This window comes from Homarus americanus, unplaced genomic scaffold (assembly GCF_018991925.1).
Source record: "Homarus americanus isolate GMGI-L3 unplaced genomic scaffold, GMGI_Hamer_2.0 scaffold26351, whole genome shotgun sequence".
NCBI lineage: Eukaryota > Metazoa > Arthropoda > Malacostraca > Decapoda > Nephropidae > Homarus > Homarus americanus.
Window position 1 is genome coordinate 6,905,379 of NW_024724368.1, and position 72,089 is coordinate 6,977,467.

General features: G+C 40.9%; 3 protein-coding genes across 3 annotated transcripts; all 3 read left to right on the forward strand.

The window, feature by feature from the left end:
- Window positions 1-15,336: 15,336 nt before the first annotated feature.
- Window positions 15,337-27,424, forward strand: LOC121864285 (the record flags this gene model as incomplete). The annotated part of the gene is made up of 7 exons (XM_042363372.1): window positions 15,337-16,404; window positions 16,628-16,687; window positions 17,506-17,560; window positions 17,720-17,753; window positions 18,454-18,580; window positions 18,769-18,969; window positions 22,178-27,424. Coding segments are annotated over 7 exons (2,775 nt in total), but the record flags the coding sequence as incomplete, so codon positions are not given.
- Window positions 27,425-28,145: 721 nt separating this feature from the next.
- On the forward strand, window positions 28,146-31,105 carry LOC121864286. Its single transcript, XM_042363373.1, has 2 exons — window positions 28,146-28,149; window positions 29,774-31,105. The coding sequence occupies exons 1-2, from the start codon at window positions 28,146-28,148 to the stop codon at window positions 30,811-30,813; spliced, it is 1,044 nt and encodes a 347-aa protein (XP_042219307.1). The 3' UTR covers window positions 30,814-31,105.
- A 33,147-nt stretch (window positions 31,106-64,252) lies between these two features.
- On the forward strand, window positions 64,253-67,598 carry LOC121864238 (ATP-dependent RNA helicase A-like). Its single transcript, XM_042363290.1, has 2 exons — window positions 64,253-64,288; window positions 66,162-67,598. The coding sequence occupies exons 1-2, from the start codon at window positions 64,277-64,279 to the stop codon at window positions 66,954-66,956; spliced, it is 807 nt and encodes a 268-aa protein (XP_042219224.1). The 5' UTR covers window positions 64,253-64,276; the 3' UTR covers window positions 66,957-67,598.
- The last annotated feature ends 4,491 nt before the right edge of the window (window positions 67,599-72,089 follow it).

The window sequence follows — 72,089 nt, forward strand, 5'->3', positions numbered from 1 at the left end:
AACATTACCCCGAAAGTTGCTGTATCCTCCTGACACAAAACTGCAGGTGTTTACAAGACCTACGACGGAGGGGGAGCCAGCGCGACCAGTGACCAGGGACGCGGGGCGAGTTGACGTAGTAGCTTGGGAACTGACCCAGCGAACCCCGACAGCTGGTGAAGGAGTCAAGTAGTCGAACTCAAAGCAATGGAACAACCAGAACTTCGAGGGAGGGGAACCAGGCAACGTTAGGACCAGAATTTTGGTACCTGTATAGTATGTGAGTTATTCTAGGTAGGGTTTGGTGAATTTGGGACACGCCATATGTAAACAGAAGATAATGCCAGAGGTCTATACACAATGATGCTGGTAAGGTCTATAGAAGGTAATGTTATGGGAGGCGATGAAGGTTTAGTGTTACTTATATAAAACTCAACCGGGGGAATCATTAGTTTTGATTTCAATGCATGTGTGTGTGTGTGTGTGTGTGTGTGTGTGTGTGTGTGTGTGTGTGTGTTATGACATGCTAGATGAGCGCAGGACTATATCTCGTAATTGTCAATAAATACCCTAAAATAGTTGTTGTCCCAAAAAAATGATAACTTAAGATTTACCTTAACAGTTTCCTTCCAACTTTGAAAAAATTAAAAATAAATGTAAGCAGAAAAACAGCTAAATTAGTATATAAATAGACTATGAAGAAAACAAAAGAACGATCAGTTTACAGAAATTTAACTACAGGTAAATTTAGTACAGTAAAATCTAAACTCAGTTAGAGTACCTGATTTCATTTCCTCCGTTCATGTGAAACCTACTTTGCAGAAATAGAAAAAAAATAAATGAAATCACTCAGGTTACACTACAGGAGTCAATACAAAAACACAAGCGAGAAATATACACGAGAGATGTATTGGGTGACGTTGCCTCTGTATGACTAATTATCAAGTAGAATGACAGGTTAATGAGAGGTAAAATCGGGGTCATGTTGAAGTGGCGCAAGCAAAGATACATGTGTGTGTGTGTGTGTGTGTGTGTGTGTGTGTGTGTGTGTGTGTATAAAATAAAATAGACGTTTATTATGTACTTATAAACTTTAAAACTAAGTAACCATACCAACTTAGAATCGTTAAACTTAGAAACATACAAAGATTCTGGTGTATTGCTGACGTATATATATCAGCACACACACACACACACACACACACACACACACACACACACACACACACACACACACTATATATAACCCGTTCAGGATAGTATGGCTGAACATTTACCATAGTAATGTATACAGTTATTGATACGGAATAATTAACACAAATATATACAATAGTGTGACTGCTATCATCCCCAGTCATTAGCTGCTGTCATTCTGTTGTTAGTGCCCCCCCCCCCCTTCCCACCTCCAGGTAGCGTTAAGGTGTTCAATCAGCAGGTGAAATAAGCTAAGGCTATTCTTCAGGTGATCCGTTCATAATTTCCATAGATTCTCAGGTATATGAGATGTTGAGCTAACTTTCTTTAGTCAGAGGGGTTCGGGTAACACTTTCTTCTTTACGCTTTGAAAAACATAACACGAAAACTTATCGACTATAAGTGAGCCTGTCGATAAGTTGGTCAAAAGTCACTTGTCAGTCTGGTGGATTGAGCTAAGTCATCCGGGCTATGTTTGGCCTCTAGGGAACACTTTCGGAGGTAGCGCCAGTTGGTTCTAGGAGTTATGTTCTACTTATCCGGCCAAATGACCTTTAAGGCAGCACTATTCACATGTTATGATCTTTAAATTTTTCCTTAAGATCTCATCAGACGCAAATGACAAATCCTTCAACTATGTCTCAAGTCTCAAAGAAATGCTCTCTCTCCAATGTGAAAAACAAAACACGTCAGGAAAGTGAGTCATGATGTAAATCAGGGTCAATGCTTTTGTGGTCTATAAAAACGTTTGATGAAATAGGTGGTATCATTTTAAAGTAAGACAAATGACACAATACCACCTAACCTGAGAGGTTCCACTTTTTTTTTTTTACGCCTTTGAAAATCAACGAGTCACTGTATTCTGAACTTTTACTCAAATCTGCCCTCAAATCTGGGTGGGCAAGATTGACTATACACACCTATGGAAGAGGATAAATATCAACGAACTAATAACATGTCCACCAAACCACCAATGAAAACACTCTTAAAAGCATAACGTGACATATAATCATTTTACTCGGCTGGAGGAGTCACTCAGCGTCAATACAACATTATAATGCCTAATGGTGTCCTGAGGAGTGAGAGCGACGGCACATAACCTTACCAGTCCTGTTGTAACATTACGATTAAAACTTACAGCATCCTGATTACCGCATCTGACCCTTGGTGGACAATGGTTGTTATCCGAGTTTTTAGATAATGTGCGGGTGAGTGTCATGTATGTTTGTTTGTTAGGGTGTGTGTGTGCGTGCGCGCTGTTTCATATGTAGTCAACTAAAGCTGTTTTATGAATGCCAAGTTCTTCTCTACGCTTTACAATTTTTTTTACTCACATATTTGAACTAGTTTTTTCTCCATCTTGTCGAGTAAAACCCCAAAAAAGTTGTAGGTCGACGGACGGGTTTATCATTTGTGTGATGTGGTGTTACCAGCCTTCCGACCTTCTATCACTGCGTCTGACTCAAAGTACAGGAGTCCAAGTACAATCACTTTCAAAGTTGTTGTTGTTGTTGAGATTGTCGGACCGTAGTCCGACACGGGCCTTTGCCTGTAGGCGGCCCGTTTGGTGGTTCCGGCTGGAGCTCCTGGAGCAGCCAGACTGGATTTGGGATTGGAGGTTGTCCTACCTGCAGATATGAAAGGATACTGCAGGTTGCAAGTGTGAGCATCCTACTTCCTTTATCAGCAACTTTTTGTCGTCACTCACACTCACCCTACACGCTGATTGGGTTATTTACCTCCTCGAATGACCTGTTTATATACCAGGTACAATACGCTGTGATGACATAACTAATTATTATTTCAGGTTGTATATGTATGTGTGTGTGTGTGTGTGTGTGTGTGTGTTCAAAGAAAATATCAAATTAATACGTGTTGACCTGTGACATGCCAGTATTAAGTATCACCGGGTAAATAATACATAATGATATAAAATACGTTTCATCAGTATATCGTGTATGGTAAATAATAACAATAATAAGAACAAATTACACGAGCGCCTTGGTGTCGGCCGAACTGTATCCCTAGCTGGGTGTAATACTGCAAGGTAATATACTCCAAGTGCTATCCATCACACAGGCCCTCTAATTACAAACTACTGTCGCTTTATCCTGAGATCACAGAGTTATATGTTTATTCTAATTGTCTATACTATCAAGGGTGACAGTGTATGTGGTCTGGGTCAGCGTGATTCTAGGGTTCAACTTTGCTAACCCGAGATTGGTAATGGTCTATTATATACTTCAAGGTTTGGCCAAGGTGGTGTTTTATATGTGTCTTCGTGGATCAATTTTGGAAAAGAAATGTTAGCACTGCAGAATGACCAATATTATCATCTTCCATGATATATCCCATTTATACAATTCACTTCTGCCTAATAATGTTTCTTTGTTCTTATCTGAGGTCACATCATGTTGCCGTAAAAGGGAGGCGACAAATCATTTTCAACCACACACACACAAAAAATAATGATCACTAATAGTCCACTTGGAATACTACTACAGCACCATAATAAACATTAGAATCATGAAAGGAGGTAAATGCCAAGTTAACCAACACACAAACTAATACCTACTGAATTCTGGTTTCATCGACTCCTGGTAAATGATGTAAACACGCATAATCAACAACAGAATTTATTAGACTTTATATAAACATTTGTAAACTCGAGAGTATGAGGGAAGACCGTTTATATTGTTCATGCTCTAAGTTATGGTAATAATGTTGGTGAAATCCCTGTTGGTCTTTACCGGGAAACACAACACAAGTGACGTCATCTGATACATAGAGTTGTTTCCTCACTAAAATTCTGACCAGGGAGGAAAGCATCTGGAAACTCTGACAAGCTTTGGAATTATGTATGATTAAATTTATAGACACAGTAACAGGGTATTACGACCATAATTAACGAATCTTCTGAAAATAAGAGAAAATATATAACGCTTTAGCCACCAATTAACCAGATGAGGACTGATACTCGCCTTGTATTCTCTGTAAAGGTGGCTGGATATTTCACACAAGAAAATTCAGTTACCGGGAACACCTTTAAGCCGTCTCGCTACCTAGAACGTACGGGTGAGAGATGAAAACCATTTACTCAAATTACTTCATGAACATTTGTCACCTCAATAGCAAGGAAAAATTGTGAGACAAAACAGAATGTGAAGGATGTATAGTGACAAGTACGAGCATTCGAGGTCCGATATTTCACTTTCAGAACAGCAAGTCTAGTTGACCTGGCGATTACCTGGAAGATTGATCGTAATTAATATGGGTCTAAGTATTTATATTTAACCTCCAGGCAATCATTTTGTTTGATTCAGATCTTGTTGACATTCAATAGTAAGAACACTGTATATAAACTGAATACATCATACACCCTATATATACAGAGTCACGCTTTAGGTTAGGTAGATATGTTATTCTAGTACATTATAGGTCAGCTTCCTCTTACTGCTCAACAGGTAACTGAGCTGAGATGCTAATGAGGTATATACTGTATATAATGTAAGCAACAGGAAGCGCTAATAAACTTACAGACAAATCAAGTCCCATCTTATGAGTTTCGAGAGGCCGGCAGAGTTGATGAATACTATACACCTTACCATATATAGGTGGTCGAGTGTTGTGCACCTACTCACCTACCGAATTAGTGCATTTAAAAATATTTCACTCCTCCTCCGAAAAATATATACTACACACACTTCTCAAACTCAGGAGATTCCTACTCTTACACCTGTGAAGATTATTAATTTTAGTAGTGGTTTTACGATATTTCATTACCTGGTGGCCACAAACTACGGAATATAAACGACAAAAAAAGCACGAACTTTTTATAAACTCAAAAACACAGTCAACCTTTTCTTGCAATAGTCTGCAAGTTTTACCTCAGACTTTCGAATCATCCTGACGACTACGATCTTGAATACTATAACCTGGTGACGTCAATTCTAGTAGTGATACACCTATGAGCTTCCAAGCTTCCAGTTTTGTCAACATGACCTAGGAAGGGCCAGCGGCCTATTGTGTAACAAGACGTAGAGGTCACGGTATAGTTCAGTTTCCAGGGGCAACTGAAATCAACCGGAGCGTGTGAGTTTGACCGGGGTGGAGCGTAAAAGGGGGCGGTGAACTAACCAACCTGCCCTTGCCGAGGAGCCAGGTATATAAGGCGTCAGGTCAGCTGGACTAACATCATAATCCACCATGAAGCTGGTGAGTCGTGCCTCCTTCAGTGTTCTCAGTACGAATCACCTGGTTTACTCGCCACACAACTTGGACTAAATACGACAGTTTTTAAGTTTTCTATGTTTAATTTAATTCTTAATTTATTTATCAAATAGCTTCTCTAGTATCACATTAGTACATAGAAAACATTTAAGGGTGTGGGTATTATTTTTACTATTTTGTTTTTACTTTGTACTGTGGTGTGGTGGTATTGGTCACCTGAGCTGTGATTACTATATCTGTACCAGTGTCTTATATTTGTATTCAGAAAATTATGTTCTCCGTGTACCGAGTTGTTATTTTCTTCACGAAACTAACTCTAATCTGGAAACTTTAGCCGTGTGCATATATTAAGGAGCAACGTTACTACAAGGTGTAGTATTTTAAGTTCCATTTTTGGTCAATGTTCTGCTTTGGCAACTTGTTTTTTCTCTCTGGGAGGGGGGACTCAATATGTGATAACCGAAACATACAATTTATTAACCTTTTTATAGTTGCTATTTAACCATGGTGTTGACTCCGCTACCTGCTCTGCTACCATGAAGAAACATAACAAGGCAATACCTGGACCCATCGCTGTTGTCACCCAGGAAAACGACTAAATGTTCGCGCTTTACGCCCCCGCCCGCGCTTTACGCCCCCGCCCACAAACCCCAGCTGCGATCGCGTATCAATCGTATCATCCGTGACATTATTATTATTATTAAATTTTTTTTTTTTGGGGGGGGGGGTAATTCACTGCTGTTACCGAGAGGTGAACCGAAATGCATGGAATAGTAAAAGACGCTATTTGGAATCGCCTTAGTTCTAAGGTTTCGTCACCTTCTGCCCTTGCAAAAGTTCAACCAATTAACACCGTTTCTGACTGACTGCCTGTCTGTCTCTCCGATAAGCGAACCAAGATATTTTCCCGGCTCGTGTGGTTAACGCAGCCAATTACTAAACCTTGATTACCTGCGCCACATGCACCCTGAGGCCTTATACCGAAGTTACGGATCTCGGTATCAGGGCTGAGGCGTATGGGTGGTGTCGGTGCAGTTGAGAACATTGATTCCCACGGGAAGGTGTCAAGTGTTTTGGTGGTGCTGCACCAGCTATATAATTGATGTTCTGTGTTGATGCTTTGGGTTGATTAGAATCCGAACAAGATACAATTTTGGTGTTAGGTTGGGTTGGTTTGATAACGTTTTCCAAGAAATATATATTGTACGATAGCATTTTTAATTCTGCAACTCTTATTGTCTGTGATTAGCTTATCTCTCTCGTAACCTAATTCATTTGTAGAGATGAATAAGCAGAAATTAGGGCAATTTCAGTCCATCAATAAGTGTCTGCGAGAAACTTGACAACACATGGCATTAGGACCTCCCCCGATATACGATATTACGTTATTATGGGTCGTATCTCCCTTACCTCTCTCATCTGCCACAAAAAATATTATAATCACAATAGGTAAAAAGTGAACGCCAAACAATAGCGCCTTTAAACTTGCCAATGCTTTTGTTTGCATCAGTGCAAGACATCACTCTCCCTCCACGTCTTAAAGTCAGTGTTTGTAGGAGTTAAAACTTACATTGACAGCTTATTTTTTTCCCCTAATTTTACCTAGAGGAATACTGTACCGTTATTTCACCTTTGGCATTGCTAATCCACAACGGTCAGTAAATTATAAAGGAGAATCTCTAAAACAACAAGATTTAATATAATCTGTTTGTGTGTGTTTATGTCCCAGTGTACATACAACTTGTACATACTTAAAAACGTAAACAAATGCTGTGTATAATTATGAATAACAACCAAGATAGAGTGTATTTGTCATTTGGGAATTCATAATAACGTGTAAATTAATGTAAATCTAATACATTGTAAATACTAAATCATTATCGTCGGTATGTCTAAGGGTTTCCTGTTTATATTCCAGGAAACTATGCATTACAATCCACTAAAATATTCACAGAACGCACCCATTGCCTACTTGATCATCTCAGTGTGTATTAGTGTACATGATATTCTTACTTCCAATACCTGTGCCGGTGTACTGCAAATATGTGGTTTTGTAATATTTGATCAGTAAATCGAGAAAAAACCCAGCTTTAACTATTGATGGACTATTATGCAATTACTAGCCTTGTTACGTGTTTAAGGTCTTTAGTAGTTGAAATGCAGCAATAACATCAGAACATCAACGCTGATGTTTGATACACATGTAAGAACAAATTAAAGGTATATAAGGTAGATGTAGATTTACTGATAAAACTACTCTACAACTTCATTTCAATTCTCACTTTCGTATCTTCTCAGTTTATGATTTCTGAATATCGAAATTACTTGTCCCCTCACTTGTCCTGACTGTTCCGCTCAACCTAACCAAACCCGACTGTGTGCCGAGTGACCTGTATCGTAGGTGTCTCTCTGTATGTGGCGCTGCTGGGTTAACTGGAGTTTGTTTTGCTGTTTGACTCCGCTACATCTTATCGTGTAATAATGTGTAAAATTTGGTGTCACATTAGAACGTTTCATCTGATTTCGTAGGCATGTCCTAGTGTATTTCCTGGTGAGTGTCCTAGTGCATGTCCCGGTGAATGTCCCGGTGAGTGTTCTAGTGTATTATCCTAGTGAATGTCCTAATTCATGTCCGGGGGAATGTCCTAGTGCATGTCCCGGTGAATTTCCTAGTCCATGTCCCGGTGAGTGTCCTAGTGCATGTCCTGGTGAATGTCCTAGTGCATATCCTGGTGAATGCCCTAATGCATGTCCCAGTGAATGTCCTAGTGTACGCCCCGGTGAATGTCCTAGTGAATATTCCGGTGAATGTCCTAATGCATGATCCCGGATTAATGTCCCGGTGCATGTCCCAGTGAATGTTCTAATTCATGTCCCAGTAAATGTTCTAATGCCTATTTTAGTGCATGTCACGGTGAATGTCCTAATTCAGTGAATTTCCTAGTGCATGTCCCTGTTAACTACCTTATGCAAGACCTAAGGAATGTCCCAGAGAATGTCCTGGTGCCTGTCCCAGTGAATGTCCCTGTTAATGTCCTAGTACAAGTCCTAAGTAATGCCCCAGTACACATCCCGGTGAATGCCCTAGTGCATGTCCCGACGAATGTCGTAGTGCATGCCCTAGTGCACGGCCAAGCCTCTCAGATTACGGCCAAGCCTTTCAGTGGTACAGACAAACCTCTCAGTGGTACGGTCAAGCCTCTCGGTGCACGGCCAAGCCTCTCGGTGCACGGCCAAGCATTAAGTGCACGGCCAAGCCTAACATTCGATATAACGTGTACTCTTATTTATCTTTGTGCACCTGCCACCTTCACACAGGAATCATTAGGTGTGTCAATGCATTTCTCGTATATTTATGACACTTGGGGTTGTACGACAAGCCAGGTGTCGTTAACGGTAAACTGGATATTATTTTGTCATAGAGTTGAACTGAGGATACTATGATGACAGCTCACTCACTCTACAGCAGTGCCATGCAAACCTTTTTTTTGTGTCGTTTACCCCTAGTGCGTTCCTTTTCTTTGATTTGAGTAAAACTAAAGCTGAGAAGCCTAGCTCACACATGGTTGTCGCCTGCTCGGCCAGCTCCTTGTATTCTGGAATATCCAGCAGTGTAACCCAGAAATACATGGTGTGTGTTAATGTCTTGAAGGCTGCTTTTTGAGCGTAATCCGTCCGGAGCTCCAATAGAGCTTCAGAATGATTAACGTCATCAGCAGCAAATAATAGATTAAGAACCCACATGTTGGGGTTCAGGTGTTCGCTCTCACTCTGGGAAATACACGTTGAGGTTTTCCTAATCAAGGTATGGTGATTAACAACCAGGCGGGACATTCCCCTCTCCAATGTCTCCTCTTCTGCTGTCTGCACCTCGTGTTCCCAGCCGCTTTCTCTCGTGAAGTTATCAAAAGTCAGGAAATCAGACAAATTGTTCTTTTTTACGGTGGCTCTCCACTTTTGCACCTTCAGTTTGAATCCATTTATTTTTTCTCATTGCTGTGAAAATATCCCGACCTTTGCCTTGGAGATTGATGTTGAGTTTGTTCAAATGATAAAAAACTGAGGCCATGTATGACAACGTTACCAGCCAAAAGTTATCCTGACATTTAACTGAGATGGGGTTTGCTTCATCTGTGAAGAAAACACACTTCTGTTCTCTCAGTGTGCAAGCACTCTGCTCAGAACCTTCCCACAGTATAACTAGCCACCGCGCCTCGGCAGGAAAGAGCAGTTTGGTGAAGTTGGCTTCCATATCTTTGCACAACTCGCCGAACATTCTGTGCTTTTTTGCATTGGTCCAGACACAATTTATTATTTTGACGATGTCATCGAGGAGCTCAAAATCATTCTTCTTACTGGCTGTTCCAGTCTCTTTCAGTCTTAGCAACAAGGGCCTCTCGGTGAATCACACAGTGATTTGAAACAGGTGATACGGCTTTGATATTCGTCGTAACACCACTGATTGCTCCAACAATTGCCCTCGCATCATCTGAAGTGACTGATTTTCATTTCGACCATTCAATGCCCTCTTCAATCATAAAATAATTAGGTTTCTGGAAAATTTTCTTCACAGTTGTTTCAACCCTCAGTTGGAGGCAGCACAAATAATGTTCAACTGTGGTCTTAGACTATAAATCTGGAAAGCAACAGTACACAATCAACTGCGCTTCCCCTCCCACATCTGTTTCGTCCAGCTTCATAAGAACATAAGAAAATAAGGAGTCTGCAATAGGCCGGTTGGCCTGTGCATGGCAGCTCCTGTCGAGAGTTACTACCACTCTCTATCATCCATGAATCTATCTAGCCTCCCTTTGAAACTTTCCAGAGTTCCCGCACTTACTACAAAGTTGCTAAGCTTGTTCCACTCGTCCACCATCCTATTTGTGAACCAGTTTCTTCCTATATCCCTCCTAAACCTAAACTTACACAAGCCGTGAGAAATAGAGTGAAACGTTACCTTACTTTGAAATTTAAAACTGAATTCACCTCCCAGCACTCTTTTCTCATTGGTTGGAGTTTCAAATATTACGGGTGACGTCATGTTTCCATAGAAACAATGCAGGCGACACACACACATTCACACGTGTCGCCATCATTTCAAATCTCTTCCACCCCTTCATCCACCCCAAGCAAAATCTCTTCCACCCCTTCATCCACCCCAAGCAAAATCTCTTCCACCCAGGTTGAATTGCACTGCCTTACAGTATATACTGACCAGGTTGCATGGTTCAGTACAATTTCATGTTGAAATACCCCGAAGCGTTTGTTAAAATATCCTAGTGAATATTCACGTTATTGCCCTAATGCAAGTTTATGTTAAGATGTCCCAGTGTATGTTATTGTTAATATCCAGTGAATGTTATTGTTAATGTCCCCGTGTATGATGTTATTAATGTCCCCGTGCATGTTATTATTAATGTCCCAGTGTATGTTATTGTTAATATCCAGTGAATGTTATTGTTAATGTCCCAGTGTATGATGTTATTAATGTCCCCGTGCATGTTAATGTTAATGTCCCCGTGCATGTTATTATTAATGTCCCCGTGTATGATGTTATTAATGTCCCAGTGTATGTTATTATTAATGTCCCCGTGCATGTTAATGTTAATGTCCCCGTGCATGTTATTATTAATGTCCCCGTGTATGATGTTATTAATGTCCCAGTGTTATTAATGTCCCCGTGCATGTTATTATTAATGTCCCAGTGTATGTTATTGTTAATATCCAGTGAATGTTATTGTTAATGTCCCAGTGTATGATGTTATTAATGTTGCATGTTAATGTCCCCGTGCATGTTATTATTAATGTCCCCGTGTATGATGTTATTAATGTCCCAGTGTATGTTATTATTAATGTCCCCGTGCATGTTAATGTTAATGTCCCCGTGCATGTTATTATTAATGTCCCCGTGTATGATGTTATTAATGTCCCAGTGCATGTTATTATTAATGTCCCCGTGCATGTTAATGTTAATGTCCCAGTGCATGTTATTATTAATGTCCCAGTGTATGTTATTATTAATGTCCCAGTGCATGTTATTGTTAATGTCCCCGTGCATGTTATTATTAATGTCCCAGTGCATGTTATTGTTAATGTCCCAGTGTATGATAGTGTCCCAGTGTATATTATTACTGTTAATATCCCAGTGAATGTTTGGTTAAATATCCCTATGCATGTATGTTAAAATGTCCTAGCACAGGTTTATGCTAATGTCACAATGTATGTTATTGTTATTATCCTATTGCATATTAATGTTGATTTGTTCTAGTGCATGTTAATGTTAATTTACCGATACATGTTTGTGAAAATGTTTAAATACATAAATGCTATTATTGATATCTCACAATGCATGTTTGCAGAATTCCCAGTTGATTGTTTGAGTGTGTCCCAGTGCATTCTTAAGTTCTTGTTCATAGTCTTGTATACCGATGAATGTGTATATGTACAGTACACCCACCAACAAAAGTCCCGTCGGTCCTCTCCCCTATCCAAGAACCCCGAGAATTAGAATAATGAACCCAAAGCAATACACATTGATGTATTGTTCAGTCCATAAATGTTTCGGATTCACGAGTCTGAATCTCGGGGTTCGTGGAGCAGCAGAAAAGGCGACAGTGCTCTTGTTCGAGACTGTATACCAATATCAAATAATTTGTTAATAATGATATCCTACCATATGCCCCTAAGGTAAACACTCTGGCCATCTGTTTCAATGTCAACTAAATCATATGTCCAAGTGTTTTACAGGGTTTTTTCTACATGTGGGAAAAAGATTGCAAGAGTAAAAACTAATATTAAAAATGCACAATCACGAACAGAAGTCCCTTTACATGCTTGAGATTCCAAAGTGCTGGGTCGAGTATCAGAACTGCTGCTCTACCACAGTTTAGGTTTGGTACAGTTTCGAACAGGAGTGTAAAGGGATTTCCATTCATGAATGCACGTCGTAATTTTACTAAAGAAAAAAAAATACGTCTAACATAAATCAAGATATAATAAATATACAAGTGTAGCCCCACATGTAGTTTGGTAAATTATTTAACGGAAGATCACCACGAATAAAACAGTTACGGACGAGTCTTTGATTTTGGATACTCAATTCTGTTTAGTTTTAGGTTTTGATGCAAATATAATATCGTCAACACAGGAAGGTGATTTAAGTAGGTACTGTTGACACCCAAATCTACATTCTTTCAACTGAATGGTTTAAACGCGTCTTTCAACCTCACGGTTAAAAGCTTTTGATAGCGGTGTCACCTAGGAACATAACTCCCTAAGATTCGAGTTTTTTTTCATCGCTGTCTCTATTAAAACACATTAATAAAAGACCAGTTCTCTCATACGTCTAAATTCTAAAGTAATGTTAATTAATTTCCTTAAGTCCAAGATCTCCCAAGGCATTTATAACTACCACAGTACTTACTGCATGGATCAAAGCCATTTTTATACACGATGAACGCTTAATATTATGTGTGTGTGTGGACTGTAACAATGATGGGCTGAAGAATATACCTAACTCGAACCTCTTGGGCATGATGACCTAACTATTGAGTACGAGCAAGTAATCCTTTGAATATGATGACTTAATTCCTTGATTACGATGTCTTTTTCCTCTGAACAAGATGACCTGAACTCATGACTAAGATGACAGGTACTCGAGGGGTTAAGTTAACTTCCTCATAAGGTGAAGAGTTCACCAGAGAGTGTACAGGAATTGCCTGTCGTCACTGAGCCAGGGTACGTATTAATCGTCTATTGAGAATTAACACACTGTACACTGTTAGATTTTTCCCCTAACTTAAGTGTAGTATAACCTAAGGGTCTTCAGTCTAAGTGTACAGTTGTCTGATGTCTCAAGTGGTGGTGGTGAAAATCTTCCCTTTAAACACTGTCTTTAACCCCGATCGTGATTTCACCGTTACTATAAACCTGTAACTGGGAAGAAGGATGTTAACGGTGACGAGACTCGGTAACACGGTGAACCTGGCGTCACTCTTAATGATGTGAACCTGACAAAGAAAGAGAAAATTGTGAATCTGAGAAGGCTTTGGTTTTGTTGAGCCCGATATTTTAATATTCAGGCTTTATAAAGTAGAGAAGGCACAGGAATTCGTGGCTGGCTGTAGGGCACACACACACACGCACGCACACACACACACACACACACACACACACACACACACACACACACACACACACACACGAATAAACTGATAAGAAAAACTGTACCTCTTTACCTCAAGTCTTCCTCTGCTATTAATTTATTAATATTATTTTTCTTTCTTTTTTTCTTTACACACTGCCAAGCTTCCTTTACAACTCAAATCTTACAAGGCTGCCGCTGGTAAGAACTAAGTTAAACTGTCGTCAGTTACAGTCAATTGTCCACCATAGTATAATGAACAGTTCCGTAATTTAAAAATTTTGAAGCGATGAGTAAAAGTATTTTCATTATGATTCAACCACAAAGGTTATTTGCACTGATTACTCATTGTTGGATAGAGTTAGCCCAACACTGTGAGCAGTGTAGTGAGAAGACCTACTGGAGTGTTATAGGTGGACGCCAGGTATATTAACGAGCGACTCAGTAGAGGTTTTCCATGTGTTACTGTATCTTTAGGGTCTCCTGAAGCTAGTTAACACCAGGTTATAACCCATATATATATATATATATATATATATATATATATATATAAACACAGTTCGTTCTGCAAACTGGTGTTCACGTGATTGTGTTAAGTGTACTGTACAGACGCTGGTCACCGGTGGAGGTGCCACATAAAGTGACCACCCAGCTTTGAGAGATCTTAACTTTTTATCAACTAAAAAAACAAGAACGATCGGGTACCACAACAAACAAATGTACACGAAAACACACTTACCTACACAAACATACACACGCAACTATAAAAAAATATATAATGATTTGTCTATAGGAAGGTCCCGCCAATTTAGGGCTACAAAGATCTAGTTACAGATATACAGTTGTTAATGTATTTATATGTTCACGGCTAAAGAGCATGGATGTTTATGTAACCGGGGCCGGCTATGTAGACTACCTCGTTATTCAACCAGTGACGGCTGAAAAAGAATTGCAACTTACCTAACACTGGGGCATCATGGACTACTCCTGTTGTATCACATTAATTAGTAATAATGCTGATGATAAGGAGCACAGATGGGGCTCTTCCTTTTCATCCTTTGTTAAACACCAAGACACTTCTTAAACCATGAGTACTGATGGATGATTTCTATCTTCTTTATCGACAACTATTGTCTTGATTACGATGATAGGATGACACATATTTGATTTATTTCTTATTGGATGATGTTCCCTAACGAAGTAACCTAAACGGAAGCTAGATTTGGTTTAGCTCACCATGGAGTTCACGAGTCAACCCTGGGCGTCATTCAGCGACGTGGGTTTGGCCAACACAACACTGGTCAAGATAGGATAGGTACGTCTCCCGCTGTTGGTTGGATTATGCGAGTCAGGTTTTACGACAAATCAGTGGGATATAATTATACTACTAATACTGGCCCTAACCGGATACACAGTAAATCACATATGACTTTGATAGGATTCGAACCCTTGACCAATGGACTCCCAACCCAGTGCAATAACTATTCCACCATCGTCCCCACAACTTTTTTGAAGTAGTCATATGTGGTGGTTAAGGTAGGAAAATATTAAGCCTCGTGGTAAAGATTTCATCAGGGTCTACATGAGAACATAAGTCTAGTCTAAACAATCAGCAGTGAAGTATAATGCACCGTAATGGGAGTACAGTATACCCCATCACAAACACGGAAGAGAGGCAAGTTGTATAGCTGATACAGTAGGACTCGTAAAATTATACTCGAGGCTCTGTGAGAACCTCCCATTTCTTTTAAGCTTTCCAAGGTGGTTGCAAGAAATGCATTTAATTTAATACATCCATTAACTTTTCCTTTACCCTACAGGTTCTGTTCTTCGCCTTTGCTGTGGGCGTGACTGTCGCCTTTAGGCGCTTCAACGTACCCATTCCCTATGGTGCAAGATATAATGGTGGTGGTGTTGGTGTTGTCGGCGGCGGCGGCGGTGGTGGTGGTGATAGCGGCTACGGCGGAGTAGGTGGGGGATTCGGCGGAATTGGTGGGGGATTCGGCAGAGGTGGTGGTGGATTCAGCGGCGGATTCGGCGGAGATGGTGGTGGCTTCGGCGGAGGTCGTGGCGGCGGCATCGGAGGTGATGACAACGGCGTCTGTACGGGCGGTACCGTACTGAAGATTGACGGAACTTGCGAGCATCCTATACACACTCAACGTGTGTTCATATTTGCCGCGCCTGAACAACCACAACAGTTCGTCCCTCCCCCAATCCTACCCCCGCCCCGAATGGACACAAATGTACTTATCCTCCGCGCTCCTGAACCGGTTCAACAGCCTGATCCCATCATCCTATCACCCCCAAGACAGGAGAGCGTGGTGTACGTCTTGAATAAACAGGAGGAGCAGAAACAAAAAGTTATCGAGGTCCCTGAACAAGAACCTCACGAGCCCCAAGTATTTTTCATTAACTACGGTGAAGGCGACAATACGATTCTGCATGGGGGTATCAGCCTTAACTCTGTTGTCGAATCCTCAGTATACTCTCATGACGAGCTCATTGATGGCGATTTAGGTGGAAATTTTATTTTAGGCGGAAACGGTGATTTTAGTAGAACGCAGGGTGGCTTTGGTGGCCACATCAGTTCTGACCGTGCCGGCCTTCGCAATGGATTTGCCAGGTTTGGTAGCGCTGGTGGCGGTGATTTAGGTTCCTTTCGTACTGTTGATAACGGTGGCGGTTTTGCATTCGGAAAAAGACTTGTTCGTGAAGCTCCGATCGCGAGTGCCCTACATGATGGTGTTGACAGAGATATCTTCTTGAACAGTAGGGTTGGTGACGGAGGAGGAGGCCTGGGACCACAAATTGAAGTTGGCGGAAGTTTCGCTCCGGCTAACGCCATCTCTCCACCAATATAGGATTCACTCTAAAAGCTAAATCATCCCCGTCATGACAAATCTGACGGCCCAAATGTTTTGAGGATGTTATATAAATAATGTTAGTAGATCTATTTTTGTACAATAGAAATAGCTTAAACGGCCTCTTCTAGTCAGGCAGATTTGTTAAATATTTATCAATTGCAAATACATCTTATATCAGAATCAAAATTTCAGTAACCCCCCTTTAATGTGTCAGGTTGAACAGGTAATCAAGAAAGAATCGCACAGCAAATGTAGAAATTTCTTCGACTTCAAGGCAAAAATATCACAATTATATATTAAAACGAATGACTGAACAGCTGATTTAAAATTTTAGTTTTTCCTGCCGATATGAAAGCTCGTTAGCTTCCGTCTTCTTATTGTCTTTTGATATTTTCATTTGCATATTTTCCTGCGACTTGAACACTTTACCTTCACCCATGCCTCCTACATGTAACCACGAGAAGTAATTCGTCAATTTAATCACGAAAACTTAACCATTTCAAATTAGTTTCACATGTTAGAGGGTCACATCAAGGGGATGAGTGTTGACAAGATATTGTTTTCTAGAATGTGTGTGTGTGTGTGTGTGTGTGTGTGTGTGTGTGTGTGTGTGTGTGTGTGTGTGTGTGTCTCCTACATACAGCCACAAATTCCTGTGCCTTCTCAGACTTACAATTTTCTCTTTTTTTTGTCAGGTTCACCGTGTTTCCGAGTCTCGTTACCGTTAACATCCTTCTTCCCAGTTACAGGTTTATAGTAACGGTGAAATCACGATCGGGGTTAAAAACAGTGTTTAAAGGGAAGATTTTCACCACCGCCACTTGAGACATCAGACAACTGTACAACTAGACTGAAGACCCTTAGGTTATCCTACACTTAAGTTAGGGGAAAAATCTAATAGTGTACATGTGTGTTAATTCTCAAGAGACGATTAATAAGTACCCACGCTCAGTGATTCAAATCTTACAAGGCTGCCGCTGGTAATAGGCAAGTTAAGCTGTCGCCAGTTAGTCAATTGTCCACCATAGTATAATGAACAGTTCAGCATTTTTAACAATTTTGAAGTGATAATTAAAGATATTCTTGTATCAGGCTTCCACCACCTGCGTTAGCCAACGCTGTGAGTGGTATATATGGCTGTCCCAAGGTTAGTCAAACATCACTGACAACCCCATAAACTAATTTTGGGGCACCCTGTACACTTCCTTCTGCTAATTTTACAACCTTATACTTATTTTTATTTTATTTTTTAGAGAATATTCAACCAAAAAGATATGTTTAAAAATGTTTCCAAATCTGCCAACAGAAGAAATATTTGAAATCAAAGGGCCATTCTTGGGGTAACGGCTATGAGCGGGTGGTGTGATCGTTGCCTCATAAACCTTACCTAACACTGGGGCATCATGGACTACTCCTGTTGTATCACATTAATTAGTAATAATGTTGAAGATAAGGAGCACAGATGGGGCTCTTCCTTTTCACCCTTTGTTAAACACCAAGACACTTCTTAAACCATGAGTACTGGAGGATGATTTCTATCTTCTTTATTGACACCACTTATCGTATTACGATGTTAGGATGACTTATATTTGAGTTATTTCTTGTTGGATGAGGTTCCCTAACGATGTAACCTAAACGGAAGCTAGATTTGGTTTTGCTCAGCATGGAATTCACGTGTCTACCCTGGGCGTCATTCAGTGACGTGGGTTTGGCCAACACAACACTGGTCGACACAGGATAGGTACGTCTCCCGCTGTTAGTTGGATTATGCGAGTCAGGTTTTTACGACAAATCAGTGGAATATAATTATACTACTAATACTGGCCCTAACCGGATATACAGTAAATCACATATGACCTTGATTGGGATTCGAACCCTTGGCCAATGGACTCCCAACCCAGTACGACAATTGTTCTGCCAACGTCCACACAATTTTAAGAAGTACAGTCACTTTAAGGTAAGAAACTTAAACGTTTCAAGCGCGTTGTATGAGATACATTTCGAATTAATAAATCCATTAATATTTCCCTTGTCCTTCAGGTTCTGTTCTTCGCCTTTGCGGTTGGCTTCACCTTCGCCTCAAGGGGATACAACGTACCCATTCCCTATGGTGGCGGTGGCCATGGTGGGCGTGGCGGTGGCCATGGTGGGCGTGGCGGTGGCCATGGTGGGCGTGGCGGTGGTGGCAGTGGCCGTGGTCGTGGTGGTGGTGGTGGTGGTTACAGCGGCGGCGGCAGTGGCGGCAGCCACAGCGTCTGCACGGGCGGTACCGTGCTGAAGGTTGACGGGACCTGCGTACATCCTGTACGTACTCAACGTGTGTTCGTATTTGCCGCGCCTGAACAACCACAACAGTTCGCCCCGCCCCCAATCATCCCTCAACCCAGAGTGGACACAAATATACTTATCCTCCGCGCCCCTGAACCGGTTGAGCAGCCTGATCCCATCATCTTAACACCACCAAGGATGGAGAACATCGTTTACGTCTTGAATAAACAGGAGAAGCACAGACAAGAAATCATCGAACTCCCTCAACAAGAACACCAAGAACCTCAAGTATTTTTCATTAACTACGATGAAAGCGAACATTCGAGTCTGCATGGGGGTCCCCGCCATAACTCTCATTTCAAAAATTCAGTTCACTCTGGGGACGAGCTCGTTCATGGTCACGGAGGTGGAAATTATATATGAGGCGGAAACAGTGATTTTCGTAAAACGCGGGTTGCTTTGGTGGCTCTAACTGATCTGGCAGTGTCGGCCTTAACAATGGATTTGCCAGTGTTGGTAACGTTGGTGGCAGTAGTTTTGGTTCCTTCAGCACTGCTGGTATTGTTGGTGACGCTGGCGGTTTTGTATACGGAGATAGACTTGTTGGTCAAGCTCCGATCGCGAGTGTCCTACAGTGTTGACGGATATATCTTCTTGAACAGTGGGGTTGGTGATGGAAGTGTTTTGAGGATGTTTTTTAATGCTGTTTTTGTATTGTAGAAATAGCTTAAACGGCTTCCTCTACTCAGGCAGATTTATTTTGTTAAATATTTATCAATTGCAAATACATCTTATATCCGAATATAAATTTCAGTAACCTTTTAAAATGTCGGCTTAAAAGGGTAATTAAGAATGAATCACATACTGCAAATACAGAAATATCTTCGATTTCAAAACAGTGTCACAAACAATTATATACTAAAGCGGAAAATTCTGAAGTTTGTTTACAATTTTAGTTTTTTCCTGCCGATATGAAAGCTCGCTAGCTTCCGTGTTCTTATTGTTTTTGGATATTTCAATTTCTATATTTTCCTGCGACTTGAGATGTGACCACCAAAATTCGAAACGTCATATAACCTCCAACTCTTTACCTCCAAACATGTCTCTTATATATGACCACGAGAAGTAAGTCTTAAATTTAATCACGATCACTTAACCATTTCAAATTACTTCCACATGTTAAAGCCTGAATATCTTAAAACATCGGTTCATTAAAACAAAAGTCTTCTCAGATTCACAATTTTCTCTTGTGTTTATCATGTTCACATCAATAAGAGTATGACGCCAGGTTCACCGTGTTCCCGAGTTTCGTTACCATTAACTCCCTCTTGCCTTGTTACAGGTTCATATTAACGGTGAAATCGCGATCGGGGTTACAGACAATGTTCTTGGTGTCTTAGTAAACAAAACTCACAAAACAAGAAATCATATAATATTCAGCTTAACTTATATATTAACAGCGGCAGCCTTGAAATTTTTTAGTTATAAAGGAAGCTTGATAGTATATAAAAGAAATGAATTATTGAATTAATAGCAGTGGAAGACTTAAGGCAATGAGTAGAACAGTTTATTTTATCAATTTATTCACACTATAACAATTATGACCTGAAGAATATACCTAACTCGAACCTCTTGGGCATGATGACCTAACCTAATGAGTACGAGCAATTAATCCTTTGAATGTGATGATTTATTGCCTTGATTACGATGTCTTGTTCCTCTGAACAAGATGACCTGAACTTACGACTAAGATAACACGTACTCTAGAGGTTAAGTTATCATCCTCATAAAGTTAAGATTTCGCCAGAGAGTGCACAGAAATTGCCCATCGTCACTGAGCCTGGGAACGTGTTACTCGTCTTTCGAAAATTAAAATACACGATTAGAATATTCTTTACCTAACATAGGTTTAGTGTAACTTGAGGGTCGTCAGTCCAAGTTTATAGTAGTCTGATGCCTAAGTGGTGGGGAAGTTCTTACTTGTAAACTCACTGAATTAACTAAACATCATGATTTCAGTTTACGTTATAGCCAATTACAGTCAAATGTCCACTATAGTGTAATGTATATTATGCTTCTACCACCTGGGTTATTCTCACTGATTATCCAGTGTTGGCTATAGTTAGCCCAACACTGCGAGTAGTATACATGGCTGTCCCAAAGTTAGTCACATATCACTGAAAAACCCATAAACTAATTTTGGGGCACCCTGTACAGTAGCTAAAACAAATCTCTGTGCATACTTTGTGGAAAACAATATGGACCATGGGTGATACATTTTGGTGTATGAGGGCTGTCACTTGTAAACACGTAACATTTCGGAGCATATCGACCTCCCACCTGCACAGATAGTTGTTTTAGCTCCTGTTCCCTTCCCTCTAGTAATTTTACGTGTTTATACTTTTATTTTTTTTAAAGGGAAAATATTCAACCAAAAAGATATATGTTTAATAAAGTTTCCAAAACTGTTAAAACAAGAAATGGTGGAGTCAAACGGCCATTCTTGGGGTAACGGCTATGAGCGGGTGGTGTGATCGTTGCCTCATAAACCTTACCTAACACTGGGGCATCATGGACTACTCCTGTTGTATCACATTAATTAGTAATAATGTTGAAGATAAGGAGCACAGATGGGGCTCTTCCTTTTCACCCTTTGTTAAACACCAAGACACTTCTTAAACCATGAGTACTGGAGGATGATTTCTATCTTCTTTATCGACAACTATTGTCTTGATTACGATGTTAGGATGACACATATTTGATTTATTTCTTATTGGATGATGTTCCCCAACGATGTAACCTAAACGCAAGCTAGATTTGGTTTAGCTCAGCATGGAATTCAATAGTCAACCCTGGGCGTCATTCAGCGACGTGGGTTTGGCCAACACAACACTGGTCGAGATAGGATAGGTACGTCTCCCGCTGTTGGTTGGATTATGCGAGTCAGGTTTTACGACAAATCGGTGGGATATAATTATACTACTAATATTGGCCCTAACCGGATATACAGTAAATCACATTTGACGTTCATAGGGATTCGAACCATTGACCAAAGGACTCCTAACCCAGTGCAATAACTATTCTGCCATCGTCCCCACAATTTTTATGGATTAAAGACTTACGAGGTTTAAGGTAGGAAAATTAATCGTTGTGGTAAAGAGGTTGAAGGGCTAGAGCTGTACGAGATATCAGGGTCTACATGAGAACATCAATCTTCTCTAAACAATCAGCAGTGAAGTATAATGGGGGTACAGTATACCCCATCACAAACACGGAAGAGAGGCAAGTTGTATAGCTGATACAGTGGGACTCGTAAAATTATTATTTTCTAAACGATGAAGAATGATTTATACACGACTACTTATTGTGTCCTGAACAAAGGGTTTGGGACTTGCTGAACACTGATCGGTTATAAAAGCACTGCTTCATATACTCAAGGCTCCGTGAGAACCTCCCATTTCTTCTAAGGATTCCAAAGGCATCGTGAGATGTGAAGTTCATATTAATTACATCCATTAACATTTCCTTTTCCCTACAGGTTCTGTACTTCGCCTTTGCTGTGGGCGTGACTGTCGCCTTTAGGGACTACAACGTACCCATTCCCTATGGTGCAAGATATAATGGTGGTGGACATGGCCGTGGACGTGGCCGTGGTGTTGGCCGTATTCGTGGCTATGGTGGTGGACATGGCGGTGTCCGTGGCCGTGTCCGTGGCCGTGGCAGTGTTCGTGGCCATGGTGGTGGTGGTGGTGGCGGCTTCGGAGGTGGCGGCTTCGGAGGTGGCGGCTTTGGAGGTGGCGGCTTCGGAGGTGGCGGATTCGGAGGTGGCGGATTCGGAGGTGCCGGCTTCGGAAGTGGCGGCTTCGGAGGTGGCGGCTTCGGAGATGGCGGCTTAGCCGATGGCAGCTTCGGAAGTGGCGGATTCGGCGGTGGTGGCTTCGCCGGTGGCGTCTTCGGCGGTAGTGGAGGCAGCTTCGGCGGTCGTGGCGGCGGCTTCAGCGGTGGAAATGGCTTCAACGGTGGTGGTGGCGGCGGCTTCGGCGGTGGTGGTAACGGCGGCTTCCGTGGTGCTGGCGGCGTCGGCGGCTTCAGTGGTGCTGGCGGCGTCGGCTTCGGCGGCTTCAGCGGTGCTGGCGACGTCGGTTTCGGCGGTGCTAGCGGCGTTGGCTTCGGCGGTGCTGGCGGCGTCGGCTTCGGCGGTGGTGGCGACGGCTTCGGAGGTAATGGCGACCGCCTCTGTACGGGCGGCACCGTGCTGAAGGTTGACGGCACGTGTGAACATCCTATACGTACTGAACGTGTGTACGTATTTGACGCGCCTGAAGAATCAAGAGAGTTCATCCCGCCCCCAGTCATCCCTCCGGCCCGAGTGGATACGAATGTACTAATCCTCCACGCCCCTGATAAGGTTGAACAGCCTGGACTCATCCTCGCATCACCGCCAAGGCAGGAGAACGTCGTGTACGTCTTGAACAAACAGGAGGAGCGGAAACAAGAAGTCATCGAGGTCCCTAAACCGAAACTCGTTAATCAAGCAATATATTTCGTTAACTTCGGTGAAGGCGAAAATACGATTCTGCATGGGGGTATCAGCCTTACATCTAATCACAAAAATTCAGTTTTCTCTGGGGACGAGCTCATCGATGGTGACTTAGGTGGAAACTTTATTTTAGGCGGAAACGGTAATTTTAGTGGAACGCGGGGTGGCTTTGGTGGCTCAAGCTGATCTGGCAGTGTCGGCCTTAACACTGGACTTGCCAGTTAGGGTAACGTTTGTAGCGGTAATTTTGGTTCCTTCAGTACTGCTGGTATTGTTGGCGACGCTGGCGGTTTTGTATACCGCGGCAGACTTATTGGTCAAGCTTTGATCGCGAGTGTCCTCCATGGTATTGTTGAAGGATATATCTTCCCAAATAGTGGGATAGTGGAGGAGGCCTAGGACCACAACTTGGAGCTGGCGGAAATGTTTCGAAGAAGTGTTTGAACGCTGCTAGTAGATCTATTTTTGTTTTGTAGAAATAGTTAAAACGACCTCTTCTAGTCAGCCTGATTTGTTTTGTTAAATGTCTACCAAGTGTAAATACATTTTATATCGAAATAAAAATTTCAGTAACCTTTCTAATGTGTCAGGTTGAAAAGGTAATTAAGAATGACTCACATATAGCAAATACAGAAATATCTTCGACTTAAAAATATGACAAACAAGTATATACTAAAACGTTAAAGTCAGATGTCGGTTTAAAATTTTATAGTTTTTTCCTGCCGATATGAAAGTTCTCTAGCTTCCATGTTCTTAATGTGTTTCGATATTTTCATTTCTATATTTTCCTGCGACTTGAGATTTGACCTTTTTCTCCTTAACGATTTACCTCCAAACATGCCTCTTACATGTAACCACGAGAAATAATTCTTAAATTTAATCACGATCACTTAACTATTACAAATTATTTCCACGTGTTATTGGGTCATATCAAGAAGTTTAATGTTGACAAAATATTGTTTCTGGAATGTGTGTGTGTGTGTGTGTGTGTGTGTGTGTGTGTGTGTGTGTGTGTGTGTGTGTGTGTGTGTGCGTGCGTGTGTGTGTGTGCCCTACAGCCAGCCACGAATTCCTGTGCCTTCTCTACTTTATAAAGCCTGAATATAAAAATATCGGGCTTAACAAAACCAAAGCCTTCTCAGATTCACAATTTTCTCTTTCACATCATTAAGAGTGACGCCAGGTTCACCGTGTTACCGAGTCTCGTCACCGTTAACATCCTTCTTCCCAGTTACAGGTTTATAGTAACGGTGAAATCACGATCGGGGTTAAAGACAGTGTTTAAAGGGAAGATTTTCACCACCACCACTTGAGACATCAGACAACTGTACACTTAGGCTGAAGACCCTTGGGTTATACTACACTTAAGTTAGGGGAAAAAATCTAACAGTGTACAGTGTGTTAATTCTCAACAGACGATTGATACGTACCCTGGCTCAGTGCCGACAGGCAATTCCTGCACACTCTCTGGTGAACTCTTCTCCTTATGAGGAAGTTAACTTAACCCCTCGAGTACCTGTCATCTTAGTCATGAGTTCAGGTCATCTTGTTCAGAGGGACAAGACATCGTAATCAAGAAACTAAGTCATCATATTCAAAGGATTACTTGCTCGTACTCAATAGTTAGGTCATCATGCCCAAGAGGTTCGAGTTAGGTATATTCTTCAGGTCATCATTGTTACAGTGTGAATAAATGGATATGATAAACTGTACCATTCTTTAACTCAAGTATTGTACTGATATTAATTCATTACTTACATTTAATTTTACAAACAACCAAGATTCATCTACAATTCAAATTTTACAAGGCTACCGCTGGTAAGAGCTAAGTTAGCTGTCGCCAGTTACAGTCAATTGTCCACCGTAGTATAATAACAGTTCAGCAATTTTAACAATTTAGAAGTGATAATTAAAGTTATTCTTTATTAGGCTTCCACCACCGGGGTTCTTCGCATCCATTATTGTTATAAGTTATTCCAACGCTGTGAGTGGTATATATGGCTGTCCCAAGGTTAGTCACACATCACTAACAACCCCATAAACTAATTTTGGGGCACCCTGTACATATCCCTCTGGTGACTTTACATATGTTTATTCATATTTTCCTTTCATTTTATTAGAGAATATACAACCAAAAAGATACATGTTTAACAACATTTCCAAAATTACCGACAGAAGAAATGGTGGTAATCAAAGGGCCATTCTTGGGGTAACGGCTATGAGCGGGTGGTGTGATCGTTGCCTCATAAACCTTACCTAACACTGGGGCATCATGGACTACTCCTGTTGTATCACATTAATTAGTAATAATGTTGAAGATAAGGAGCACAGATGGGGCTCTTCCTTTTCATCCTTTGTTAAACACCAAGACACTTCTTAAACCATGAGTACTGATGGATGATTTCTATCTTCTTTATCGACAACTATTGTCTTGATTACGATGTTAGGATGACACATATTTGATTTATTTCTTATTGGATGATGTTCCCCAACGATGTAACCTAAACGGAAGCTAGATTTGGTTTAGCTCAGCATGGAATTCACGAGTCTACCCTGGGAGTCATTCAGCGACGTGGGTTTGGCCAACATAACACTGGTCGAGATAGGATAGGTACGTCTCCCGCTGATAGTTGGATTATGCGAGTCAGGTTTTTACGACAAATCAGTGGAATATAACTATACTACTAATACTGGCCCTACCCGGATATACAGTAAATCACATATGACCTTGATTGGGAATCGAACCCTTGGCCAATGGACTCCCAACCCAGTACGACAATTGTTCTGCCAACGTCCACACAATTTTAAGAAGTACAGTCACTTTAAGGTAAGAAACTTAAACGTTTCAAGCGCTTTGTATGAGATACATTTCGAATTAATAAATCCATTAATATTTCCCTTGTCCTACAGGTTCTGTTCTTCGCCTTTGCGGTTGGCTTCACCTTCGCCTCAAGGGGATACAACGTACCCATTCCCTATGGTGGCGGTGGCCATGGTGGGCGTGGCGGTGGCCATGGTGGGCGTGGCGGTGGCCATGGTGGGCGTGGCCGTGGTGGTGGTGGTTACAGCGGCGGCGGCTTCGGCAGTGGCGGCAGCCACGGCGTCTGCACGGGCGGTACCGTGCTGGAGGTTGACGGGACCTGCGTACATCCTGTACGTACTCAACGTGTGTTCGTATTTGCCGCGCCTGAACAACCACAACAGTTCGCCCCGCCCCCAATCATCCCTCAACCCAGAGTGGACACAAATATACTTATCCTCCGCGCCCCTGAACCGGTTGAGCAGCCTGATCCCATCATCTTAACACCACCAAGGATGGAGAACATCGTTTACGTCTTGAATAAACAGGAGGAGCACAGACAAGAAATCATCGAACTCCCTCAACAAGAACACCAAGAACCTCAAGTATTTTTCATTAACTACGATGAAAGCGAACATTCGAGTCTGCATGGGGGTCCCCGCCATAACTCTTATTTCAAAAATTCAGTTCACTCTAGGGACGAGCTCGTTCATGGTCACGGAGGTGGAATTTATATATGAGGCGGAAACAGTGATTTTCGTAAAACGCGGGTTGCTTTGGTGGCTCTAACTGATCTGGCAGTGTCGGCCTTAACAATGGATTTGCCAGTGTTGGTAACGTTGGTGGCAGTAGTTTTGGTTCCTTCAGCACTGCTGGTATTGTTGGTGACGCTGGCGGTTTTGTATAAGGAGATAGACTTGTTGGTCAAGCTCCGATCGCGAGTGTCCCATATCGGGGCCTGGGGTGCGAAAAAAAAATACAGAAATGTTTTAGTTTTAAACAAATGAAGAGTGAGAAATGAAATATACAGTATGTCGTGTTGTTAAAATAGGAGAGTCAATTGAGGCCCGAAATTGTTTGTAAATGATGCTGAAAATTTTATCAGAAACCTGGGACTTGGTTAAAAAAATGTGATGCCATCCGGCAGCAGGATCTACCATTAGACAACACATTATACTTGATACGTGGTGGTGTTGACGGAGATATCTTCTTGGACAGTGGGGTTGACAGTGGAGGAGGCCTGGGATCACTACTTGGAGCTGGTGGAAGTGTTTTGAGGATGTTTTTTTTTAATTGTGTTAGATCTATTTTTGTATTGTACAAATAACTTAAACGGCTTCTTCTATTAACGCACAGTTATTTTGCTAAATATTTATTAACTGCAAATACATCATATATCCGAATATAAATTTCAGTAACCTTCTTTTAATGTGTATGTCGTACATCCAGCCACAAGCTCCCCCACGCCTTCTTTACTTCATAATGCCTTTTTATCTTAAAATATCGGGCTTAACAAAATCCAAGCCTTTTCTGATTCATATATCCCTCCTTTTCTTCCCAGTGTGACGCCAGGCTCATGGTGTCACCAAGTCGCGCTACCATTAACTCCCTCCTCCTTAGTTACAGGTTTATAGTAACAGTGAAATCACGGTCGGGGTCACAGACAATGTTCTTGGTGTCTTAGTAAACGAAACTGACAAAAAAAAATCATATAATATTTAGCTTAATTTACATATTACCAGCGGCAGCCTTGTAAAATTTGAGTTGAAATGAAGCTTGATAGCATGTAAAATAAATGTAAGTACTAAATTAATAGTAGTCGAAGACTTAAGGTAATGAGTGGTACAGTTTATCTTATCAATTTATTCACACTGAAACAATGATGACCTGAAGAATATACCTAACTCGAACCTCTTGGGCATGATGACCTAACCTAATGAGTACGAGCAATTAATCCCTTGAATGTGATGATTTATTGCCTTGATTACGATGTCTTGTTCCTCTGAACAAGATGACCGGAACTTATGACTAAGATAACACGTACTTGAGAGGTTAAGAAAACACGTACTTGAGAGGTTAAGATCTTGCCAGTGAGTGTACAGGAATTGCCTGTCGTCACTGAGAATGGGTACGTGTTACTTCTCTATAAAGAATTAACACACTGCACACTATGGTGAAGTACTTCCCTTTAAACTCACAGTGATAATATAAACGATGGTGAAGAGTTTGTGAAGGTAATTTTTTTTATGAATTATTGACTTTAATTATATTAGTCATCACGTCACTCATGATTTCAGTTTACGTTATAGCCAATTACAGTCAAATGTCCACTATAGTGTAATGTATATTATGCTTATACCACCTGGGTTATTCTCACTGATTATCCAGTGTTGGCTATAGTTAGCCCAACACTGCGAGTAGTATATATGGCTGTCCCAAAGTTAGTCACATATCACTGAAAAACCCAAAACTAATTTTTGAGGCACCCTGTACAGTCGAGGCCAAAAGTTCGCTCCCTCCCAAAACGAAGCAGCATCGACCCCCAAATGAAATGAAACAGTCAGGGTAAGTCAGTGCGGAGACTCATACCCATGACTCAGTTTCACCACAGGGAGTGAACTTCTGTCCCTGACTGTACATATCCCTCTGGTGCTTTTATATTTGTTAATACTTATTATTCTTTCATTTTATTATTGAATATTCAACCAAAACGATACATGTTTAACATAGTTTCCAAAACTACTCACACAAGAAATGGTGGTAATCAAACGGCCATTCTTGGGGTAACGGCTATGAGCGGGTGGTGTGATCGTTGCCTCATAAACCTTACCTAACACTGGGGCATCATGCACTACTCCTGTAGTATCACATTAATTAGTAATAATGTTGAAGATAAAGAGCACAGATGGGGCTCTTCCTTTTCATCCTTTGTTAAACACCAAGACACTTCTTAAACCATGAGTACTGATGGATGATTTCTATCTTCTTTATCGACAACTCGTCCTGATTACAATGTTAGGATGACACATATTTGATTTATTTCTTATTGGATGATGTTCCCTAACGATGTAACCTAAACGCAAGCTAGATTTGGTTTAGCTCAGCATGGAATTCAATAGTCAACCCTGGGCGTCATTCAGCGACGTGGGTTTGGCCAACACAACACTGGTCGAGATAGGATAGGTACGTCTCCCGCTGTTAGTTGGATTATGCGAGTCAGGTTTTACGACAAATCAGTGGAATATAATTATACTACTAATACTGGCCCTACCCGGATATACAGTAAATCACATATGACCTCGATTGGGATTCGAACCCTTGACCAACGGACTCCCAACCCAGTGCAATAACTCCCCACAATTTTTATGGATTAAAGACTTACGAGGTTTAAGGTAGGAAAATTAATCGTTGTGGTAAAGAGGTTGAAGGGCTAGAGCTGTACGAGATATCAGGGTTCTATGATGTGAGGTTGAACACCCTAAAAATAATCGCAGTGAAGACACGTACTGTAATGGGGTACAGTATCGAAGCAAACACGGAAGAGAGGCAAGTTGTATAGCTGATACAGTGGGACTCGTAAAATTATTATTTTCTAAACGATGAAGAATGATTTATACACGACTACTTATTGTGTCCTGAACAAAGGGTTTGGGACTTGCTGAACACTGATCGGTTATAAAAGCACTGCTTCATATACTCAAGGCTCCGTGAGAACCTCCCATTTCTTCTAAGGATTCCAAAGGCATCGTGAGATGTGAAGTTCATATTAATTACATCCATTAACATTTCCTTTTCCCTACAGGTTCTGTACTTCGCCTTTGCTGTGGGCGTGACTGTCGCCTTTAGGGACTACAACGTACCCATTCCCTATGGTGCAAGATATAATGGTGGTGGACATGGCCGTGGCCGTGGTGTTGGCCGTATTCGTGGCTATGGTGGTGGACATGGCGGTGGCCGTGTCCGTGTCCGTGGCCGTGGCAGTGTTCGTGGCCATGGTGGTAGTAGCGGCTTCGGAAGAAGCGGCTTCGGAGGAAGCGGCTTCGGAGGAAGCGGCTTCGGAGGAAGCGGCTTCGGTGGCGGTTTCGGCAGCGGCGGTTTCGGCGGCGGTGGCTTCGGCGGCGACGGCGGCTTCGGCGGTGGCAGCTTCGGAGGTGATGTTGGCAGCTTCGGCGGTGGTGGTGGCGGCTTCAGCGTTGGTGGTGGCGGCTTCAGCGTTGGTGGTGGCGGCTTCCGCGGTGGCTTCGGAGGTAATGGCGGCCGCCTCTGTACGGGCGGCACCGTGCTGAAGGTTGACGGCACGTGTGTGCATCCTATACGTACTGAACGTGTGTACGTATTTGACGCGCCTAAAGAACCAAGAGAGTTCATCCCGCCCCCAGTCATCCCTCCGGCCCGAGTGGATACGAATGTACTAATCCTCCACGCCCCTGATAAGGTTGAACAGCCTGGACTCATCCTCGTATCACCGCCAAGGCAGGAGAACGTCGTGTACGTCTTGAACAAACAGGAGGAGCGGAAACAAGAAGTCATCGAGGTCCCTAAACCGAAACTCGTTAATCAAAAAATATATTTCGTTAACTACGGTGAAGGCGACAATACGATTCTGCATGGGGGTATCAGCCTTACATCTACTCTCGAAAATTCAGTTTACTCCTTGGACGAGCTCATCGATGGTGACTTAGGTGGAAACTTTATTTTAGGCGAAAACGGTGATTTTAGTGGAACGCAGGGTGGCTTTGGTGGCTCAACCTCATCTGGCAGTGTCGGCCTTAACACTGGACTTGCCAGTTAGGGTAACGTTTGTGGGGGTAGTTTTGGTTCCTTCAGTACTGCTGGTATTGTTGGTGACGCTGGCGGTTTTGTATACGGAGATAGACTTGTTAGTTAAGCTTCGATCGCGAGTGCCCAACCTGGTGGTGTAGAGGAGGCCTGGGACCGCAACTTGGAGCTGGTGGAAGTGTTTTGAGTATTTTATTTTTAATGATGTTTGTAGATATATTTTCTTATGGTAGAAACAGCCTATTCTAGTCAGGCAGATTTGTTTGTTAAACATTTATGAATTGTAAATACATTTCATATCTGAATCTAAATTTCAGTAACCTCATTTTAATGTGTTATGTTGAAAGGGTAATTAAGAAAAAATCACATGCAGGAAATACAGAAATATCTTCGATTTAAAAATATCACAAACACTTATATACTAAAACGGAAAGATTCAGATGTTGGTTTAAAAAATATTCCTGCCGATATGAAAGTTCTCTAGCTTCCATGTTCTTATTGTGTTTTGATATTTTCATTTCTATATTTTCCTGCGACTTGAGATGTGACCTCCTTCTTAACATTTTACCTCCAAACATGCCTGTTACATGTAACCACGAGAAGTAATTCTTAAATTTAATCACGAACACTTAACTATTTCAAATTATTTCCACGTGTTACTGGGTCATATCAAGGGGTTTAGTGTTTCCAAGATATTGTTTCTGGAGTGTGTGAGTGTGTGTGTGTATGTGTGTGTGTGTGTGTGTGCAAAAGTGTACAGTATTTTTATGGGCCTAAAAATCATTATCATGCTAACTTTGAACACTTGAACTTAAAAAAATAAAAATCGTGTGTCAAGTACATATACAGTATGTAATCCATCAACCCACATACATACAACCCACAATATAATAGATCATTGGTTTAGTGTTGGTTTGAAACTGAATTTTAGGTCCACATTGTACACCTCTTACTTACACACATAACAAACACGACAGTAGTTCCATAAACAGCTCCTGGTAACTTTGCATCCTTTAATGTATTATGAACCCTTAAAACTATACGTACACAAATTTATAAAAAATACATAAAAAATATAAATAATTTGGATGTACTGTTCGTGGTAGAGTAATACAGTATTATAAACATTGACCACTTTCCAACCTAACCCCTAGTTAATCCAAAGAAAACGTGTTAGGCAAAATGAATATTCCAGGGCTAACTCTTATATTCTGTAAAATGGCAACACGGGGAGAGCTCCTGGTGAGAAACTGTTCCAAACTTAAATGTCTTCTTTTTCTTACTTTTATACTCTTATATCCTGTAAGGCAGTGTATAATATCTTCACATGTCTAAATAACGATACAGCTAATTGCCTGAGGAGATATTACGCTACTATATGTAAGATCTTCAAATGTGTTGCTGACGTGCTATAATACTCTCTCGCATCACAGTGTTCTTTTTTTTTTTAATCAATGTGGGCTACCGTTTTTACTAACTCATCAAATGCTGCACCATCCATGCACAAGAAGTTCCTGTAATCTTTCGGCTCACTGATTCTTATATCTTTTCTCAAATTTTCATGGTTATATTGACGTCTTTTCATATACCATTGTTTCATCCACCGGTGGTTTTTCTTTCTATTTTTTCTGAACACAAGAAGATAATGTAATGGCTCTACATGTCATATCTGTGTCTGCCATGTTACCTCTATGAATGGGAATGTCGCATGGACAGATTACTGCATAATAGTGAGTCAATACATTGTCGGGGTCGTTTAAAAATACAGCAGGATATTATGGTGATCCTATGTATACGTTACTTCAGTACTTGATTCAGGTGCCTGTATTACCGCGTCTTCATTGGCTGGCTCTACAGTCAGGTGGTCTTATTAGATGAGTTTTATAATGGTTTTATTTCCGAGCCATAATTCCACCATGTTTATTCGCATAAAAATAATAGGATTTATGTTTTAAGGAAGGACTATGGTTCTTTACTCCTATTGCAACCGCTTGGACTTCCGGTAACAACTGAATGATATGGTGGTGCTTACTAGTGATGGTGCTTACTAATGGTGGTGCTTACTAGTGGTGGTACTTACTAATGGTGGTGCTTACTAGTGGTGGTACTTACTAATGGTGGTGCTTACTAGTGGTGGTGCTTACTAATGGTGGTACTTACTAGTGGTGGTACTTACTAGTGGTGGTGCTTACTAATGGTGGTTACTTACTAGTGGTGGTACTTACTAATGGTGGTGCTTACTAATGGTGGTGCTTACTAGTAGTGGTGCTTACTAATGGTGGTTACTTACTAGTGGTGGTACTTACTAATGGTGGTGCTTACTAATGGTGGTGCTTACTAGTGGTGGTACTTACTAGTGGTGGTACTTACTAATGGTGGTATTTACTAGTGGTGGTGCTACTAATGGTGGTTACTTAGTGGTACCTACTTACTAGTGGTGGTACCCACTAATGGTGGTGCTTACTAATGGTGGTACTTACTAGTGGTGGTGCTTACTAATGGTGGTATTGCAGGTGGTGGGTTACTAATGGTGGTGCTTACTAGTGGTGGTGCTTACTAATGGTGGTAATTACTAATGGTGGTGCTTACTAATGGTGGTGCTTACTAATGGTGGTATTTACTAGTGGTGGTACTTACTAATGGTGGTGCTTACTAATGGTGGTACTTACTAGTGGTGGTACTTACTAGTGGTGGTACTTACTAATGGTGGTACTTACTAATGGTGGTGCTTACTAGTGGTGGTGCTTACTAATGGTGGTACTTACTAATGGTGATGCTTACTAATGGTGGTGCTTACTAATGGTGGTGCTTACTAATGGTGGTGCTTACTAATGGTGGTACTTACTAGTGGTGGTACTTACTAATGGTGGTACTTACTAGTGATGGTACTTACTAGTGGTGGTGCTTACTAATGGTGGTGCTTACTAATGGTAGTACTTACTAATGGTGGTACTTACTAATGGTGGTGCTTACTAATGGTGGTATTTATTAATGGTGGCACTTACTAATTGTATGTATATTATGTATGCTGTATGTATATTATGTATGTGCTCCATTTATATACATTATTTATTCAGCCTAGCTAGCAGCGTGTGGCAATGTATTTACCATGTCCCACACGCTTAATTAATGTGCCTGGCAACATATGGAAACTGCTAATGTATCACTTGCCACATGTCGCCTGAAAGACTAGTTGACCCCCTAGACCAGGGGTTCTCAACCAGGGGGGAATTCCCCCCAGGGGGGGAATTCAGGTTTTCAGGGGGGGGGGGGGAAACTGATTCGGGAGCAAGAGATATGTTCGATGAGAAATCAATCACAGAATTTTGGCCCTTGATGTGCGATTCCTACCCAAAAGTGGCAGAAAGAGCTATCCGTGCATTGCTTCCGTTTGTGTCGACATATCTTTGTGAGTCAGGCTTTTCAACTCTGTTGCAAATTAAAACGAAGCAACGTAGTAGATTAGAGGTAGAAAATGACCTGCGTTGTGCCCTTTCAAGCACTCCTCCGCGTATCCCAGAATTGGCGAAGAAAAAACAATCACAGGTTTCTCATTGACTGTAATCTTCATCTGAATAAAATTAATTACAAATTTACAATATCCTGGTATTCTATTGAACTTTGTGTTTATTGCATTATGCTTCAGTTTGGTCTGTTAAGTAATTCAGTATAAATAAAAAAAAAACTATTTTACTTTTATTCAAGTTTTATAAATCCATCAACATTTTCAATTGGCATTTAATTTGTAAAACTCCACTATAAAAATAATCCATGTAAAATTGTAAATGTATATGTACTAATATGGAAAAAATAAAGGATTTTCAGTATTATATGCATATTATTTGGAATGCACTTTTTGAGACAGACAATCTTGGAAAGGAGGGGGGAATGACATTCTGACATATGGTGAAAGGGGTGCATGGGGCAAACAAGGTTGAGAACCACTGCCCTAGACAGAGTAAGGAGCGCCACCTCGCTTGTGTATCTCTGTTTATCCAGTAAATAGAACCTACGAAAACTCTACAGGTGTTTGTGTTCGCTCCCGTAGATAGAACTTGGTACCCAGAACATATACTGTACATGCCGCAGTGTGTTAATTAACTGGATCATTATACAAGTGAAGTGTAAAGTTTGTGGCAAGACCGGCTTATGGACCCCTGTTCTGTTGTCAACCGCTAATGGCCGTCTCCTCCAAGAATTTATAGCAACTTTGAGCAGTGTCAGTGACAGCAATTTCCTGTGAAGTGTAGTGCATTGTGTGTGCAGTGCCATAACTGTGTGACCTTGTTCTAAAGGATTCCCAAGGTGGAAGGCATGTTCAGGGCATTTGTGAGGAGTGGAGTTCAGTGCAGCCTCCTCCGGCCGTGCCTAGAGGGTAACTGACTGTGAGTCGCCGCCTCTCCCTCACTGCTCGAGGCGCGCACACATACACACACGTACGAACACACTGACTGCAGCCATTCCTTTATATATATTTTATATATATAATCTACTTATCTGTGCATTTAATTAATTTTTTTGTCTCAGATCTTGTTGATACGACGGGCTGACCGGTCAACACTGATTTAAGACATAGTACACAGATGAAGTAATTATGTCTCGTGCCTTACGCAGTCGTGGAGCCAACGCCTGGATGAGTCAGTCAGATGACAATTCTGCAGAGATGGATGACCAGGCTGAACAGGACGCTCCAGCTTCCACCACATCGCGCAGCCCTTCACCTCGATCTTCAGCATTGTCTTCATAGATAATTGCTTTAATGAAGTTTATGAGGGATGAGAGGCGCGAGAACGAAGCTAGAAGACTTGTGGAGAATGAAGAAAGAAGGCAAGCTGAGACAGAGAGAGACCACCAACGGAGATTGGAAGAGAGTGCACGGTTTGAAGCTTTGATATCTCGCCTCACTGTTAACCAAGCCCCTGGCTCTAACACTGCCTCGGTATCGACTGGTTCAGATACCTCATCAATGCTTCCTTCACGCCCCCCAGCCCCACCTAAAGCGGCCGCTCAAACACCTCCCATCTTGAAGCCTGATGTGAATTTCCAGACTTTTCGTAAATGGCGGCGACGGTGGACTGATTATGCTACAATGGTGGATCTCCAGTGCTTGTCACAGCCTAAACAACTTATTCAGCTGCGTATGTGCCTGTCCTTGGAAACTCAGCGTGTCTTGGAACATACATTGCAGGTACCTCCAACCTCTTCGTTATCTGTAGAGGAGGTACTGGATATTCTACAACGGCACATCAAAGAGCAGCGGAACGAAGCTCTACGCAGGAGGGAATTGTTTAGCTGCAGACAGATGGAGGGCGAGACTTTTGACGCCTTTTATGTACGACTCAAGAGAGCCTCGGAAGAGGTAAATATATGCCCAGGTAACCACCAGCAGTGCGAGGAGACCCAGTTGAAGCAGGTGATCCTGATGGGTGTTAAGGACGAGGAGCTTGTCCAACGCCTCACCTCCCTCGACTCTTCCTCTTCTCTTAAGGATGTGTTGACAATATGTCGCTCCTATGAGGCTGCCAGGTGTGCCACCTCTGCCATCCGAGCTCCCCCTACAGCTGTACGCGCTGTGTCCCGGTACAAGAAGGACAAGAAGTCTATTCCAACGCCTTCGCCCACCACGCCCACGCCCGGTTTCTTTTGTAACAACTGTGGTAAGCAGCACGGAACACAGGTGTGTCCAGCTGCTGAGTCTACCTGCAACAGTTGTGACCGTAAGGGCCACTGGTCACTCACAGTACGGTGCCCAGCCAAACGCGTCCAGTGTGCGGTCGTATGGGCCACTACGACAAGTGTTGCCCTACCAACAAACCCAAGGGACAGCGTCGGCGGAAGCTTCAGCGCCCTTCCACCAGTGAGGGCCGCCCACAGTCTTCCAATCAGAAGCATGACGACCCTGGACAACGCTCGAGCCATATTAGGAAGGTGTAATCCCCCTCGCGTCCCAGGACCAAAGTTCCCCAGCACCTCAGCGTCATCGTGACCTATGGCAGTGTGTCATCCGTCTTTCAGATATTGCCTGACACCGCGCTGATGCGCACAGTCATCGGTCCCCAGCATTTGCAATGTTTGGGGCCTTCCGCGATCTAGACCACCCCCCATGATCTCCGCTTCACGGCAGAGATGGTTCACAGATGGCCCCAGCCCCAGGTTCACTTCCAAGCACAGGTCACTTTGGCAATATCATCAGGTCGTCAAGCCTGATTGATGTGTATAACGGTGTCCTGACTCTTGTTGCCCCTACAGACATGTCAAGAGCGGCCATCATCTCCCAGGGCTTCCCCAAACCTATTCTTGAGGTAAAAACACGCCAACAGGGTGCACGAAGGAGCAGCAACTACCTGCTGCTGCCCTACCCCCTACCTCTGCCAGCACACTTCCTTCGATGCTCGGAAGCATCGAAGGAAATTCAGCGACGTTCTGGTGACCAAGTCCTTCTGGAATCCAAGCCTCTCAAGAAGATGGTAGGCCCCCATGAGGATCCACTTGAGGACGACGCGAAGCCTTTCACTATCTACACCCTCGACTGGTCTCCTGCCTTCGCTGACGCGTCAAAACGAGCTGGACTCTATGGTCGCCCAAGAAATTATTGCACCAGCTGATGATGACCCGTCTCCATGGTGTCACCCTCATGGTAGTCGTCGCAAAACCCAAAGGTGTGTTCGATCACCACTGACCTCCAAGCTCAACAGCCAGGTGTCTGTCCTGGCGCACTCTTCCCACGCCTTGGGTAGCTATAAGTACGTAGTGTGAACCCAAGGCTTTCTTCACGACGATGGACGTCTCTGTGTGGATACTGGCAGAGATGAGCTTGCCAGAAGACTGACCACTTACAACTTTCTATCACCCCGCATGGACGTTACAGTTATTGCCGCCAGGCCCCATGGGATTCGCCGCCACAGGAGATGCTTGCCTTCGGAGATATGGCTCTACAAGGTCTGGCAACTGCGTGAAAGTGGTCGAGACTCTACATACTCGCGGTAATGATGCGGATTATGTGGATCACCTCTGCCGTATCTACGAGGTACTCAACAGGTGCCGGAAGCATCGGCATCACCCTAAATGCCGACAAGTTTGTTCTGGCCAGCTCTTCTTGCGGACTTGTGGGTACACCTCCTCAGGAATGGTATTGGCAGCTGACCCGGAGAAGGTCCGTGCCATCACGGATTTTCCCACCCCTGTTAACTCACTGACTTGAGGTCCTTTTCACTGTCTGTCAACCAGTTAGGCAGAGCTGCCGGACATCCCGTAGCTGCCCAACCAGTTCGCCCCTGATGAGCCCCTAAGAGGACATTCCTGTGGACCCCTGACACGACACAAAGCTCTTCCAGCAGGCGAAACAGGTTCTGTCTAGTCCACCTGTCCTCGCCACGCTTGACCCAGCCTTGCCGACGATTATGTAGACAGATGTGCGTTCACGCCAGGCCGGCGTGGGATACGCCCTATTGCAGGATCATGGTGGAGGCAGTTCCGGTTCTCAGTCCAGTGTGGCTGATGTTTCCGGACACCGCAGACGCCACGCCACTATTGGAGTTGGAGCTGCGTGGTTTGGGCGATGTCCGCGCAGGTTTTACCACAGGCCTGCAACACTTTCACGAAAGACCGACCATCGCCCGCTTGTCCCGATCCTCAACCACTACACGCTGGACGCCGTTGAGTAAACCCTCGCCTCCAGCGTCTGAAGGAGAAGCTCGGAGTACATCTACACAGCAGTGTGACGTGTTAGAAGGAGCCTGCATCCTGATGCCTTATCCCGCTCTGTCAGCCGCCCACCATAAGACCATGTGCTCGGACGCCGACCCTGCTCTTCCGTCAGGACAGGTCACCCTACACGCCGTCCAGTTTCGTTCCGACCTGTCACCAGATGAGACGACAAGGCAATGGAGGACTAACAGTGCCCGGAGATGACCCCTTCCACGCCCCACCTGTCGAGTGTGTGAGGAATGGATTCCTAGCAACTGCCACGCACCTTCACAACACCCTGCTCCCATATTGGAAACCTGATGAACTCTACTGCGACGGGGACCTTGTCTCTGTACGAGCACGATAGTTGTCCTGCCGTCTTCACGCCCCCACGTCTTGGCTTGCCTTCACGACAGTCACCGGGGAGAGCTGAGGCCACCAAACGACGCACGACAGACTGTGTTCGGGCCCGGCATCGACTCGACATTCTCCAATGTTGTCCATGCGTGTGAGCCCTGGACAAGTATTACAACCCAGCCAGCAGGAGGAACCCTTCATGAGTGACGACAACCCCACCCGCCCCTTTGAGTCTGTGTCGCCGACTTTTTTTCTGTGTCAGGAAAGTCCTTCCTTGTTATCGCCGACCGTCTCTCTGATTACCGGTTGTCATCAAGTGCGGTAATGACACGACGTCTGCCGCCACCATCAGCAAGTTCCGCCACTACTTCCGTGACGTATAGCCAGGCGCCTGGGCGTAACCGGAAGGAGGGCCTCAGTTCACCAGCCGACTTGTTGTGTTCCTTGACCGATGGGGAGTCCGCATGTGTTGGGTCATCGCCCCATTACTCCCGCAGTCCAACGGCCACGCTGAGGCTGCTGTCAAATCCTGAAGCACCTCATCCTCAAAGTGGCCCCTCTGGGGAATATTGACTGGCGCAGGCCTTCGACTGGGCTCCTTTTGAACGCCAAGAACACACCTAACTACACCGACGCCCCTGCCCAGGTCTTGTATGGATTGCCCCTTCTGTTCTTGTGCCCCTGTCACCCTCAGTCCTTCCAAGGAGTGGCAGGCCAAGACAGAGGATTGTGATCGCCGAGCCACCGAACGTGTTCATGATCGTCGCCCGCCATGACCACGCCTGCCCTCTTCCCAAGTTGGAGGTTGGCACCTAAGTCTGAGTCAGACCCGACCTCCTCATGTTGGGACAAAGTGGCGTAGTCATGGGTCTCGGTAGGTCACGGGACTACCAGGGTGCGGTTACCCAGTGGGTCGTGTGTTGTGGAGGAACCGCTGCTTTCCGCCCTGTAACAATGCCTTCTGCTGACCCCGCCACCAGTGTTGAGAGTCCTATACCTCCCCCCAGTGACTGTCCTCGACGCTCAGAACGAATCCAAAGTTAGAAAAGGTCCGCAGAACGAATCAAAGGTCCGCTCAAGACTTTGCTATGAGCGTATGGGGAGGTGTTATGTATTATGTATGCTGTATGTATTTATGTATGTATATACATTTATTTATTCAGCCTAGCTAGCAGCGTGTGGCAATGTATTTACCATGTCCCACACGCTTAATGTCCTGGCGACATAGGATGCTGTCTTATCACCACATGTCGCCCGAAAGGCGAGTTGACCAAACAGAGTAGAGCGCCACCTCGCTTGTGTATCTCTGTTTATCCAGTAAATAGAACCTCAACTCTACAGGTGTTTGTGTTCGCTCCCGCAGATAGAACTTGGTACCCAGAACATATACACTAATGATGGTACTTACTAATGATGGTACTTACTCATCGATCAAAGCTCAAATTAGTTGCTGCTGGGTAAATTACATATCCATGACAAAGAGGATGTTTAAGTCTTTGTTCGTTGTCACACACACATGCAACATACTCTTCAGGCAGCAACTGGTCATGGTGTTGGATATCAGGCAACGTAATGCATACTGATGGTGACTACTACTCACCGAAATGAACAAGATAAAATCACTATCAGCAGACATCCTTTTCAATCTGTAACTTCACTTCAAAGACAGATGAAACAAGATTCTTGGACAAATCTTAGCTCCAGCAAAGCGAAAAGTCAAATTATCTACATCAATATCAGTAACGATGAAGACAAATGTAATCCCAGGTATGTGTTCAGTTACCCAGTTATTAAGGAAGATAATTTATAAAAATGTGATTCTTCGCGGTTATTGTGCAAGATGGCTGAGGCGGAGTGCTTCGCTGTACACTAACACCATACTAGGAGCTCTTGCCGGTTATATCAGCCTTATACACTGTATGTCAAAAGTGTCATCCGGGGGAGTTCACTTTACCTCCATTAGACATAAAACAAGTTCAACCTTCACTACTTCGCTTCTCTCCTCACTCTCTCGTGTTACATGGAGCCACACTTAGAGGTGACCTTGGACTTGAGATGCATGACGCCACAACTGATTCTAAACTGCAGGTTTCATTCACTATTGTGTAATATACAAGTCTCTTCCTCAACGATACTTCATGCACTTGGTCATTTCCTCCTACTCTTGTTGTTCCTTTAATACCTTCCGTTCGAGGTAAAAAAATATATTTTAACAAAATGTGTATACACGCACACACACACACACACACACACACACACACACACACACACACACACACACACACACACACACACACACACACACACACACACGGATGAAGCTTATAATCCGGAATACAAAACAAAGAGTTCATCGGTTGGTGTGAGACACTGCATCATCATTTCAGCCGTAGGTAAGAAACTCCAAGACTGACGAAGGTCGGGTTTGGTTTCTCTTTCTTTTGTGAACTGTCACTTTCTCATTACATCAACCAACAAGTCCAAAGACAGTAAAGGCCAACTTTCATCTTGCTGTTGATATTTTTTTCGTGTAGATACTGTTTAATTATAATACTAACCCTAATAAATATATTACAGGTATTCCTCGACTACCAGAATTCTTTAACCTTTGTTTTTTGTCCCCTTTAGCAGAGACAATACTTGAGGTAATTACATCCCTAACGACGCAACAGCTTTGGTTATGTCGCTAAATTAAAATAAAATAATTAAGCAAATTAAAGAATAAAAGTAATAAATAGCATTGAACTTATGTAAAAATCCATTTAAGCGTTAATAGATAAAACTCAAAGCTTGTGTAAAATGCCGGCTTACTCCACAAACAATCAAGTCATGGTTAGGTTAGGTTAGGTTAGGTTAGGTCAGGTCAGGTCAGGTCAAGTATCATTATATTTAAGAATACTAAAAATACAAAGACTGTTATTATTTCATCTATTAATTCACAGCTAGACTTCAATTAATGATCTCGTAATATCAAAGCTGAAAGTGGAAAAAAATAATGAAATACGTAAACAGAGAAATAGGTTTGCATATAAACTATCTGGGTTAAGTACAGGAGGTAATATCTGGGTGTGTACAGGAAGTAATATGTGGGTGTGTGGGAAGTATGTGGGTGTGTACAGGAGGTATGTGGGGTGTGTACAGGACGTATATGTGGGTGTGTACAGGAAGTAATATGTGGGTGTGTACAGGAGGTAATATGTGGGTGTGTACAGAGTAATATGTGGGTGTGTAGGAGGTAATATGTGGGTGTGTACAGGAGGTGATATGTGGGTGTGTGACAGGGAAATGTGGGTGTGTACAGGACGTTATGTGGGTGTGTACAAGGTAATATGTGGGTGTGTACAGGAGGTAATATCGGGTGTGTACAGGAGGTATCTGGGTGTGTAGAGGGAATTATGTGGGTGTGTACAGGGGTAATATGTGGGTGTGTACAGGGTAATATGTGGGTGTGTACAGGAGGTATGTGGGTGTGTCAGGAGGTATGTGGGTGTGTACAGGACTGTATGTGGGTGTGTACAGGAGGTATGTGGGTGTGTACAGGAGGTAATATGGGTGTGTACAGGAGTTGGGTGTGTGTAATATGGGTGTGGGGTAATATGGGTGTGTACAGGAGTGTATGTGGGTGTGTACAGGAGTATATGTGGGTGTGTACAGGAGGTAATATGTGGGTGTGTACAGGAGGGTATATCTGGGTGTGTACAGGAGGTAATATCTGGGTGTGTAGAGGTGGGTGTGTGAGGTAAAGGGGTGTACAGGGTAATATGTGGGTGTGTACAGGAAGTATGTGGGTGTGTACAGGAGGTAATATGTGGGTGTGTACAAGATATCTGGGTGTGTACAGGAGGTAATATCTGGGTGTGTGGGAGGTATTGGGGTGAGGTAATATCGGGTGTACAGGAGGTAATATGGGTATGTACAAGGTATGTGGGTGTGTGTACAGGAGGTAATATCTGGGTGTGTACAGGAGTAATAGTGGGTCGAGGTAATATGTGGGTGTGTACAGGAGGTAATATGTGGTGTGTACAGGAGGTATCTGGGTGTGTACAGGAGGTAATATGTGGGTGTGTACAGGACGTAATATCCGGGTGTGTACAGGAGGTAATATGTGGTGTGTACAGGAAGTAATATGTGGGTGTACAGGAGGTATGTGGGTGTGTAGGAGGTTGTGTGTGTACAGGAGTAATGTGGGTGTGTACAGGAAGTTATGTGGGTGTGTACAGGAGGTATATGTGGGTGTGTACAGGAGGTAATATGTGGGTGTATACAGGACGTAATATCCGGTGTGTACAGGAGGTAATATGTGGGTGTGTACAGGAAGTAATATGTGGTGTGTACAGGAGGTAATATCTGGGTGTGTACAGGAGGTAATATCTGGGTGTGTACAGGAAGTAATATCTGGGTGTGTACAGGAGGTAATATCCGGGTGTGTACAGGAGGTAATATGTGGGTGTGTACAGGAAGTAATATGTGGGTGTGTACAGAGGTATATCCGGTGTGTACAGGAGGTAATATGTGGGTGTGTACAGGAAGTAATATGTGGGTGTGCAGGAGGGTATATGTGGGTGTGTACAGGAGGAATATCTGGGTGTGTACAGGAGAGTATCTGGGTGTGTACAGGAGGTAATATGTGGGTGTGTACAGGAGGTAATATCTGGGTGTGTACAGGGAGTAATATGTGGGTGTGTACAGGGAGTTTTTATATGTTGTCAGGAGTATATGGTGTGTACAGAATTGGGGAGGTAATATTGGGTGTGTACAGGAGGTAATATGTGGGTGTGTACAGGACATATGTGGGTGTGTACAGGAAGTAATATGTGGGTGTGTGACAAGGTAATATCGGGTGTGTACAGGTGGAAATATGTGGGTGTGTACAGGAGGTAATATCCGGTGTGTACAGGTGGTAATATGTGGGTGTGTACAGGAGAATATCTGGGTATACAGTATAAGTTTCTGTATGGGAAGTTCTGTAGAGAAGTTTCTGTGAGGAAGTTTCTGTATGAGGAAGTTTCTGTATGGGGAAGTTTCTGTAGGGGAAGTTCTGTATGAGAGTTTCTGTATGAGGAAGTTTCTGTATGAGGAAGTTTCTGTTTGAAGTTTCTGTATGAGGAAGTTTCTGTATGAGAGTTTTGATGAGTTTCTGTATGAGGAAGCTTCTGTATGAGAAGCTTCTGTATGGGGAAGTTTCTGTATAAGGAAGTTTCTGCATGAGGAAGCTTCTGCATGAGGAAGTTTCTGTATAAGGAGTTTCTGTATGAGGGAAGTTTCTGTATAGGAAGTTTCTGTATAAGAAAGTTTCTGTATGAGAGTTTCTGTATGAGAAGTTTCTGTATGAGAAGTTTCTGTATAAGGCTTCTGCATGAGGAAGCTTCTGCATGAAAAGTTTCTGTATGAGGAAGTTTCTGTAGGGAAGTTTCTGTATGAGGATTTCTGCATGAGGAAGTTTCTGTATGAGGAAGTTTCTGTATGAGGAAGTTTCTGTGAGGAAGTTTCTGTATGAGGAAGTTTCTGTATAAGGAAGTTTCTGTGGGATTTCTGCATGAGGAAGCTTCTGCATGAGGTTCTTATAAGGAAGTTTCTGTAAAGGAAGTTTCTGTGAGAAGTTTCTGTATGAGGAAGTTTCTGTATGAGGAAGTTTCTGTATGAGGAAGTTCTGTATGAGGAAGTTTCTGTATGAGGAAGTTTCTGTATGAGGAAGTTTCTGTATGAGGAAGTTTCTGTGAGGTTTCTGTATGAGGAAGTTTCTGTATGAGGAAGTTTCTGTATGAGGAAGTTTCTGTATGAGGAAGTTTCTGTATGAGGAAGTTTCTGTATGAGGAAGTTTCTGTATGGGGAAGTTTCTGTATGAGGAAGTTTCTGTAGAGGAAGCTTTCTGTATGAGAGTTTCTGTATGAGGAAGTTTCTGCATGAGGAAGAGTTCTGCATGAGGAAGTTTCTGCATGAGGATTTCTGCATGGGAAGTTTCTGTATGAGAAGTTTCTGGATGAGGAAGTTTCTGTATGAGGAAGTTTCTGTATGAGGAAGTTTCGTATGAGAAGTTTCTGTGGGAAGTTTCTGTATGAGGAAGTTTCTGTATGAGGAAGTTTCTCTATAGGGAAGTTTCTGTGGGAAGTTTCTGTATGAGAGTTTCTTGTAAGAGAGTTTCTGTATGGGGAAGCTTCTGTGAGGAAGTTCTGTATGAGGAAGTTTCTGTATGAAAGTTTCTGTATGAGAAGCTTCTGTATGAGGAAGTTTCTGTATGAGGAGTTTCTGTATGAGGAAGCTTCTGTATGAGGAAGTTTCTGTTGAGGAAGCTTCTGTATGAGGAAGCTTCTGTATGAGGATTTCTGTATGGGAAGCTTCTGTATGAGGGAAGTTTCTGCATGAGGAAGTTTCTGTATGGAAGTTTCTGTATGGGGAGTTTCTGTGAGAGTTTCTGTATGAGGGAAGTTTCTGTAAGGAAGTTTCTGTATGAGGAAGCTTCTGTATGAGGAAGTTTCTGTATGAGGAAGTTTCTGTATGAGGAAGTTTCTGTATGAGAGTTTCTGTATGAGGAAGCTTCTGTATGAGGAAGTTCTGTATGAGAGAGTTTCTGTATGAGGAAGCTTCTGTATGAGGAAGTTCTGTATGAGAAATTCTGTGAAGAGTTTCTGTATGAGGAGTTTCTGTATGAGGAAGCTTCTGTGTAAGAGAGTTTCTGTATGAGGAAGTTTCTGTATGGGGAAGTTTCTGTATGAGGAAGCTTCTGTATGAGGAAGTTTCTGTATGAGGAAGCTTCTGTATGAGGAAGCTTCTGTATGAGGAAGCTTCTGTATGAGAAGTTCTGTATGAGGAAGCTTCTGTATGGGGAAGTTTCTGTATGAGGAAGCTTCTGTATGAGAGGTTTCTGTATGAGGAAGTTTCTGTATGAGGAAGCTTCTGTAGGAAGTTTCTGTATGAGAGTTTCTGTATGAGGAAGTTTCTGTATGAGGAAGCTTCTGTATGAGGAAGTTTCTGTATGAGCTTCTGTATGAGGAAGTTCTGTATGGGAAAGCTTCTGTATGAGGAAGTTTCTGTATGAGGAAGCTTCTGTATGAGGAAGTTTCTGTATGAGGGACTCTGTATGAGAGCTTCTGTATGAGAGATTTCTGTATGAGGAAGTTTCTGTATGAGGAAGTTTCTGTATGAGGAAGCTTCTGTATGAGGAAGTTTCTGTATGAGGAAGCTTCTGTATGAGGAAGTTTCTGTATGAGGAAGTTTCTGTATGAGGAAGTTTCTGTATGAGGAAGTTTCTGTATGAGGAAGTTTCTGTATGAGGAAGTTTCTGTATGAGGAAGCTTCTGTATGAGGAAGTTTCTGTATGAGGAAGTTTCTGTATGAGGAAGCTTCTGTATGAGGAAGTTTCTGTATGAGGAAGTTTCTGTATGAGGAAGCTTCTGTATGAGGAAGTTTCTGTATGAGGAAGCTTCTGTATGAGGAAGTTTCTGTATGAGGAAGTTTCTGTATGAGGAAGTTTCTGTATGAGGAAGTTTCTGTATGAGGAAGTTTCTGTAGGGAAGTTTCTGTATGAGAACTTCTGAGGAAGTTCTGTATGAGGAAGCTTCTGTATGAGGAAGCTTCTGTATGAGGAAGCTTCTGTATGAGGAAGTTTCTGTATGAGGAAGCTTCTGTATGAGGAAGCTTCTGTATGAGGAAGCTTCTGTATGAGGAAGTTTCTGTATGAGGAAGTTTCTGTATGAGGAAGCTTCTGTATGAGGAAGCTTCTGGATGAGGAAGTTTCTGGATAAGGAAGTTTCTGTATGAGGAAGTTTCTGGATGAGGAAGTTTCTGCATGAGGAAGTTTCTGTATGAGGAAGTTTCTGTATGACGAAGTTTCTGGATAAGGAAGTTTCTGTATGAGGAAGCTTCTGTATGAGGAAGTTTCTGTATGAGGAAGTTTCTGTATGAGGAACTTTCTGTATAAGGAAGTTTCTGTATGAGGAACTTTCTGTATGAGGAAGTTTCAGTATGTAGATTAATCAACCAGCGTATTGTCCGTCGAAATAAGCATTTACATGGAGGTGTGTTGTCTCTGTTCCCCACCCTATAATTCCTTATCTTGCTTTACAGTGTTTGAAGTAGTGGCGTGTGTTAACGAGCCATAATTTAAAGTCGATACAGAACTCATCTCCTGCCTTAAAAAGAGTCGCTAAGTGTACATGAAAGACGCTATCTACACATCCTACCAAGATATTATAAAGTGTTTATTAAAGCCACTTAATGTTTGTATTTACAGTCTCAAGACGATGTTACGAATCCAAAACATTTCTGCATTTAGTATATTTGGATTCTTCGCTCTGTCCGCTGTGACAGGAAAAATCGAAGAAATCATGCCATCATTACCGTCAGTGTTGTAATCTTTATAATTCAGCCACCAATTAAAAGTATCAGCGGACCTACATGTTTATCTACCTCGAGGGTATCTGGAAAAACAAAGGTCAAGAAACTTTATAAACACCTTGGACTGTAGATCGTAGAAGTTATGGTATTACACAGCATAGAATTCGTGTCATCTACTGACCACTCAAACAATAACAATGTAAAAAATCTCGGTGTCAGTTGCCCCCCAAAAATATCGTTTTATATCTGGAAAATCCGAATTATTTAAAATATAAAAGTACCCAATCCAACGGAAATATACTGTACGCAGCATAGAATGATAACTCACTAAATCATTCAATGCGGAAGATGCTGTACACACGAGGTACTGTATAGAGGTCGTTCACAGCCCTTCTCCGTCCCCTTCACTTGAAAGTTCAGCAAATCTCTCACTTCAGATAAAACTATTGCACCTGGGGACTAGAATTAAATCACTTCTTGCCGTGAAACTTTCTTTTCTGATGGCGACTGAACCTTGATATTTCACGCGACTGTATAAAACCCCGCCTACTGTTGTGGCTTGGTAAGAGGAGAGGAGAGGAGAGGAGAGGAGGCTACTTATCCATCACCCTTGAAAATCTATTTATCGAATGACGTAAACAAGAAATCTTTATAAGAACTTCACTTCTCGGCGCTCGATCCTTCCTGGGCAATGCAGATGACCCCGGGTACAACGTAAGAGCTGTGATTATAATAAAAAATATATATCTTAATTTCTAATGCTTACAATTATTTTTATGTCTACACCAGATAATCCAAATTCTTTCCTTCATACAAAAAAAAAATCTTACGTCACTCCACCAATGTCATGCGTGGGTCGCTAACTTCTCAAATGTAATCCCAACAGAGATCTTGAATTCTAATACCATTCTAACGCCTCACCACCACAAGAACAGGCTTTAAAACTGAGGTATCGTTCCTTGGAGATCAACACGATAATTCAATCCAGGGAATGGGCGGGACGAAAAGCGGGGGGGGGGGGGGTTTAGGTATCCACAGTAACATCAAATTTTGTGCACCTCGTACCACCATTAACTTGTTGTGGCGCAGGTCCTATAACCAACAGCTTACAGGGTTGTCACTCACTTTAACCAATTACACATTCATTATTTACAGATATATTTTCTCAATATCCGAAATTCCCCCTCTAATACATGTGCACAATACACTATTCTACTCTTGGAACGGCTACTTTGTATCATTCGAGATTGCAGTTTATTTTATAACTAAAATTATCCGTGTAATCTAGCGTCTAAAAATCTATTTAGTTTTTCACGTTATAATAAAACATTGGCCTCGTTTCGCTAGCTTGAGATTTCTTCACGTGGGGGTCATCATAACAGACCTCTAGTGCATCTCATTCGTGATGGTCAGCTGAGTTTCATCAATGAGGCGTACCACAGGACACACTCACCTGGGGAGCAATGAGGGAAAAATCGACAGCTGCTTCACACACCTGACCTTAAATCACACCTGCTCTCGCGAAAATCTTGGAGAAGAATTTAACCCTCACCGCCTTTCGTTATTACTCAAATGACCATCTGTGTCGGGAATGAGGACTGCAAAGGAGAAACACATCTTTTTTCACTGTACAGTATTTATGAAATAATGGGTCGACTAGACTTTAGTGTACACATTTATTCTAAACTTCCAGTGAAACTTGCAACACATCAGCCTCCGCATACTCAACTTCAAGTTCAACGATATGCTGTTATATCACTTTTAATCCACGAGACAGAAAAACATATTTCACTCTTTAATTTCTTTAGCTTCCTTGAATCTACGTAAGCGACGCCAAGCCCTTAAACCTATTTTGTTGACATCAGCCTTGACCACAGGACAAATTAAAGCCTGAACAATGAATTTTCTCAGTTTAGAGGACAGTGACCGTATAATTTCACTGTTTACCATAGGGCTTGTACAGTACCTGCAAGTCATTCTATACAACGCTGATCACAACTGTCAACTCTCCTCAGTGCTCCAGTTAACTATCAAACAAAATTTCAAGATGCTCAATATCCTCCTCAATAAGATAAGTATTTAAAAGATGAAAGGAGGATATATATTGATAAAGTTCCCCAACAAAATATAAGCTTGTAGAGGGTTTAGCTGATAATGGGTATGTCACTTAACAGATAGGGAGTTGAAGGCGGTGCAGTGCTTCCTTGTGTACCTTACTGTAGACTTAGTACTCTGTGTCCACCTGTACTCACACTGCCCCTCAAAACGACGGGATCAACTTTCACGAATAATCTTAATAAGTAATATAGCTCGTTAATGAGTTTACTGAAATTATCAAGTTTTTTAAACATCGCGAATGGAAAGAAAAAAGATAATAAATCACTACTGAAAAGAATTCTCACTGACAAGTGATGGTAGCGAGTTACATAAACTTTTGTTGAAAAAAGAAAACGAAGTGGTAATTTTGCTTCCAGACGGCCACAAGGTTGCCTATTCACTTATTCGATGTTAGAAGTCAGTCAAAAACCACTTTAAAAATATATTTCTGTTCACAGTCAACGTATTCATAATAATGACAACTCTCTTCTGGACTAAGATGTATTTCTGGTAATTATCAATATTATACTCCAGTTCACTCTAAGTTGAAAATATACAACCAATGTTAATTAAAACTGATGACCTCCACGTGACGATCGTGGGGCGAGGTGTCTAACCAAGGTCCCAAAATAACAACTAACTAAAATAAAGCATCAACAGAACGACAGACTCTTATCTCCCGTTCTTATTACTGTATACCTTAGTGCTGTGTTGGTGTAGCTGCCATCAAAGTAAAAGTCTTACGTGTGGGAGGACCCAAGGGTGTGTGTGTGTGTGTGTCTAGCCAGTTAGCAAGTACCCGTCGATGCTTAAACTAGTTCGAAAACATACGACAAAAAGTGTGGCGCGTTACTGGGTGGGTGAGTTAGTGTCTTCCTGTGCACTTTGCTATCGTCTAGTTGTCACGTTAATAATGACCTAACACCAGTCCCACTCTTATTACCCGACATACCCGGCAAGTCGTCTCTCAATGCCTCTACACTCGTAAAATTTTCAGTGTCCATAATTATTAGCGTGTCGAGGAGTGAAAGTGATGCACATCTCTGCCATGACCGATATAGTCAACGTTAATCGTCAATCCTACACATAAACCCTTATTGTCAGCTGAAATTAGATATTTATGCTTATTTATATAATGAATACTTTGATCAACAGCAACACAAAGACGTTCAAATACAGCATCAATAATAAAAATTAACCCACACGCATAAGTTACCAAGTTGCTCAGATATCTCCGCATTCCATCGTCAGTTCTCAACACGAAGATACGACACCCAGAGTGCGTAAAAAAATAACACTAAACAGACCCAGATATTTCTCACCACACGTCGTTTTGAATTAGTTTAACCTGATCGTATATAATCAAGGAATCACCGTGTTCCAGGTGATTGGCGCAGTGGACATGCTGGCGGATAACTCTCTCTCTCTCTCTCTCTCTCTCTCTCTCTCTCTCTCTCTCTCTCTCTCTCTCTCTCCTTTTCTCTCTTACTCTGCCGCTGCTGTTGAATATTAGGCAAAACTTTGTGAAAGTACTGTATATCAAATATTCACTATAAACCTATATTTTTCTTAGATGTATAAACTGGTGTGTGTGTGTGTGTGTGTGTGTGTGTGTGTGTGTGTGTGTCAACAAGCATACAATATGAAAACTACAAGTCACAGGCGGAAATTAACTGCTCAGAATATGTTTTTCCTTTGATTGGTTCTGCAGATAAAAGATGAGTCGGACAAAAATTGAAGGGAAAAAATAGGCAAAATGGATAGAAAATGATAAGGATTTCCCTTTTTTTTTCTGGCACCGAACATTCTTCCCTCTCTCTCAGCCTTCTTGTTTAATAATTGCTGAGTTTTATTACTCACTTGGGCGTTTACTTCACAATAAACCCAATATCGGCAATATTAATCTATAATTGTTTGGTTTCTTTGACCACCTAATAATCTTCCATATTACGCCGAGGTATTTACACACATACTGGAATAGATCACCAGGATACAATCTATGTTTCTCACTAAACATTAATGGTTTGCATCAACACTATATGTTTGTTTGTTTGTTTTTTTAAACCAGACAATAAACTTTAAAATTTAGGTTTGAATTCAATTTACAGTTTTTGGGGAAAAACAATAATAATTTTCAAAATAAAATACACAAAAATTACTCGTATCCGTATATTTTACCTACAAATTAAATTATAATAAAATTAATCATCTAAACAACATACAATGTTGCTTTACGTGTTGATGGTTCATATTTTATGATACCGGTGTTGTACTCCATATGCAATATATATATATATATATATATATATATATATATATATATATATATATATATATATATATATATATATATATATATATATATATATATATATATATATATATAGCACGCGGACTTCCATATACAAATAATACCTCACTAGTTAGGAATCGAACTCTGGACCTCTGCGTGTGAACAGGGATGACGACCACAGCGCCACAAGGAGTTTACAAATTGATTTTAAAGGGGTTAAAATGTTCTTTAAAATTAAGAAAAATCATAATTTTTACAAGTTATTAGGCATTTAAGAAAGGCCCTGAATGTTAAATAAATATTAACAAAAATATGCTTAGAATACTCTAATTTATTACATGGAGATATTTTTAGATATTTTTAATATTGTGTATCATTTCACAAAAATAGATGGTCTATCACAGTGGTTCTCAACCAGGGGGGAATTCCCCCCAGGGGGGGAATTCAGGTTTTCAGGGGGAGGGGGAAACTGATTCGGGAGCAAGAGATATGTTCGATGAGAAATCAATCACAGAATTTTGGCCCTTGATGTGCGATTCCTACCCAAAAGTGGCAGAAAGAGCTACCCGTGCATTGCTTCCGTTTGTGTCGACATTTCTTTGTGAGTCAGGCTTTTCAACTCTGTTGCAAATTAAAACGAAGCAACGTAGTAGATTAGAGGTAGAAAATGACCTGCGTTGTGCCCTTTCAAGCACTCCTCCGCGTATCCCAGAATTGGCGAAGAAAAAAACAATCACAGGTTTCTCATTGACTGTAATCTTCATCTGAATAAAATTAATTACAAATTTACAATATCCTGGTATTCTATTGAACTTTTTGTTTATTGCATTATGCTTCAGTTTGGTCTGTTAAGTAATTCATTATAAATATAAAAAACTATTTTCTTTTATTCAAGTTTTATAAATCCATCAACATTTTCAATTGGCATTTAATTTGTAAAACTCCACTATAAAAATAATCCATGTAAAATTGTAAATGTATATGTACTAATATGGAAAAAATAAAGGATTTTCAGTATTATATGCATATTATTTAGAATGCACTTTTTGAGGCAGACAATCTTGGAAAGGAGGGGGGAATGACATTCTGACATATGGTGAAAGGGGTGCATGTGGGAACCAGCTAAAGATGAGAACACTGACTTATACCACACTCTTTCAGGTCGCCTCCTCTGCATCTCTCAGTGCAAATTAAAATGCTTTAACCTGTCTCTATACTCAAGGTTCCTAATGCCCGGGATTAGTCTTGTCATTCTCCTCTGAATTCTTTCCAATGATTCTATATCCATTCTGTAATACAGTGACCAGAACTGAACTGCGTAATCCAGGTGTGGTCTCACAAGCGCAAGATACAGTTTTAGGATGACCTCGCTAGTCTTGTAACTAACACTCCTTTGTATGAACCCAAGTACTTTATTAGCCTTGTTACGAGCAAAAACACATTGTTTACTTGGCTTAAGGTTCCTGCTTATCATTACTCCTAAATCTCTCTCGCAGTCGGATTTCTCTATGGAATCGTTGTTCATCTGGTATCTGGTTTCCCTGTTTACATCTCCTATACTGAGTACTTTACATTTGTCGACGTTGAATTTCTTCTGCCATTTTTCAGACCATTCGAAAAATTTGTTTAGATCTTCCTGTAGTTTTGCTGAGTCCTCGTCAGATTTGATAACACGTCCTATTTTAGTGTCATCAGCAAATTTACTTATGTTGCTGTCTATGCCGATATCTATGTCGTTTATGTATATAATAAACAATAATGGTCCAAGTACTGAGCCTTGGGGAACTCCAATTGTGACGTTGCTCCAATGGGACTTAGTGCCGTTAATGCTCACTCGCTGTTTCCTGCCCTGTAACCACGCCCTAATCCATTTAAGGATGTTACCTTTGATGCCATGAGCTTCTACCTTTCTAATTAGTCTTTCGTGGGGGACTCTGTCGAAGGCTTTGCTAAAGTCGAGATATACCACATCATAATTGTGCCCCTCGTCCACCGATTCGAAAACTGATGAAAAGAATGTTAATAAATTAGTTAGACAAGAACGTTCGCTTGTGAAGCCATGCTGGGAATCATTGATCAATCGGTGCTTCTCCAGGTGATTTTGAATAAGTGTGCAGAGGTCTTATTGCAACTATATCTTGCGCTAGTCAGGCCGCACCTCGATTATGCGGTTCAGTTCTGGTGCCTTTATTATAGAATGGATATCAATTCACTAGAGTCGGTGCAGCGAAGAATGACGAAAATGATTCCGGGACTTAGAAACCTTCCATATCAGGATAGGTAAAAGAAACTTAACTTGCATTCCCTAGAAAGACGAAGAGTGCGGGGAGATATGATAGAAGTATTTAAGTGGGTGAAAGGAATCAATAAAGGGGATATAGATAAAGTTCTTATAATATCAGAGCAGGATAGAACTCGAAGCAACGGATTTAAGGTTTAGGAGGGAGATAGGAAGAAACTGGTTCACAAATAGGGTGGTGGACCAGTGGAACAAGCTTTGTAGTAAGTGCTGGAACTCTGGAAAGTTTCAAAAGGAGGCTAGATGGATTCATGGACGATAGAGAGTGGTAGTAACTCTCGACAGGAGCTGCCATGCACAGGCCAACCGGCCTATTGCGGACTCCTTATTTTCTTATGGTCTTATGTAATCCACTCTCACCTGTATTAAGCAACCTATATATGGAATTCTTTGAAAAGAAACTATTAAGTAATATTTTACCACCTTCAGCAGTCTGGTTTAGATATGTAGATGATGTATTATGTCTCTGGCCAAGTAATGAGGACCTAAAAGCTTTCCTGCCACAACTTAATAACTTAGCCCCTCGATCAAATTCACTGTGGAATTAGAGCATGACTGTAAATTGCCATTCCTAGACTGTCTGATCCACAGAATAGGTAACACCTTTAAGTTCAGTATTTATAGAAAACCTACTAATGTGTGTTCATACATTCATTATTATTCTGCCCACCAGTCAATATTTTCAACAATGTTTTTACGTGCTTTGAGAATTTGCAGCCCGGAATTCATTGATGAGGAATATAAATATATCTATATTGGCTCGAACCTTAAATTCCCTAGTTCTTTCATAGACAAATGCCTGAACATTACTAAGAAATCGTTTTATAGAACTGATCCCAAGCCCACCCATGACCCTAAGAATCTCTTAGTATTACCATTTCACAAAAAATTCTCTCAAATTCCTTTACAACTAAAAACCTGGAAAGTCAATGTGGCATTTAAAAACTCATGCACTGTTAAACAAATGTTAATCAAGAACTCCCCCAACAATACAGGTGGCTGCATTTATAAGGTTCCTTGCAAGGAATGTAATGTTTTACTTATAAGAACATAAGAAACATAAGGAAATAAGGAGTCTGCAATAGGCCGGTTGGCCTGTGCATGGCAGCTCCTGTCGAGAGTTACTACCACTCTCTATCATCCATAAATCTATCTCGCCTCCTTTTGAAACTTTCCAGAGTTCCAGCACTTACTACAAAGTTGCTAAGCTTGTTCCACTCGTCCACCACCCTATTTGTGAACCAGTTCCTTCCTAAACCTAAACTTTAAACTTATCCAACTTAAATCCGTTGCTCCGAGTCCTATCCTGCTCGGATATTATAAGAACTACTTAGGCCAGACAGGTAAAGATCTTGTAACTAGACTTAAACAACATAAATACAGTGTTAGGACAGGCCAGGAATCCAATGCTCTGTTTGTTCATTTGAGGGATAATAAGCATTGCATTGACTGGGATAATGCCTCCTCAATATTACCTTGTAATTCAATTGACAGTAAGAACATTATAGAATCTAGTCTTATTAAACATACCGAAGCAGTCAACATGAATTTGAGTAATGGCATGTACAAACTGGACAATTTTGTTATTAAGAAGATTTGTAACCAGGTGAGAAGGTTGGGTCACCATACCCTCTGACCTGACTACCGACCATTGCGGTGCTTTTTAAAGATTAGTAGGGTCATTACCTAATACCTGACCATTGTGGACATGATATCACCCTCCTCTGTATATATACACCTTGTATTGTACTTCTCCTTATTCTGTACTCACCCCTGAAGATGTGAATTACAAGAAAGCGCTTGGGAACTTCGTGTTTTCTTCTTTCCTTGTGGTTATCAGCATCCATCTATCTATCAATCTATCTATCTATATCTATATCTATATATATATATATATATATATATATATATATATATATATATATATATATATATATATATATATATATATATATATATCATGTAGATCCACAATGAAAACGTGGATAAGATAAATCTTGATAAAATCACACGGGAAAAGGGAAACAACGGAGCACCTTAGCTTTCGTCTTTATTCAAGACATCTTCAGAGGCAACTGGATTACATGGACAGAGAGAGGCTTAAATATACAGGGTGACCTTATTAAACATGAGGTCAGGTCATAATGATGTCATCCACTAATCCCCACACCAACACACACGTAGAGGAGCTTAAGAAGAAGGGGGCGACGTGACTAGTCAGGTCAGGTCAAAAATAAGGGACCCACTAAATAACTATCCTACATCTAGATCAAAGGTTTTCAAAGCATTTTTAACCTTGGGCCACTGACAAATAAATTTATGTAACATATTATCAGTTTTGAACTGACCATCACTAATGTTTATTGATTTTAATTCCTTAATCAAACTAGCTTCAACCAGAAGTCTTTCTGTGACACAAGATGATTTGAATACTTCTAAGCTTTTTTCCCAAGCAATGGGATGATTATTATTCCTAACATGAACGAACAGGGCACTGCTTTCAGATGCTGTTCTGATATTGTACTTATGTTGTTTGATTCTGAGCTGCAGTGTTTTTCCTGTCTGTCCTACATAATTACCATTACATTTGCTACATGGAATACAATAAACACTTCCATTTACATTCAAACTTGGGCTATTTCTTATTAACATATTGGTAATGGTTGAGTCATACTTGAAAACAACATTAATATTTAGTAGTTTGAGGGACCGAACTAACGGGACAAATTCATTACGATAGGGCAGAGTCAAAATATTCTTAAGTGTAGGAATTTGCCTGGTTTGAGAGGAATGAAAGGATTTTTTAGCGCTTTTAAAACAACGATCAACAAACACAGAAGGGTACCCAAGTTTTTGTGCAATGGAACGAATGTGTTTCAATTCATCATCAATAAATTCAGCGTCACAAATACGCAGACATCTTAGGAACATAGCAGAAAAAACTGACATTTTGGTAGACTCAAGGTGATTCGATAATAAGTGAATGAAACTGTCTACCTGTGTGGGCTTTCTGTATACCTTAAATTTTTGTTGTTGTTTCCCTTTTCCCGTGTGATTTTATAAAAAAAAATTATATATATATATATATATATATATATATATATATATATATATATATATATATATATATATATATATATATATATATATATATATATATATATATATATATAAAGATGGAAACATTTACCATAGGTCAAATACTACGGCCTTTCTAAAATTATATTAAAATTTGAGAGGAAATGACCTTCGATTACCCCCTTTGAGAGTAAAACAGTGGAAGTACAAGACTGACAAAAAAAAGGTTCAGATAATTTAACATGTGCAGGGAACGACGCTTGAGGCTGCATGGTTGAAGGCGCGAGTTTCAGGTACAGCACTTTGTACCAGACTATAGTTACGGTTATGGACAAGCGTTATGTTGTGCATGGTAACAGCAATTTATAAAAGGATATGGATTTATCAATAATATGAATGTATTAATAATGATGATAATAATAACAACACTAATAATTGGGCATGTGTGCGCGTGCTCATGTGTGTGTGTGTGTGTGTGTGTGTGTGTGTGTGTGAATTTAAAAAGATTGCTGTACCGCTGCCCCTGCAGATAACCCAACACAACAACGTTGATGGAGACAAAGGGATAACAGGAGGCAGGACGTACGGAAGGTAATACACGATGAGTCACAGTTCCTTGGCCCTCCTCACCATCCTCGTTAATCACTACACAGAACTAGATGTAGCATTATGAAAACTGTTAATGGTAAACTATTGCTCCTCCACTTCCCAAGGAAAGGCGGAAGTGTTTGCACCTAAGGATGTATATCACGAAAAAAATAATGTTGGTTCCTTCCCATCTATGAAAGGGAAATTATTTACTTTTCACGCACACAAAGTATGTAGAGCGAGGGTAAGGTAACCAACTGAACATAAAGATAATTCATACAAAAATATGTTAGTCTTGTGTTGCCTTAACTATATACTGTCTGAAGCATGCAAGTTAAAACAGTTTATATAATAAACAACTTGTATATGAAATTAAGATATTTTGGTGACAACTTTGCTTCCTTATATTCCTTATATTCTAACAGATTCCCAATTGATTCCTAGTGTTCAATGTTATTAATAAGCGTTAATGTTCCGCTTCATTATACAGTATTCAAACAATTGATTATATACAGGTGCTTTAGGAACAGCTTTTTTCCGTAAGCGTATCAGTTAGGAGAAGGGGGGGCAGTCTGACGCAAAAAGAAGGCGAGTGGACGAGTGAAGGTATATAAGGCGGCCGACAACGGGTACAAACATCACACTCCACCATGAAGCGCCTGGTGAGTTGCCTCCTTCACTCTGAGCACTTCTCTACTCCTTACCAGAGTAACAATAGGTGCCCCGAATAAGAGGTTATGCTGATTAAACCCTTGTGTACGGCGGTTATCTTTCTGTTCAATAAAATCGCCTGACGTTAGCCATATAAAATATTAAAAGCAGAGTTCCCGTAGTGAAGGGGTTAGCTTAACGTTTACTGACAAGCCTCACATTCCCACAGGCAATCTTTAGACAGGTTCGCTGTGTGGTCTAGTATGAGGAAGCAGTCCATATTTATATTCTCTCGCCGATATTGCTCTTTTCTTTCGTTATCTTTTGTGAGTATGTTGACACTTTTAACTACCAAGTCGATCCATAAAACTTCCACACACGGTAATGTAACCTTAGACCCTGCCGATCCCTTACCGCTCTCCAGTCACCTTAGACTTCACCAACGAAGATGACGCTATTAAAAATTCATCATTCTGATAGGTTGGATTGGATGATCGTCATACTCAACTCACATGACAGCGAAGAGAGTACCTGTATATCATCTTTTCTCGATACTCAATGAAGAGGTGGTTAAGCGAGTGACGTGTACGTGCCTGATAACAAATCTTGATCACCAACCAGCCAGACAGAGGTGAAATAAAAACAAAAAAGCGGAGTTACTGCCATCAACATCAGGTTTCGACTTATACTTTCCATAATGATTTTAATTCGCTGTTCTGGTTCCCCGGCGCTGCTTTCTAAACGCCACACAACTTTTTTCAAAGTCCAGTACAAGAGAATTGGAACTAAAATTTTGGTATTTAATTTTTTACTTGTGCCGATAATCTCACACATAGAGTAGAACAAAAAATATAAGTTCTCTAAGACTCCGTGTCACGGTATGAATGTCCTCAAGTGAAGTTGAAAGAATATATCCATGTAGCGCAGCACAGGTCCAGTAATATAGTAATTGCGCTCTAACGAAATATTGTAAGGCAATTAACACGAGATTATAAATAGCTCCTTTGTTTTTTAACTGCAAAAGTTATCTATTTCTTAAAACATGAAACATTTTGAATAATATCGTTCAACAAGTGTTTACAAAGACTAAGGATTTCATTGAACGACTACTAGGATGACCACCAGGAACATTTCACCTCACCCACAGCTGACCTTATACAAGTAATAGTGACGAGATGCCATAACTCATAACTAAACACCGCAAGGCGCTGACTTTTACAGCTTTCCTTTAGACAAAGTTTTAAATTCCCGATTTCACTTCCTTATCACCGCTGCCAAACATTAATTTATTGTAAGGTTAAAAAGATACCAAATGGAACCTTACAGTAAACAATACGACCCTGATTATTAACAACAAAAAGGTGAAAATAGTATTTTGTCTCAAAGTTTTCAGTCTTAAGTTAACATAAGGCAGCTACCCTTTCTTTACCTCAAACAATGTCAAGGAAACCTTGTAAAATGATAACTTTAACTCGTTCATTTTGCCTCACAGGTCGTGTTCTCGCTGTTCTTAGTCTCTGCATCTGCTGCTCCTCACGGCTACATCATACCTCGTCCCACTGGCCCAGGATTTCCTACAGGGGGCTGCCCAAGCGGCCAAGTCCTTCATGTGGACGGCAGCTGCGTTTCCCCACGGGTGAATCGTCAGCTGTTTGTTTACAGTTCACCTCAAGTGCCCCAGTCATTTGGTCCACCACCAGTGATTCCTCCACCCACAGTGGATGAAAACATTGTCTTCATCCGCACTCCTGAACAACGTCCAGGTCCTGATCCTATCGTCGTGCCGCCGCCCAGGCAGAAAAACGTCTTGTACGTCCTCAACAAACAGACTCAACAAAGCCAGAAAGTCATCGAGGTTCCTGCACAGCCACCCACGAGTCCAGATGTGTTCTTCATCAACTATGAAGAGGGAGACAACCCGACCCTGCCTGGCGGTATTGACTTCCAGACTGCCCTCGGGTCGGCAGTCCAAAATGAAGGTCAGCTCCTCGGTGGCGATGGATTCGGTGGCACTGGATTCGGCTTCGGAAGTGGCACTGGATTCGGCTTTGGAGGTGGTGATGGATTCGGCTTTGGAGGTGGTGATGGATTCGGCAGCGGTGGCGGCACTGGAATCGGCTCCGGAAGTGGCGCTGGATTCGGTGGTGGTGGTGGTTATGGAGGCGGCGTTGGTGGAGGTGGTTATAGAGGCAACCGTGGAGGTGGAAGAAGCTTTACTGATGACTCTGGGGAGAATAGGCACAACGTACCCTCAACACTATACAGGTATTAGACGAGGGCCACCCACTTTACACACATTGTACTTGTCAATACACATCGCGTGAAGTGATACAATCTACGACATAACTCTTCTCAATATTACGGCTGAAATACCAAACAAATGAATATAATAGTTAACCATTCCACAAGTGTCCACTGCCTTCGTTACTCTCTGATGCTAAGTAACCTCTATAAAAGGCAGTCAAAAATAGGACAATTCTCAAGATTAACAAACACCTCTCTATAAATGTACTTATTTTTTTATTATGGTCATTTTCTTCTTAATAAAAAATATAACCATAAAAATTCAAGCATCAGTTTAATCCTTTCTTCTGTGATGTGAGTTATGTGAACAGGACGGTTGATAACTGTAAATCAAACTGCCAAGATCACAAGTGTCTGCCATATAAGTCACGAATTAACGGAAAGAACATAATACTGTAATATTATGGTCTTCCCGGTGCTGTTGGACACGATCAAGCATTATAAAGACTAAGAGGTACTAGTGCGCCGCGCCTGTGTGAGAATTACTTTATTCCTCACACTGAGTCACTGAGAGTCACGTACAGTATAGAGGTACTTGTGTTGCTTAATTTAGATGAATTTATTTTGCATCTAAATAGGTCATACTAAGTGGATTTGATTAGTTCCGTTTGTAAATGAACGAGTCACGTGGTGTATAGGTACTGAGACATTGTAAAGAACCCATTTTCCGGAGTGAAAAACATGTAGTAGCAGAAGTTGTGTTAGGTGACTCAAAAATGCTTTAAAATATTTCTGATAACGAGTGTTTGACCTGATGTTACGGGTCGGATATCCTGATAACTTCGGTACCCAGCTGTGTAGTGTCAAAGTTGGCAGGTGTTATTACTAAATTAATTTCACGTGCCCGTTATTCTTTGCTGTTTAAAACTCCCGCAAGTACAACAAATGATGAATTAAATATCTTCTGAGTGGATGCAAACCCTGCTCGCGAACTATTTCCATGGCATGGTAATTATGTTAGTAATGCCGTTATTTTAACTTATTGTTATCACCGTTGGAGACTGTCTCATGCCATCGAAATCTTTAACCACCGAAAAACCCTTAGTGTGTTATTATTGTGCAAACTGTTACAATGGCAAAGCTCGATCAATTTGGCTATATATACGTCAAATATTTGTGTGTGGACCTTGTCACATATTGATCAAAATTAAATTCACTGCAACTATACAGAGCCATTCTCCAGTTATTCCGGACACGAACACACAACCGTGGGAAATAAAAGTCGCAGGTCGTCACAAAGTATAATCCTTCTCATGAGTTCCCGTTAACGTACAGTACAGTATAAGTCACTATTTCTTTAAAGCTGTCGAGACAAGAGCATCATTACTAAGATAATGTACTGGGTGTCTTTGATACGTGGTTGGGTAAGTTGATCAGCGTCATCCAACAAAATGCTTCTAACATATACTTTAATTTTCACTGTTATTCAAAAAGCCTTAAAGTTTAGACTCGTGTAGACCACAAAAATTTATTAATTATCAGTAAAATCTAATAACACCATAAACTGACGCTTTATAACTACTGTTGTATATTGTTCGCTCCTGTACTTAATTAACAAAGATTCCGAAACTTTGTGGAATGAAGATAAAACATTAACGTGCGTTGGGAAGATATATACCGCATCTTCCCAACCTACATGAATCGGTAATTACATGTTTAAGTTCAGGAGATCAAAGTCAGCGCGGTACTCATTATAAGGTCTATATTCTGGACTCTTTATACACGTCCTTGTAACATATTCACACACAAACTTTGAAGTCATGATTGTCCCTTAGAAGAACCATATTCCACGACTACATACTAGGTGATAAAAATATAATATTACACTTAACATATAATTATAAAAATATATTAGAACAATAAATATTTCATTATAAAAATATATATTACAAAAAATATTTCATTATAAAATATATTCGTACAATAAACATTTCATTATAAAAATATGTTTGTACAATAAACTTTTCATAATAAAAATATATTATTACAATAAGCAATTCACTATAAAAATATATTTGTACAATAAACATTTCATTAATATGTTTCCTCTTCTTTCGACTTTTTTTTCACTTGTGGTTCAATCTGCAAATCTTTTCGCTGTTGATTATAATTCTATATATCTCCATTACTAGTGCCTTCATATTTTTGTTTGAGAGCTTAAGCTGTAAAACACGTTATCCATCACCAACTTTTATGTCTGCGGCGGAAATCTGATCGAAAATCCAATTTGTAATACTAAGTACCATAAATATGTATAAAGATCAATAAATATTATACGAGTGCAAATGTCCAAGACCATAAACAACTGTCGTCATGTGGTTCATATTCGTGTGTGTGTGTGTGGGTGTGTGTGGGTGTGTGTGGGTGGGTGGGTGGGTGGGTGGGTGGGGGTGACAACAACATTAAAACAATGATGTATACCCTAGTCTAGCCGCCTGAGGTTATAGTCCTTTCTCAGCATGACCAGCCTGGTGAAACATGCACTTTCTTCTTCAGTGGGTCGCTTGCACGAGAAAGGGAAGCGGACACGGTTTGAACTCTTTATAGAAATGGAATCTCATAATTTTTTGTATGTCTCTGTTAAGACCCAACTGCAATATGTTTCTGGAATTGAAGAACAAATGTTTTACCAGATAATATTAAGAGCTGACTTATTTGACGACTTTCAAGAATTGTTTAGTTTTCTCAGCTTCCATCAGCATTGTAACCTATTTATTAGGATATTGATACTATATTTCATGTCTTAAAAACATCAACTGCACTGTTAGATCTATACTACACACTTAGTTGTTAATTTTGAACAAGTCATGTTTGTGTTCTTGAGTAACATTTGTTAATTTACAAGATTAGTAGATTATTATTCACTTGGTAGCGTGTAAGTAAGTTAAGGTTATAAGCCAGTATGTGTGAACAGCTCTCTATTTTATATCCTAATTACTTCTTTATTTATTCTTATATTTTACATTACATAACCAAGGCGTAAGTACCTTAGGTTAGCAATAACTAGATATCCCGAGGTACTTTTTTTATTTATTTATCACCTGAAGGGGGGGGGGGGCGTAAATTGTATTTATGTCTGAAAATTTAACTGAAATCATTGACTGCATTTAATTTCAGATAATTATTTAAAAAAATGCTCTGATTAAATGGGACATAATAAATCAGGCGGACATGATGACTCAATAACACTGAGCAGGAAGAACCAACCGCTCCTACACCCACCTTGCTCACCACACATGATCTCTGGCTGTCAAAATAAGAACTTTAAATGTTTCGTAAACCTATTAGTCTTTCTCAACTCCTCCTTTTATGCCAACGACCTGGAGGAAGTCTTTTGTACCAAGAAGTGGAAAAACCACGAAGAAAAGTAAATGTTACTTCCATCCCACGAGAATAAAATATATTTTGTTTCTCGTAATACGTAACGAGAATGTGAGTAATATAATATTCCGTTCAGTGTGTACAGTGGGAGTGAGGTTGCCTACTGACACTCGAGAAATATATGAAATTAAGATATATGGTGACAAACTTTCCTTTGCTAAGTTCCCTGCCACTTCCTAAATCCATTCTAAATAAAAATTCTTTCCTATTATAATTTTTAATACTATATGTACCAGTAAATGCATAAAATGTGTTCTTGGTGTTTGACAATGACTGTGCTCAGGAGCTGCCCCCTTTTTGCGTAAGCGCCAGTATGTGGGAGGGGCAAAGGCCGATGTGAAAGAGGAAGAGTGGTGGAAGTACAGTATATAAGACGCTGGACAACCGGTACAGACATGACACTCCACCATGAAGCTCCTGGTGAGTTCGGTCTTCACTTTGGTTGTCTTGTGCAGTCGGGAAAACCTTCACACTCAGCGGATTTCTACTCTTTATCAAAGCAGCTACATGATTTACTGAATATGCGGTTTTACTCTTCATGGTTAAGCTTACTGACCATGGTGACTAGAATTCTTGGAATTGTGTTCAATATAGCGGAAGTTATCGTAGTGCTAGCAAGACCGAGAGACTTGATTTATAAAAAGCAACATTTGTTCTACCCATATTTTTTTTTATCAACATATTACAATAACATATGGACACATGGGACAAAAAAAACGTACTTATCGGTGCCCACTTCACATCACTTGTGAAAATTTTCTCGGGATACAATGTGAGTAGAGTTGAATTCTGATTAGCTACAGAAATAACAATAAGAAGAATGACTAAAATATAAAATAATATCCTTGACCGCATACACTTCTTTTCTCAACAACGAAATTTACTGAGACAGTCCACGTTTACTTCCAGATTCACGGGTCATTCATATCTAACATCGGTGAAAAGCCACACGTCACTGGTGTCCTTGATACACACAACTGATGAAAAGATGGAGACAACCTGTAGACAGTTCGCTGTGTAGTCTAATATGAGGAAGCAGTTTTATGCTTCCTATATTTGTTTCTATCAGTACAGTACCATCGTTTCTCACAGTTATCAGGACTGTGTTTGAAACTATTAAGAAAATACGAAAAACTTTTTTTTCATTATATCTTGTATCTGAAAATGTGTTCAACCGGGTGTCGTGCACGCGCCTGCTATCAAGTCATCTTCAACAAGGCTGCGGTACATGTTTCCAGTGCTTGAAGCCGCGGGCCGCAACAAGAAAAAGAGTTCAATCGAGTAATACCCAAACGTCAAACTTTATTATCATTCATAATGATGACAAACCACCGCTCTGATTCCTCGGGCACTTCCATTTAAATATCAAACAGCATTTCTAAACTCAAAAGAACTCATACCAACATATCGTTAGCGCTATGAATGTGTCAAACTACCAGTTGGTATATGAGGCTGAAACTTTAAATTCATGTAAACCAGCAAAGATCCAATAATTTTATATATATTATTCTATCGCAACCTGTTACAAACTGTATTTACTAATCAGTAAACCTTCTACACACAAAGTAATGTAATGTTTCTGAAAAAAATAATTATGGACACAGCAACTAAATGGCCATCTCTTAGTGAGGTTCATATTTCAGTCCATGATATCAGTAACCATTATTTCTATTGTCTTCAACTGTTTTCTGGAGGAACTGACAGTATGAACAGCATTATTTAACATCATTTTATTTTAGTAAGTATTGATCTATTGAGGAAACTGCAAGACAGGTAAACAGACCTTATGAAAAATTGTACAATATTATTATCTTTTTAACAGCAAAAGAATTCTACTACTTACATGAAACATTTTGAATAATATCGTTCAACAAGTGTTTACAAAGACTAAGGATTTCATTAAACGACTACTAGGATGACCACCAGGAACATTTCACCTCACCCACAGCTGACCTTATACAAGTAATAGTGACGAGATGCCATAATTCATAACTAAACACCGCAAGGCGCTGACTTTTACAGCTTTCCTTTAGACAAAGTTTTAAATTCCCGATTTCACTTCCTTATCACCGATGCCAAACATTAATTTATTGTAAGGTTAAAAAGATACCAAATGGAACCTTACAGTAAACAATGCGACCCTGATTATTAACAACAAAAAGGTGAAAATAGTATTTTGTCTCAAAGTTTTCAGTCTTAAGTTAACATAAGGCAGCTACCCTTTCTTTACCTCAAACAATGTTAAAGAAACCTTGTAAAATGATAACTTTAACTCGTTCATTTTGCCTCACAGGTCGTGTTCTCGCTGTTCTTAGTCTCTGCATCTGCTGCTCCTCAGGGCTACAACATACCTCGTCCCACTGGCCCAGGATTTCCTGCAGGGGGCTGCCCAGGCGGCCAAGTCCTTCATGTGGACGGCAGCTGCGTTTCCCCACGGGTGAATCGTCAGCTGTTTGTTTACAGTTCACCTCAAGTGCCCCAGTCATTTGGTCCACCACCAGTGATTCCTCCACCCACAGTGGATGAAAACATTGTCTTCATCCGCACTCCTGAACAAGGTCCAGGTCTTGATCCTATCGTCTTGCCGCCGCCCAGGCAGAAAAACGTCTTGTACGTCCTCAACAAACAGACTCAACAAAGCCAGAAAGTCATCGAGGTTCCTGCACAGCCACCCACGAGTCCAGATGTGTTCTTCATCAACTATGAAGAGGGAGACAACCCGACCCTGCCTGGCGGTATTGACTTCCAGACTGCCCTCGAGTCGGCAGTCCAAAATGAAGGTCAGCTCATCGGTGGCGCTGGAGGTGGCGTTGGATTCGGCTCCGGAGGTGGCGTTGGATTTGGCTCCGGAGGTGGTGCTGGATTCGGCTCCGAAGGTGGCGCTGGATTCGGCTCCGGAGGTGGCGCTGGATTCGGCTCCGGAGGTGGCGCTGGATTCGGCTCCGGAGGTGGCGCTGGTGGAGTCAACGGTCTCATAGGAGGAAGTGGAGGTGGTTATAGAGGCAACGTTGGAGGTGTTAGGTCTGGTGGTGGAAGAACTGGTGGTGGTTACCGTCCTCCCTCCAACACACTATACACCAGGCCTTAGACGAGAGCCACCTACTTTATGACTCGACTTAACTCGCAATGTACCTGTTAATACACATCATCGCTACATGATCTAGTCTACAACATAACTCCTATCAATATTATAGCTCAATTGCCAAACATTTCCACTATTATTCGAGGTTTATTACTTTCAGGTGTTTAATTAACTCATGAAATGCAATAAAAATAGGATAATTCTAAAGACTAACAAACAATGTACCAATTTTTTACAGTGATTTTTTCGGTCCTTATGAAAAGTTAATCAAAAATATTCAAGTTTTAGTTTAATCCTGTCTTTCTGTTTTTTATCGTCAATATGTGAAAAAATATTTATCTTTAAATCTGACAAAACTTTCAAGGCACATCATTGAGTGTTTAATCTAATGAGAATCGTAAACAAGGAAATGAAACAAAATACTCATGGGTGTCAGTAGTTGTTTCTGAAATTAGGCACATAGTTGAACAGCAGATAAACACATCCACTTACAAATAAACTGATTATTACTATTCTGCCGTCCATACAAGACAAAGTCACTCTTCAGCCGTCACCGACATCCAGTAATAATTCGCCCCACTATGAAATAACATTGTACATTAGATTAATATAATTTTAACGGTGTATAATTACGAAATAAAGAAGATAGACCAACTAGGATATTTCCCCCCTCCACAGTGTATTATCAGATCTTTGGTGAAAATAATGTATTGTATTTTGAGATGTAAATATGTGTGTAGTATAACCATTACGATAAAGAGGATACAGAAAACGTGTATCAGGGTAACGCCTCTTCTTCATCTTGGCAGAACCATGACCCAACGACAGGTAGATGAATGTTACAGACAAGATATATATATTGTTTTCTAATCTCAAGACACACGGGGAATTAAGTGGCATGAGGTGCTTCTACCTTCTCAAAAGTAATTTCAATAATGCCACAAAGTTTTTACCTTTATTCCACAAAGTTTTACCTTTATTCCACAAAGTTTCAATGTTAATCAAGTATAGCACCAGTCATTATGGAGGTAATCAACTTATTCAAACTCGTATCAGACGCACAAAGTTACGGCCCAAGTTAATTTGTGACTGCCACATGTGAATGTTAATTAATTTCCGTACACATGTGGAACTTAAACAGCAAGGAACGATGAACACAGGTAGGTAATTGATTGTGGTAATTACATCCCTGACGACATAACAACTTAGGTCATATGCCGTTAATTGACCCAGTGCCAACACCTTATATAATGTCGTGGAGTATCATTGAGCCAGCTATAACATTCCATAGAATACTCCAGGTTACGGCTGGGTACGTTATCAGGATATCCGGCCCGTAACATCAGGTCAAACACTGTTGGTGACACTAAAGCTATAAGCGGATTTTTTCCCCCCATTGGGTCAAGACTCGTAATACCTCCTTGTCTGTTCTACAATAAAATCAGATCTGATGACTTGTGATAATTTGAGGCGTTAGGTCCATGCAAGTGTTCCTTCACTAACACATTAAACTAACATAAGAAATAATCAAAGAATATATGATTGTCGCCATATGACTCAACCTTACGCGGATCGGTTATAAAATCGTTAAGTTATCCTTCTGTTCTCCCCGGCCATAAGAAGTGATTAGCGTTATATTCTTGGCTTAATGTACAGGTATATTTTGTATAAGTATATCTTTTGGTTAAATATGTCCTTGCTATTAAATAAATGTATCCCTGTATCTAAGAACTATTGGAGGTGACCTGGTGTAAAGAAAAAAAGTTATTGAAAAAAAATAAAATGTTTTAACTAAATAAACCAAGTTTGTTTGTTTTAATGTTTTCTTTGAATTATTTTGAGCCTTGACACAAACAATTCCATTTAGACTTTATAACTTCAATGAAGAGATGTGCAGTACAGTATACATTTCGGCTGTTTTGCTTACGATTGGAATGTTTGCAATATACAGTATGATCGTGTCTTAATACAGCCTCATACAGAATAGTTTAGTGGAACTTTCAGCATTATTAATAATTTTTCATAGAATTCCCCTTTGAGTCGCTCAAAATATATCAGCACAATGCGCAAAATTCATAATTTATTCAATACTTGAAAAAGCTTTGGGGTGACTCAAAAGGGAATTCAATGATAACATAATGATGATATACAGTCATTAAACTACAGTAGTTGGATTACGTTGTGTTAAGACACGACCATACTGTATACTGCAAACATTTCAAGTCAGCAGAAAACCAGGTCCTTAGATATGCACATGCAGGTTAAATACATTGTCGTGAAATATAAACTTTGAAAAAGCTAATACAATAAAACTAATGTAACAAAACAAAGCAAAAAAACAACTAGTTTAAGCCAATCCGCTCTGGAGGTAACAAATAAGGGCAGACACTTCCTTATGGAGAACCCTGGAACCTCCACCAACTCTACTCTATTAAAAGAATACATGTTCACCCCGGTAACAACCTCGGGATGTCCTCAGCAGAGACACAAGTACCTGGCCCTAGACACCTCACTATTGGCTAGGACACAAGACAACTCAAAGGTAAGAAATAAGCTGCAACACTTGATAAAACATACAAACACTTAACCCTAATACCTACGACGAAACTTAGATGAAACACAAACACGAGACAACAGAAGCACTTGGGTCCAGTCCACCTCCCGTACCACTAATCAACGCACCAGCGAAACAATATCTCTGCACACTTCACTCATTGATTCGTCACTCCCTTGACCCTGCACAACTACCTCGTTACTCACTACAGATAATTGATTGTAAGATGAATACTGTACTGTAAATATTATGACAACTTCATTAAATGTGCACCATTCCTTCTTCAATTAACAACTGCAATAAGCGGTTGTACCAAGAAGTTTATTCACAACAGAAAATAATGTTGGTTCCCTCCCATCTAAGAAAATGAATTTATTTGCTCTTCACGCACGCAGAGTGAATGTGGACACTGTGACGGAGAGTATGCAGTGCGAGAGAAAGGTAGTTAATTGTTCCTAACATAATATATATAAACCTGAGTATATTAGTGTTATAGGAAGAACCCTTTTTTGCATAACCATCAGAATGTGGGAGGGGCAGAAGCTGAAGTGAAAGAGTGAGAGTGAGAGAAGTACAGTATATAAGGCGCTGATCAACCGGTACAGACATGACACTCCATTATGAAGCTCCTGGTGAGTTCTTTCTCCACTTTGGTTGTCTTGTACAGTCGTTAAAACCACACTCAGCAGATTTCTTACTGAATATGCGCTTGTACTCACCACGGTTAAGCTTACTGACCATGGTGAACACAAGTCTTGGAATTGTGTTGTATATAGCGGAAGTCACCGTCTTGTAGCAAGCAGGACTGGGAGTCTTAATTTATAAAAAGCAGCATTGGTCTTACCCATGCAATTCTATTTTGGTTCCATTCATATTAAACTAATATATATCGACACATGACACAGAGATAGTTTTCGACGTTTATTTCTCAACACGTGAACATGTACTCTAGGTGCAGTAGTTAAAATACTGTACTTAGAAAATTCATAAAATTATCCTTGTCCAAATATTATACCTTTCACAAACACGATATATATATATATATATATATATATATATATATATATATATATATATATATATATATATATATATATATATATATATATATATATATATATATATATATATATATATATATATATATAGAAGTGCCCGAGGAATCAAGGATGCATTAATATCATTATATGAAAACGCGATCCGGTGCTCGCGTCTGTCAGCGCGACAATTTCAGTAATACATTGTTAAATCATACACCAAGAGGCCGCGAGGCGCCGAGAATAGTTATATGTTATAGCGAAATTACTTTTACTGTCATCTACAGGTCTAGACTTGTGTTCTTCATAATGATATCAATGCATCCTTGATTCCTCGGGCACTTCTATTTAAATACTAAACAACATTTTTTTTTTTTATTTAAGAAAATTAATACCACCATATCGTTGGCGCTACGAATGTGTCAAACTGATCATCAGTTGGTATCTGAGGCTTTTACTCAAACCAGCAACGATCCAGTTGGTTTATATTTATTATTATGCAGCAACATGTTACCCTGAGCTATTGTCAAAAAATTTATTATTGTATATCAAATTTGGTATATTTACACCTTACTTTTTCTGTAGGAAATGACGGAATGAGCCTCATCATTTCACAATGTTATACTTCAATAAATTATTAAAACTTTAAGGAAAGACCATCAGAGTTAATAAGAAGAGTCCTAAAAAGCTATATTTTTTTATTAAACAGGATGAACACATTTACTTCTAACAACATGAAACATTTTGAATAATATCGTTCAACAAGTGTTTACAAAGACTAAGGATTTCATTAAACGTCTACTAGGATGACCACCAGTAACATTTCACCTCACCCACAGCTGACCTTATACAAGTAATAGTGACGAGATGCCATAATTCATAACTAAACACCGCAAGGCGCTGACTTTTATAGTTTTCCTCTAGACAAAGTTTTAAATCCCCAAAATCACTTCCTTATCACCGATGCCAAACATTAATTCATCGTAAGATTAAAAAGATACCAAATTGAACCTTACAGTAAACAATACGACCCTGATTATTAACAACAAAAAGGTGAAAATAGTATTTTGTCTCAAAGTTTTCAGTCTTAAGTTAACATAAGGCAGCTACCCTTTCTTTACCTCAAACAATGTTAAGGAAACCTTGTAAAATTTTGCCTCACAGGTCGTGTTCTCGCTGCTCTTCGTCACGGCATCTGCTGGTCCTCAGGGCTACAACATACCTCCTCCCTCTGGCCCAGGACTTCCTCCAGGGGCCTGCGCAGACGGTCAAGTCCTTCTTGTCGACGGCAGCTGCGTTTACCCTAAAGTCACACGTCAGCTGTTTCTTTTCACGGCTCCAGAAGAGCCAGTGTTATTTGGTCCACCACCAGTGATTCCTCCACCTACTGTAGAGGAAAACATTTTCTTCATCCGCACTCCTGAACAAGGTCCAGGTCCTGATCCTATCGTCGTGCCGCCGCCCAGGCAGAAAAACGTCTTGTACGTCCTCAACAAACAGACTCAACAAAGCCAGAAAGTCATCGAGGTTCCTGCACAGCCACCCACG